General features: G+C 34.1%; 4 protein-coding genes across 7 annotated transcripts; 2 read left to right on the top strand and 2 right to left on the bottom strand.

Annotated features, from left to right (window-relative positions):
* Nucleotides 1-15365: 15365 nt before the first annotated feature.
* LOC137809923 (uncharacterized) lies at nucleotides 15366-18270 on the bottom strand. The gene is made up of 4 exons (XM_068610982.1): nucleotides 18211-18270; nucleotides 17055-17141; nucleotides 15838-15978; nucleotides 15366-15581 (listed from the first exon to the last, which is right to left on the bottom strand). Exons 1-4 carry the CDS (start codon nucleotides 18268-18270, stop codon nucleotides 15366-15368), a joined length of 504 nt encoding a protein of 167 aa, XP_068467083.1.
* A 2127-nt stretch (nucleotides 18271-20397) lies between these two features.
* On the bottom strand, nucleotides 20398-23806 carry LOC137810503 (pentatricopeptide repeat-containing protein At1g09820). Of its 4 annotated transcripts, XM_068611832.1 has the most exons (4): nucleotides 23436-23806; nucleotides 23254-23343; nucleotides 22611-22660; nucleotides 20398-22210 (listed from the first exon to the last, which is right to left on the bottom strand). In XM_068611832.1, the coding sequence occupies exons 3-4, from the start codon at nucleotides 22642-22644 to the stop codon at nucleotides 20493-20495; spliced, it is 1752 nt and encodes a 583-aa protein (XP_068467933.1). In that variant the 5' UTR covers nucleotides 22645-22660; nucleotides 23254-23343; nucleotides 23436-23806; the 3' UTR covers nucleotides 20398-20492. The 4 variants fall into 4 exon arrangements, with proteins under 4 accessions (XP_068467933.1, XP_068467932.1, XP_068467934.1 ...); XM_068611831.1 differs by having other exon boundaries at nucleotides 23254-23765; XM_068611833.1 differs by lacking the exon at nucleotides 23254-23343 and having other exon boundaries at nucleotides 23436-23678.
* Nucleotides 23807-32097: 8291 nt separating this feature from the next.
* Nucleotides 32098-36487, top strand: LOC137809922 (uncharacterized). The gene is made up of 8 exons (XM_068610981.1): nucleotides 32098-33805; nucleotides 34016-34060; nucleotides 34153-34323; nucleotides 35133-35270; nucleotides 35477-35521; nucleotides 35618-35788; nucleotides 35980-36024; nucleotides 36414-36487. The coding sequence occupies exons 1-8, from the start codon at nucleotides 33670-33672 to the stop codon at nucleotides 36485-36487; spliced, it is 825 nt and encodes a 274-aa protein (XP_068467082.1). The 5' UTR covers nucleotides 32098-33669.
* Nucleotides 36488-47521: 11034 nt separating this feature from the next.
* LOC137809921 (uncharacterized) lies at nucleotides 47522-51247 on the top strand. The gene has a single exon (XM_068610980.1). The coding sequence runs from the start codon at nucleotides 47522-47524 to the stop codon at nucleotides 51245-51247; it is 3726 nt and encodes a 1241-aa protein (XP_068467081.1).
* Nucleotides 51248-59237: the final 7990 nt, after the last annotated feature.

Raw genomic sequence — 59237 nt, 5'->3', positions numbered from 1 at the left:
TGAAACCAAACCCACCTAGTAGAAGAAGGCATTTGTTGTGCTTAAACTCTATTGTAGCTTCATATCTTGCAGTTTAAAAATATCATCACTTCAGCATCATTATATTGGAAAGCTTTTCACCAACGACGTAATAAGAATATCTTAGATTGGTTAGAAATACAATGAGAACATACAATTCTCTTGCAGGTTTTGTGAAGATTTCGTCCAGCCTTTGCAAGGGCCTTTCTCGTTTCAAACTTTGCTAAAAGGTACTTTCACCTTTTCTCTTGCAGGTTTAGTCTTTAAATATGTGACTACTTATTTGATTTATCTTTGTTTTATTTTTGTTCTATGTTTTGATTATGTTGTGGAAGGGTTCTATTGTTAGCTTTATATCAAACATCAAGCTAGATTTTTTTGCATACAATTTTAATATTCTATCTTAGTTTATTGCTCCTTCACGTTGGAAGGAAATCAGTGTTTATATTGGGCTTCACCAATCAATCGCATTGATGCTCTATAACCAAAGCCTTTGTGCAGAGACAGGGCATTGTTATATTTAGCCCTTATTCTGCGCCCTCTGAACTTGCATTACCTGGTGATTTCTCTGCCTTGAGAATTTTGCACCAATTTAGGGACAAGTTTGGAGTTTTTAACGACTTGGAATTTGATATCATCTGCAACATGGTAGACAAGCAAGGAGTAAACCTATAATTAGAGTAAAACATCCTACGTATTCTAATCAATATTTGTCATATATGCACTTAAGCCTCAAGTTATATTACCTTATTTGATTCTTTTTTCTATATGGGAATTCATAAATATGCCTATACGATTCACATATTAAGAGATGCATAAAACGTGATTTCCGTTGGTGCGTTTTCGATGAACATTAAGCAATGTTTCTGTAGGGGGAATACAAAGGCCTGAAAGGATTTAACTTGGTTTTATTTTTGTTCTATGTTTTGATTATGTTGTATGAACGGTTCTATTGTTAACAGCAATGTTCTTTAGTGGGATATACAAAGGCCTGGAAGAATAGTTGATGCATTCACATGCTAATGGTGTAAAACACAGATGATTATTTTGTTACTTATTCCTCCTTCCCCTTCTTCCACAACTTTTCATTTAATAGAAAACTGCTTTTTATTTTCGTTGTAAATATTATATGCTCGAAGGCATCGGATTCAGCACCTAATACACGGTTTCAGAATTGTGTCATATTTCTTATTGGTTCAAATTCATCAAAGTTTTTAGTAGTTTGAGAATGAAATTCAAATAAGGGGAATTTACTTGTTTAGTAGTTAGTAGCCTTTCCATGATATGTTCATTCTTTTAGGCTCTGTTTGGATTGAGGAGGAGATTTGTGAGGAGGGGAGGAAGTGAATTTGTGAGGATTAGAGAGGATGTGTGAGGATAAGTGAGATTGTTTGGATTGAGAGAAGATAAAGTGAATTTGTGAGGATGGTTTATTGTAAGTTTACAAATTTATCCTTGTTATTAAAAAATATTTGAATAATGAATTATGATTTTTTTTTTAGGTTTGAATTAATTACATATTTTTAACATATAATATTCATAAGTATTTATATTTTTTAATAAAAAATTAAATAAAAAATTAAAAAATATAATGAAAATATTTTTTTAAATTGATATAAATTTATTAAATACATTAAAATTTATGAATATAATATATTATTATATTCATTTGTTACTATATATATTGTTGATATTATAATTTTTATTATTTTTTTATTATTTATAATTATATGTTGTTATTAATAGTATAATTAAATATTTTTGAAATTATAAATAATAAATAAATTTATATAATATTTAATTTTATATATTGTAATAAAATGAATGCAAAAGAATATTTTGGTAAAAATACAATAATCCACATCAATCCCCCAAATCTTTTCATTTTGTAAAGAGTGAAAAAAATCTTCCACCCTCTCTCCCATACACTCCTCCCCTCCATCTTCCCCCTCCTTCTTCCCACTTCGAAGCAAACACACCATTAAAAAGTTTGTTAAAAAGTAAGTGACAGAATATGTTATCAGCAACTGTATTACAATATTGAATCAGGGAATACTGACATTCCAGTTTCAGAAAAATATTTCGTTTATATGATTTTGGGTTAAACATTGATATTGTTAGGCAACTGGCATCCCATTTTCAAAAAAAAAAAATGATTTAAATGGTTTGAATTCGAAAGTGTTCTCCAGATTTCCAGATTTATACAATCTGGAAGCAATTTTAAAAAAAACATATACTATGGATTACATAACTCAGAAGTTAATCTCATATCTAGAAATAGGTTTTTATTATATAATCCAAAATATACTTTTTTTTTAAAATGTATTCCAGATTACATAATCCGAAAGTGTTTTCTGGATTTGAGAATAACTTATAAATTATGTAATCCGAATATATTTTGAATTACATAATTCAAAAGTTAATCTTATATTCTGAAAAGACTTTCGGATTACATAATTTGGAAGCTAATCACAAATTTAGAAAAAGACTTTCAAAATATAAACTACATTTTAACTTTTTTACAAATTTTTTTTTTGAAATATAAAAACTTATGGAGATGGCACAAGAACGTATGGAGGTGCAGGAAGTGATCCCACTCGTGTAACCTGTAGCTCGTAGCCCGTAGTTCGCATGGGTGTGAGTTTGAATTTTTTGATAAATTTGGGTTGCTTCTTCCTGTACTTTCATACAATCTTGTGACACCTCATACTAAATGTGAAAATACCTTTGAATTATGTAATCTGGAAGCTAATCCTAAATCTAGAAAAAACTTTTGAATTATATAATCTAAAAACTAATTCCTAATTTAAAAAAAAACTTTTAAATTATATAATTCAGATATAAACACACCACGGGCACGAAGAAGCAGCCATAAATTTGTAATGGAGACTTTTTATATCCATATTTCACAATGCTCGGGTTAAACGCTTTTTATTCGTGGATTTTGTGTACTACTCACACCATGCATCATCAAGTTTAATTTAAACAAATGTTTTAATTTTTTAAGCCTCTATCCATTGTTCATTATATAATGGATTGAGTAAATTGCTATGCAAGTTGATGCTAAAAAAAATCTCAATGTATTTTTGTGGTAAGGGCTACCTGCTTAACCACAAAAATCTTCCAACACTTCCATGACTTCTTATGTAACCTCATGCTTCTTAAAATACTAAAAATACTTTTTATTCTATTGATATTTTTCATTTCAGATGATTTAGAAAAATTTCAAATTAGAGAATAATGGATTTCTTTAAAAATTACATTATGGATTATGGTAACCGAAAGGTATTTCTAGAATACAGAATCTGAAAGGTATTTTTGGATACAGATATAGCTTATAGATTGTATAGTTCAAAATATATTTTTTAAATGAAAAAAAATATTATGAATTGTATAATTCAAAATGTATTTTTTTAAAGAAAAAAAATATATTATGAATTGTATAATCAGGAAGATATTTCTAGATCCGAAAATACCTTCCAGATTCTACGATCTAGGAGGTGTAAATAGAAACACAAATATTTCTAGATTTAGAATCCAAAATGAGTTTTTTTTTAAGATAAAATGGCTTTTTTTGTCTGGCTTATGGGGTGCTAGAAGAAATTAGGTAAGTGTAGGAAGAAATAGCTTGTAAAATTTGAAGTTAGTTTCCAATGCGAGCTATACAAATTGAATTTGGTAAATTCTCCCTATACCTCCATAATTTTTTTTTAATTCCAACAATACTCCTATGAGTATGTTGGAGAGTATGATGCATTCTTCTTTGTTTTCAAGTGATGATGGTTGCTTGTAGTGGTTGGTGGTGAACGTTAGTGGTTAATGTAAGTTTTGTGGTAGTTTTATCGGTGGTAGTTGTGTTTTCGCTCACTTATTTTTATTTTATTTTTTTAAGCCACAAAATCCATAAAAAAAATCAGCGAGGTGCAAAAGTGAAGTACAAAACTAAAAAAAATGATTTTTGCACCACGAAACATCAAATACAACGAATATTCTTGTCAATCATTTCACATTTTCAAATGATGAAATTGTTCTCTAAAACACTGTGGTTCAAAAAGAATAGAAGTGTTTTGATTGGAATGAATGTATGGGAGTGCGGAGGGAAGTATGATGTTATTTAAAAATGTGAGGTTATGCTTCATTTAGAGTTGTTTAAAATTTTTAAAAAGATTACAATCGACTTTTCACAATTAATTAATATGGAAGTGGAGGTAGAATTTAATTAACATGGAAGTGGAGGTAGAATTTCTCATTGAATTTTCTATAATGCAAGTTTAAGTGGGTGTAGATTTAAATGCCTGTGCCCATATATAAGAAATAATCATTTTAATTTTTTAGTTATATTTATTATTATCAAAACATTTAACTGATATCATAATATGAAATAATCATTTTAATTTTAATCAATGATTTTAACATAATGGTAGTCTAATATTTCTAAATTAGAATGGATTATACTGTAGATGCCTTAACAACAGTTGGATGAGCATGTACCAAATTATAATTGATAGGTCAAGATCCAACTTTTTCTAGTTAAAAGCTAAAAGCTAAGAGATGGCAAATAAATTTGTACTCATAGCTATTATTTGAACCCATTCTGATATTGAAGGAGAATGTGCATATTAACTAAACATGAATATGGACAGTACTTGATTTTATTTTTAAATTGAGTTTTTTAAAAATTGAGTTCGAGAACACAAATAAGTATGTGTATATTCATATTATTTCTGTTCTCATTTGTTCTTATTCTAAGTTATTAAGATCTTTAATTTATTTAATACTTATTTCTAAATTGTGTATTCTTTTTTCCATCAATCCCAATTTTAAAGTGTTTGTAGTGACCATTTGATTCATTTACTTCATGTCAAATGACATCATCAATTAGCTCACATTTTAACCAAGGTTTTACCTCTTAAAAGAATTTTATATCTAATATGGCTATTTCAAATATTTTTCCTCTCATGTTAAGATAGAGGATAACAGAAAGTTAGTTGTAATTGTATTATTTTTCAAAAAAAACTCTTAACTATAGTACTTATAAATTCTAATAATTTCTGAAAAATTACTCACAACTAGATGGAAAAAAATATATTTGCTTTTAAAATTGCGTGTTATAGAATCCTCAACTTTTAACGTGACTGAGGAAAAGATTAATATTTTTTATTGTATAAATTGTTTTTATCTAACATGAATTTCTGCTTTAAAAATGCATGATCTAATGATTGAAAACCGAGATATTTTAGCACATTACAATAAGCAAGATCAACAACCTAAATAAAGATGGTGTAGGGGTTGAACATGAGTCCTTAATTATTGCATGTGCAAGTACAACTCAAGTTTTTAACTTCAAATACATTGCATCCTTTGAACAACTAGAAAGTCAAAGGCATATCTTTTTATTGTCTTAAAAACTACATATGCATGAATTGTCTCCAAATCACCCATATATATTTGCTCGACTTTTTTTTTACAAGAAATAATTGATTAATTGGATTAAGTGGGGGGAACTCTTGTACTCTTACATAACTATGAAAACACATTACAAGAGAAAATTGAATAAAATTTGTTCAAAGAAGTTTTGTTGTACTTGCATGAATATGAGAAGTAGGTTAGTGTAGTATTACATTTGAGGTTCTTTTAGAGTTATGTGAATGCGCCAACAAAGGTGTAAGAGACCTGCAGAAAAAGAAAATCACATCAAAGGTTCACTCACAAAAAAAGTGGTTGTGTTCAGATGAAGTGTGCTAATAAAGAAATTACAATAAAGGTTCACTCAAAAGTATGTCATTGCATCCATGTGAGTTTGGAAGACGTGCTAGAAGAAAAAAATACAAAAATATGTCTACGTGAGTGTGATTTCTCTTATAAATGTGGGAGACTGAGTTGGTCAAATGAAATGGCCTAAATGTTTCACAGAAGCAGATCGGATTTCTAAGTTTCTCGCATACGCTAGGATCAACACATCAATTATTACAGCATTTGTATGGCCGGACACCACCCAACAAGAGAGTGAAAAACAGAAGAAACTTTATGTTTCTCGTTCTTCACAAATTTATCCAAAAAGGAACTTTAGAGTACCTTTTTGAATTTGCAAGAAAATGTAAAACACTGGCAGTAGTTGCAGGACCATACGAATTCTGAACTCCTTCTGAGATCAGTGAAAACCTTAAAACAAGCTCTAAATCAACTCACGCACGAACAAGAAATTTGTATGAACAGTTATAAAGCTTCCTCACTTTCCTCAAGACAGTCAAGTTGATATGATATCAATAACATGATAGAGATATAATATGGACAAATTATGGATTCAACAAGAGTTTGAATATGATTAGGCACTTTCTAAGAATTGGATCAATGTTCTTTCATTCAAGAACTCACTAAATCACAAGTAACCAAGCCAAACTCACTTAGAAACCTAGAAACCCATAATATGGCATATGAACCAATGTTGTCAAACTCGTAACTCGGATCCGGATCGGAAAGGGGAAAAAAACTCGTTGTAACTCAACTCGGAGGAGTTACTATTCGAGTTTCTATACATAAGATAATTCATGAAACGATCCAAATACATAATTTTGAGTAAGCTATGATTTTTATTTAGGATAAAAATATGTGTTGGAGATGAAAATAATTGTAATTTTTTAAATGGGCCTAAAAAACCTAATTTTGAGTAAGCTGTTAATTTTATTTAGGATTTCAGAGAGTAAGCTGTGAATTTTATTTAGGGTTCCAGAGAATAAGCTGTGAATTTTATTTAGGATTCCAGCTGCACATAACAGAGCACATTCCATATTTAAATTTTGAATTAGGTTTTATTAGGTTAAAATTGGAATGGGCCTTAGGCCCAAAAGTTATGACTCTTAAAATTTAGGTTTAGGCATGTGCTGCCGCATCTTTTCCTTCCTTATGCGCGGTGCCGTCGCAACTTGATGGCATTTTCATGAAGTTCTTCTTGAATCAATGTAGAGTATGGGGCGGAAGCAATGAATGAGAGTGAGCAAGATCCTCCTAAGAGTGGTGTTGATCTTGTAGGTGCATGATAAGTGTGGGTATTGGGTGGTTCGGCCAGCCCAAGGGAAAAGATGAAGGAATTGAAGTTTAGAGCCTAGGATTCTAGGGAGAAGCAAAGTTGAGCACAAATTGGTAGCATAACTTTACTTACAATAAACTTGCAAAATACATGAGATAACCTAAGATTTGTGGCTGCCCTTCATGATAGCCCTAAGCATAGTTCCAAGAGATCTATTGACTACTTCGGTTTGTCCATCCGTTTGAGGATGACAAGAAGTTGAAAATTGTAGTCTTGTTCCAAGTTTACCCCAAAGAGTTTTCCAAAAGTGGCTGATAAACTTGGGATCTCTATCGGACACTATACTTCTAGGGAGACCATGGAGTCTCACCACTTCTCTAAAGAAGAGTTTAGAAATATTTTGAGCATCATCTACTTTGTGGCATGGAATAAAATGGGACATTTTGCTAAAACGGTCCACTACCACAAAGATAGAGTCATGGCCTCTTGTAGTCCTAGGAAGTCCTAAAATGAAATCCATGCTAATGTCTTCCCAAGGAGCATTTGCAATCGGCAAAGGGGTGTAGAGTCCATGCGGCATTGTTCTAGACTTTGCTTTTAAACATGAGATGCATCTAGAACAATGTCGTTGGACATCTTTCCTCATGTGTGGCCAACAAAATTTTGCTTTTAAAAGATCTAGAGTTTTATCAACTCCAAAGTGGCCCATGAGTCCCCCCTCATGTGATTCTTTGATAAGGAGTTTCCTATGTGTTCCTTGGGGAATGCAAAGTTTTCCCTCTTTAAAAAGATATCCCTCGGACACATAGTAACCTCCTTGCGCTCTATGTAGACATTGGGCATAGATGGATGAGAGTTCTTGATCGTCTTGGTAAAGCTCTCTTATGTGGTCAAATCCAAGAATTTGGGCACCCAATTTTGAAAGGAGTGTATGCCGTCTTGAAAGAGCATCGACCACTATATTGGTGCTTCCTTTCTTGTATTTGATTACATAAGGAAATTGTTCAAGAAATTCCATCCATTTAGCATGTCTCTTGTTGAGCTTGTGTTGGCCCTTTAAATATTTTAAAGACTCGTGATCACTATGGATGACAAATTCTTTGGACACAAGGTAGTGTTCCCAAGTCTTTAGGGCTCGCACAAGAGCATAGAGCTCTTTGTCATAGGTGGGGTAGTTGAGGGTGGCACCATGGAGTTTTTCACTAAAATAAGCAATGGGGTGTCCACCTTGCAACAAAACCGCACCTATGCCTACCCCCGATGCATCACACTCTATCTCAAAAGTTTTGGAAAAATTTGGAAGAGATAGGATGGGTGCATTGGTGAGTTGAGCTTTTAGCCTTTGAAAGGCTTGCTCATGCTTTTCATTCCAACAAAATGCAACATCTTTTTTAACAAGTTCATTCAAAGGAGATGCTAGGCTAGAAAAATTAGGTACAAACCTTCTATAGAAGCTAGCTAACCCATGAAAACTTCTTACATCACTTACATTTTGTGGAGTTGGCCACTCTCGGATGGCTTTGATTTTTTCAGGATCTACATGCACCCCCTTATTGTTTACTATGAAGCCTAAGAAGACTACACTATCTACACCAAAGGTACACTTATCCCTATTTGCAAAAAGACTATTTTTCCTAAGAACTAGAAGAACTTCCCTAAGGTGACTTAGATGGTCTTCTAGGGTTTTACTATATACTAAAATATCATCAAAGTAAACTACTACATATTTACCTATACAATCCCTCAAGGTGTGATTCATAAGCCTCATGAATGTACTTGGGGCATTAGTAAGCCCAAAGGGCATCACCAACCACTCGTATAATCCAAATTTGGTCTTAAAAGCGGTTTTCCACTCATCACCCTCCTTGATTCGAATTTGGTGATATCCACTTTTAAGATCAATTTTGGAGAATAGAGTTGACCCATGCAATTCATCAAGCATATCATCAAGCCTTGGAATTGGATGCCTATACTTGATGGTGATGTTGTTGATTGCTCGACAATCACAACACATGCGCCATTTTCCATCTTTTTTTGGCACCAACAAGACAGGTACAGCACAAGGGCTTAGGCTCTTTTGAACCCAACCCTTCTCCAACAAGTCTTGAACTTGTGATTCTATCTCCTTAGTTTCCTCGGGGTTGGTTCTATAAGCAGGCCTATTTGGTAGGCTTGCCCCCGGTATAAAGTCAATTTGATGTTCTATTCCCCTTAGAGGAGGAAGCCCAATGGGTCCCTCTTGTGAGAATAGATCTTCAAATTCACTCAAAAGATTTTCGATTTGAGGAGGTAAATTCATAAGTCCACTACTTGTGGCAGTGCATGTAAGTGCTCCTTTACAAAAGATAAGGCTTGGTTGTTCAACAAGAAGCAAATTTTCAAAAACGTTTTCAAGAGGCTTTTCTTGTTGACCAACCTTGTGGGAAGGAACACTCTTCTCCCACGCCTTCCTATCCCTAAGGATTTTATCTTTTTCTAGCACTTTTTTTTTTGTTTTCCTCATCCCTCTTTTGCTTCATTTGTATTTGGTCTTTTACCACTTGAGAATGTGGTAAAGGACTAAGTACAAACTTTTTATACTTATGGGTGAAGGAAATTTCGTTAGTGAGACTATCATGCAAGGTTTTCTTATCAAATTGCCATGGTCTCCCTAATAAAATATGACAAGCTTCCATAGGCACTACATCACATAAAACTTTGTCCTTGTAGTTCCCTATGGAAAACTTGATTTCCACTTGCTTGTCTACATGTAGTTCCCCATTTTCATTAAGCCATTGAAGTTTGTAAGGTTTTGGGTGAGGAACCACTTGTAGCTTAAGCTTTTCAACCATCCTAGCACTACAACAATTACAACTAGATCCACTATCCACAATGAGAGAGCATATGTTTTCTAAAACATTGCATCTTGTATGAAATATGTTCTCTCTTTGTGTTTCAATGGATGTGCTAGGGTGATTGTTGAGGGTTCTCCTAATCATAAGCAATTCTCCCTCTAGTGGAGCTACCCTCTCATCCTCTCCCCATTCCTCTCTCTCACTAGGCTTATCCTCGCCACTAGTGTACTCATCTACACCTTTAAGAAACAAAGTCCTTTGGTTTGGACATTGTGCTTGCACATGCCCTCTACCATAGCACTTGAAACACTTAACATCTCTAGCTTGGATGGGTGGGGTTGAGGTTTCTTAGGTGAAGGGTTTGGTAGGCTCTTTTGGTTTTTCCTTGGATGTACTACCCTCCCTTCTAAACTCTTTCTTGGGATAAAAGCTAGAATAGGGGCTCACCTTTTGACTTGATGTTTTGCGCAAGTTTTGTTGCTAAACTTTAATGCAAAGTTGAACCAAATCATTCAAGTCTTGATAAGGTAAGAGCTCTACTCTATCTCTTATCTCAAGTGATAGGCCACTAAGGAACCTAGCTATGGTGGTTTCCTCCTCTTCTCTAATGGATGCTCTCATCATGTAGAGCTCCATTTTTTGCCTATACTCTTCCACACTCATGTTCTTTTGTTGGAGTCTTTGGAGCTTGTCCATCAACTCCCTATGGTAGTAGGAAGGTATATGTCGACGTCTTAGGGCTCCCCTAAGGTCATTCCAATATGTAATGGAAGGTTCCCTATGAAGACGTCTTTCTCTTTCGAGAGAGGTCCACCAATACATGGCGTTCCCTTGGAAACTAAGGGTGGCTAAGGGTACCTTACGTTCCTCACTTACCCTATGGCAAGCAAAGAGTTGCTCTACCTTCATCTCCCAATCTAGATATATTTCTACATTTTCCTTTCCATGAAAATGAGGTAGGTCTACTCTAGTTTCCCTTGGCACCTCTTGTTCCCTTTGCCTAGTTTTTCTAGGGGGTGGTTGGTAATAATCATTTGATTCTACGGCTTCCCTCCCCTAGAGACTCAATACTTTGAGATGCATGAGTAATCGTTTTTTTTTATTTTTGTGTTTTTTGTGATTTCTCTTCTTGAGCTTTAGCAACTCATTGATTTTGTTCTCATTCTCCAATTGTCTAAAAGATATCAATTGTACCGCTTGGGATACTTCTTTTAAAAGAGTTTTCAAAGATTTTACTTCACTTTCTATTGACTTTGGAGAGTGAGAAGAAGAAGACATGGCTAAAAACTTTGTGTATATAGGTGTTTTACTTTGAGAAAGTTTAGGAAAGTTAAAGAAGGTAGTTTTCCAGGTAAGGGAGGTGAGTCACAAAGGACTACTTAAGTACCAAGCCTTTTCCTTGCCAAAAACTATCCCCCAATATCTTCACACAAGACTTTCTCTTAGTGAAACACTTAGAACACAAATAAGTTGAGAAATAAATGCAAGAAAACAATGTAAGCTAACTATGCAACAAAGCTAGTCGGTTTAGCACAAAATTTAAACAAAATTAAACATGCAAATCGCTTCTACTAAAGCAATAGAATAGCAATTTCAAACAAGTAACAATTACTAAACAAGAATGCTATACTAATCGGCCCTAGGTGAGGCTTCTTGGACACTTAGAGCCCTTGAAGACACACTCACCGTCTAAAACGTAATTAAAAAGGTAATTAACAATAAACCAAGTTGCAAAGGGAATAAGAGAACTCCCTTTGTTGATCCTCTTTTTGATTAGTGCACTTCCTTGTTGTCTTTGCTTGTTGATCTTCCAAGTGTTTGTAGTGTTTTTTTTCAAGAATGCTTGTTTCGGCTTTGGCCTTGTCTTCTCCTTAGAATGATGGTCTTTAATTCTCCAATTTCCAGCACCTAGCAAAGGGCTAAACCTTAACCAAATCAAGTTCCCATTCACATAAGCACCAAAGAAGAATAAATTCCAGCACCCAAATTAGAGGTCAAAGAACAAAAGCAAGAAACAAATTTAATTGAATAAAACAGTACCACCAAAAGGATTTAGATTATGACAACTAGAAAGAGAGTCAAGTAATTAAAGCAAACAAATAAAGGTACTCAATTAAAGGTTGGCACACAAAAGAATTCCTAAAGAAAAGCACTAGATTAGATGACCAAATAAAAAAAAACAGCACCACTGGAAAATGTTGTGGGCCAGAAACGTGTTTGTTCCCCGATTTATGCTGAGCTGTATTTTTAAAATTTGACTCTGAAATTTGTTATGCAAGATATTCAGGATCTTATCTAAAATCTGGCTTTGAAATCACTCAAAACTCATGCACCATTTTTTTTAAATAAATTTTGCAATTTTGGTGTTCGGTTAGGCCAGCTGGAGCGCTTCAAATTTGCACTCTGATTTTAAAAGATTTATCATTTTTTTTCTGTTGCTTCTTTTGACCTAATTCTTTTTTTATCCTTTCTATAACACTTTAAACTTGCATATTCCAGAGAATCAAAATTTTCCTATGAGTGGAAATATTTTTCTGGATCAAAACAGCCAAAACAGAGAAGGTAAAAACAGGGGAATCTGAAAACTGGAAACAAAAACAGCAAGATACCAAAGTTTAGACACAATGGAAATTTGTGAAATAGAATTTGTGTATGATCTAAACACAAATGGAACTCAAACTAGAATTAAAAAGGCACCAAAGGAGCAAAGAACAGCAGATTCAAGCAAATAAAGAGACCCAAAATCAAGAAACAATCAAGCCAAATAAAAGGACTACTATGAATTGTTGACAATATGGATGAACATGACTTGACAAAACAGGTATAGATTCAGAAAATTAAAGACTCAAAGCATAATATGAACCAAATAATGAAAGCAATAAAGACTCAAAGCCTAAAAGAAAATAGCAACTCAAAGGTGTATGGAATCCTATCACAAATTGCACAAGAACTTGTTCAAGATCAATTGAACAAGAGTGCTTCGGTTGGATCTTCCACAAAGCACACCAAGAACAAATTAAAATGTAAAAAACAGCAAGACAAGTATGGAAAGTAAATGACAATATGAAATAAAGAAGAACTAAAATTGAAAAGACAAGGAGCTACTCATCTTGAAGAACCAAAGCTCATGATACCAAATGATGGCATTTTCATGAAGTTCTTCTTGAATCAATGTAGAGTATGGGGCGGAAGCAATGAATGAGAGTGAGCAAGATCCTCCTAGGAGTGGTGTTGATCTTGTAGGTGCATGATAAGTGTGGGTATTGGGTGGTTCGGCCAGCCCAAGGGAAAAGATGAAGGAATTGAAGTTTAGAGCCTAGGATTCTAGGGAGAAGCAAAGTTGAGCACAAATTGGCAGCATAACTTTACTCACAATAAACTTGCAAAATACATGAGATAGCCTCCCTATTTATAGGCTATTTGGACGTAGGAATTAAGCTAATACATAATGAAATGTAAACCAAATGAAATGCAAGGCATAGGCCATGTGCTATGACCGGTCACACCTAGCAAGGTTCTAGAATGTTTCCTTCAAATGTGCTTTCTACACTACCCTATCTACTAAGTACCCCTATTGGGCCTTTATGCAACATATACAAGGCTTTCTCTCTTCCACCCGTGGCTTCATCCACTTGTGCTTGTACATGCTTAGCCATTGATCTTGTGAGAGGACCTAGACGGTCTAGTGCCACATCTAGACGCTCCATGGGTAGCTTCCCTTCTTCACATCCTAGACGCTCATTCCTTGAAGCTAGACGCTCTCCTTGGTCTAGACGCCCTCCTTCATCACAACTCCTCCTTCCTTATGCGCGGCGCCGTCGCCACAACTCCTTCTTCATGCTTCGCCGACATCACAACATGCGTTTGCGGTGGTGCAAGAAGGCGGCGGCGAGCACAAGCGGCGCATTAGGGTTTTTTCTGGACCGTGTCATGGATCACGGAAGCTCATGGATCGTTCGATCCAACCCTTGGATCACTGGATCGCTCCGATCCAGAGAGGGTCCGATCCCACCTCCCATCCAACTCGTTTTTGTCTAAAAAGATCGTAAAAACGCAAGATCGGCGAGTTAACTCGCGATCTTGACAACATTGATATGAACCGATTAAAACACAAAAGAATACAAATGAACCGATTAAAACACAAAAGAACACAAATGAATGAACCGATTAAAACACAAGGAAACTCAATTAAAATCACAAGAACAACAAACTAAGAAGAACTACCGAATAGAAACACAAAACAAGCAAGTTCTACCGATTGAAATGGATAGAAACATCAAAGACATGTTTTAAGATTTGTTTTGGAGTGAAAATGGATGAAGAAGATGAAACGAGATAGGAAACTTATGTGGTTGGAGTCCTTGGAGATGTGCACGCCACTTGAAGGATGTAAGGCTTCAAGATGAGTGTAGATGCCGCCAATTGAGGTTCCAAGAATGCACTCAAGATAAGACTAGAAGAGGAGAAGACAGTCTCTCTCAATCGCTCACCAATTTGAGAGAGGTTCTTTACTCAAAATATCAATTCTATTATTGAAGGTGCCTTTCATGCCTTTATATAGAGACATAAGACCGGCCAAGAGTACAGGGGAAAGAACATTTGAAGAGTCACCTTCTAGCCTATTCCTAACTTGGCGCCTAAATGAACAAGGAAGGAAAAGTCACTTCTAAACACCACTCTTTCCTAAAAACTAACGCCTAAGGTACTTACAAAAGAGGTGTCTTTTTAGTTTCCCTCTTAGCACCTTCCTAAACACTACTCCTATATGTTCTACAAATTTATACAAAAGAAATTACAAAGAAAGATATTAATTGAAGCCCATTATTGAATGCTTGTAGTCTTCTTGTTGGCTTTGAGCTTGATCCTTTCTTTACTTAATTCTTCTTTAATTTTTTAGAAGACTAGAAGGAAAAACTTTAAATGTTTGGGTGAATGGCCTCTTCCTCCATTAGTAAAATCCCCTTTATTTTGATCTTCATCACAAGTCTAAAAAAATTGAAAGACCTCTATTAAAAAGTGGACGTTAAGTCTAACTCAACCTCATAAAACCGGTTTATAAGGTGAGGTTTGCATCCACTTATATACTATGAAATGTTTTAATTTCTAGTCGATGTGAGATCTCCAACACACCTCCTTCACGTCGAGAATGACAACTCGTGCATAGAATAACATATTATGAGTAGTCCGATAACGGTCTGATAGCGGGTGGCCTGATAAGGCAAACAAACATTCGCTAGGATAGGCTTGAACCTGACTCTGATACCATATTAAGAAGTAAACATTAAACCTAACTCAACCTCATAAAATCGGCTTAAAAGGTGAGGTTTGCATCTACTTATATACTATGAAATGTCTTCATTGCAATAAAATGTCAAAGTTATACCACCATGGCTTGTTTATTAGATCCTTCGACAACATGTACCTAAACTAAGAACTATTAAGGTATCCATTCTATGGTCTGAGATGCCTTTTTATTGGATTTATGATCACTTTTGCATCGAATCATGCAGTTTCTTGTCAACACTATACATTACCCATCCAAAGAGTTCGTCTAAATTGATTAATGCTTCTCTAGAAAATCTTTCCACCAATTTAGGGAGAAAAACTGTGCTTGACTTCTTTACAGCTACATTTGCTTGAGGAAACCCTCTCTTGGCAATATTAAGCTGTTCTCTTATATTTGATGCAGTGTAGACCTTTAGCTGCAGCTCAGTAACAAGAAAATTCTTGATCAACTACTTAAAGCCAGGTTATAAGAGAGGAGGAAGTGATATGGATGCAAAAGTGAATATCATACCCTATATTTTTAGAATTTCTCATATTTACTATGTTTCATAAATGCATCAAACATTGATCCAGATGCAGACTCAACAAGAGCAAAGCCCTAACTAACATCACATCTTGCCATTGATATTAAAACTACAATTCCTTGGAAAAAAGTAAATGAAAGAAAATGACCACAGGTTCTGAAAATGCCCCAGTGCAAAGGGCAAAGCAAATATGGGGTTGCAAATCATTAATATACAATTTAGAGCTGATAAGCTGCTGTTCTTCACCATATTTCTTCCTCAGACCTGCAGACACAAAGCTTTCAAGCCACTGAGCTTGACAAACAAAAATAATAATCAGATGAAACATGAGATGCCATCCTAACATCAAAATTTGGTATTAGAATTTTTCACTTCAAATTCTCTTAAAAAATATCAGTATAATATCAGGAAAAGAAATAAGGTTAAAAGGGAGTTCTAAGCATCTCAATCAGAAAATAATTATAATAAAACTTCTTGTAGAATCATGGTCTTCTCTTTCCAGATGAGAAGCAAACCCTACGGCAAATCTGGTTTAGGATACGGATTACAGGAAACAGTCCAATTCTCCTGTCTTCCAAACATCAAACAGGACAACAAGCTCATTCTATTCTGTTCATTAAGTTAAATTTAGACAGAAAAGGATGTAGGGTGAGGAAAAATAACGAAAAAGATAAACAATCTTTTCCCCTTTCAACCTCCTCTCCAGAGAACCAAAATGAAATGTGTAAAAAAAATTAAAATTTATCAACAAAGACTAACTATCATGAGTGTTACTATTTTAACTATTGCTCAATTGTTCTTCCTTTTCTGTTGCTGCCGCAAGTACTTCCACCAGCACCACTACTGTCCCACATCTACTGCCACTACCATCCCTGTCCTGATTACCACCATCACTATCATCCCTCCATTCGTGAGGAGAATTTTGTCATTTGTATACAATTTATATTCTTATCTACTATGCTATATGACACGTATCAAAGACTAGATAAGATTACCTTATCTAGCATATATTTTTGCTTACATTGATATAATTTTCTTATCCACCGACCAGTAAACAACCCTATTAGTTTAGAAGATCATTGGTGATAGTGATTATTAAACCATAGCAGTGCAATACCAATTTAATGATATCCACATTCAAATGGATGCGTTAATGTTTTTCTACAGAAATGTATGTTTGCAAGCAGCAGATGCAAAACAAGGGAAGAATCCGTGATTTGAAACCCTCAGGTCAAAACAGAAAGACCTATATGTATATATAGAGTTGCACTATTTAGACCAATCAAAATATTCCACCATTTAAACGCAACCATAAACTGGCAACACTTTGCATGAGCCCATGTTACACAAGGGTCAGATGAGTACCCTTCCAATGCAGGGTGTTCGGAAGCCAATTATCACTTGTTCTATGGCATTTGCACTTATGATATGGCCACAAATATTGTAAGCTGCCTGCACCGACAATTGTACTCATCATTTCATATTTTCCACAATGTATCAATTAAAAAATAATTAACAAGATTGTACTAGTGAGAAAATGGAAGTTCTAAAGGTGTATCTCTATGATATTATGTGATAACGTGACATCTAAATGCCCTCCAAATAGCATAGCATCTTTAGATGATATGCCTTTTTGACAACTTAAACCATGTAAATGATAACAAGTGTACCGTCATAACATAACTTGGACAATGACTCATGACCGATTTTGTTTATTGAATACTCTGAATTGGTCGATCATCTACAGGGTGAAGCCTCAGCTGAAGTCAGACTTAAAAGAATGGTTTGGGATTTGGACGCCAGGCAATCCAACCAATGCCATGGACTGCCTATTAGGCGATTGGTATCAATACAGGTAGTTGGGTAGTTGCTAAAAGAATCGCAGAAATATTTGTATAGTCCATAATTTTCGGGGATAACAAACCAAACCTCCCAACCTTCCAACACTCTAGTCATTCCTTTCTGTTCACGATATTTTGGTATATGGGTTTTCCTTAGAGAGGGTGGTGAAATCTACCCCTATAAAAGTAGCACAAGCTCAACCAAAGGGACTAAAAATATCACTGCTTAAAGTCACTTTACTCAGAACCAGAACAAAAAGTAATTAAGAGGAGGTGAATGAGAGTTTTTTTTTCTTCCTCCTACAAACGAAGATTTTAGTTTATGTTCCTTGCAGATGTGACTGCTTCTCTGTAATTTGTTGGACTAAAAAATATTAAATAAACATTATTTGGATACAGTTCCTGGTCTAGGCATCGCACTGAACTGAACAAAGATTGGCCGAGGGAAAGCACTTCAGAGAAAGTATTATCCTTTTTAAGTTTTAATAAACATTCTAAAAGTGTTAATACCTTGGAGCTGACCACGGACAATTGGATAAAGAAATAAACTACCTTGTGAAACAAGGCCAGCCTCTTCAGAGAACCCTAGGGAATTCCATATCCTAAATATGCCTGTTAATAGTTATACATGCTGAAAGTTGGCTAAATAAAAACCATAGCCATGTGACTGTAAATATTACATGCATCACAAGAGCATTATGCACATTGATCCAGAATGCAATCTGTCCATCATGTTCCATTTGACTGATATTCAACCTTCCAAGTTGTTCAACTAGTACTCTAAGGAAGTGAGGAAGGAACGGTTTAAGTCCATAATTCAATCATAAGAATCTAAGGAGTGCTTGTACAAAAATAACAAGTACACAGAAAACTAAAACTGAGATGTCTTCCATTGATAGACTGTTAAGCAAAATTGAAGTGTTCTCTCCAAAATTAAACTGGAAGGAATTACATCTATATCAAGGTTTCAAATAGTTTCTTTAAGAGATATTCTTGATGTTTTCCTACAATATTTATTGGCTCATCCTTCATATGATGAACTACTTTTAGTAGGACCTTTATTAGTTTTCTTCTCATAAATCATGTCAGACAAAATTTGTCATTTATTTCTTATGATTGTAGCTCTAACATACTTTCCCATTTATTCATATATGATATTAACTTTTTCTGTATTAACACTCATGTACCGCATCATTAAGTGAGCACACCAAATAAAATAAACTGCCTTATGAACCAATAAAGTCATTTGACTAGCCTTAAATGTTAAGTTTGGACTCCATTGTATAATTATTGGCATTTTACAATAAAGATTTTGTATGACAGAAATTCTGTGAAGTTTAAGTAAACTTTAGAATCTATTGACGGCCATTCAGTAGTCTGGCTTTCTGTTTTGGCTGCAGTACTATAAACATAAATCACAGAATACTAAAGCAACTGTATGATTTGATAATACTACTTAAGATGTCTAGAAAAAAGAACTGTGAATCAAATAACAAATTGTCTAGAAAATCATTGTACATACCACGATAAATTTATAATAGTGGGTAATTGTAAACAACTCTTGCTAAAATTGCCACAGAACTATTAGTTGTCGAGTTTCTAATTTTTCATCAAAGAAAAAATTTCTAGGTATGCCACTGCGTTAAGATTCTTTCTATGTGCAAGAGAAGCACCTTTTTTTATATTCATATTTTTAATATAGCACCATCTTGAAGTTTGCAAATTTAAAGAACCCACCTGAGTATGGAAGGCATGCTAGAAAAAAAAATTGCATAAAAAAAATCGTCCACAAGGGTGTGGTTTCTCTCATGGATGTGGAAGACAAGTTAGTAAAAAAATTAAATCTTACCAACAATATAAATTACATTAGAAGTTTGCTCAAAAGAATGTGGCTGTGATCACGAGTGTAAGAGACATACTGGTATAGAAGTTACATCAAGGTTTCGCACATCACTTGGGAGCTGAGAACAAGGTTAACTTAAAGAAATACATCCTCCTTTTTTATCTCATCAAGATATCGTTTAAAGGCAGCAACATGACGGAAGCATCAGGTTCCGAGATGGACATTAACCCATTGGACACTAATTTCTAACTAATAAAGAAATCCAAGTTAAGATTCCACTATTACATATATATATTGACGATTTAGATCATGTTATAATGATGTACATAAATAAAAATCATAAAAATTACAATATTTATTTCTGTTAATGCAGCAACAAGAATATCTTTTACATATGGGTATTTTAATAACTCTAATCTATATTATTAACAAAATATGTTTTTAACCAAACACCATTTAATCATTCTGGAAATAAATAAATAAAAAATCCCATATACTTTATGTTTTAATCAAGCATCTTTTAAAATTCTCAGAAATGTTATTTCTAATGTTCTACCTAAGAATAAAATTAGACAACTTAAACAAACATTCAAAGTAAGAACTACAAGTCCAACGTTGTATTTTTTAAATTAAAACTTTTAATTATTCCATCTTTACTAGATAGAAAAAGAAAATAGTTTATAATATCTATTATTAAACTCTTTAATTATTCAACCTTCATAAGTTTCTCATAGTGATTGCAACTGGTTCCCCTTTAACAGCAAATCCCAGAAAATTGTTCACTATATTTCCAGGTCTAAAATAATATCACTTTACAAAACATTTTCTAACAGAAATCAGTCCTTTTCACTATAAATGATGTAAAGCTAACGCAAACCAAATGAAATGGGCTGTTAAATGGCAACCGTAATGTCAACTTGTCAACATTGAACTACTACTCTACATGGTAACGCCAAGTTGCCAACATTCAACAACTACTCTACAAGGTAGCGCTCTATAACACTTAACCAAGAGAGAAAAAGGCTAAATATAAGATTTGTAAACATTCTAAATATACCAATTCTGTAAATTTTTCATAAAGCTAAACATTAGTGCACTAATAATGAAATTTCTTTCATGTTAAGACATGCTAGAAATATTATATAAGTGTCCTTCTATGTCTGGAATAAAACCTTTATCCAACATTTCCAATCTTACAATATCGTAGGTAGTTCGATTCGGATTCAAACCTCTTTCCAACATCTCATTAAGAAGCCTGTTTGCGTCCTCTAGCTTGCCTGTTCTACAAAATCCTTTAATCAGCACATTATATGTAACAACATTTGCCCGCTTCCCTTCTTTCTCCATCTGGGTCCTGACCTTCAATGCTGCCTTCACATTTCCCTCCATGCAATATCCATCCATCAATGTATTATACGTTACATGATTAGGTTTGACACCAACGTTGAGCATTTCACTAAGCAGTTTTTCTGCCTTACTTGTTTCATTGTCTTTGCAGCATCCATCTATTAAGATGTTATATGTTATAATATCAGCTTTCAGGTCATAGGTCAGCATTTCTTTAAGAAGATCCTTTGCAGCTCTTGCGTTCTGGTTCCTGCACAAGCCTGCAATTAAGCAATTATAGGTTGAAACACTTGGAAAAATCCCTTCTTCAAGCATCGATTTATGCAGAGCAAATGCATCTTCCATCATCCCGTCTTTGCAGAATGTATCAATCAATGTATTAAATGTTATTGCATTGGGTACCAAACCTTGCTTAGCTATATCATCAAAGAGTTTTCTTGCTTCCTTCGTCATCTTCCTCTTACAAAGCCCATTAATAAGAACATTATAAGTAACAATATTTGGCTTCAAACCTAAGCCATCCATCCTATCCCACAAAGCAATGGCCTCATCTAGCTTCCCGTTATTAGATAAACCATTTATCAGTGAGTTATAAGTAACTAAATTAGGTTTTAGTCCCATCCTTTGCATCTCTTCTAAAGCCTCCTTTGCAGCCAACACATTCTCATCCTTACAGAAACCATCAATAAGAGAATTAAAGGTGATCTCATTTGGGGAAATTTTATTAGCAAGCATTTCCTTCAAAATGGCATCAGCTTTGTACATTTTTCCAGCACTGCCCTTCTTGCAATGCCCATCAATCAGAGTGTTATAAGTAACTACATTTGGAGAAAATCTCCAGGCTTTAATGTCTTCGATGACATCCTCCGCCTTATTCAACTTACCAGCTTTACAGAGACCATTGATAAAAATATTAAAGGTTGTCAAGTTAGGCTGAATTCTCCTCTTTATCATCTCCTTGTACACGTATTCCATTTCTCCTGTTTCATTCTCCTTCACCAAACCACTCAACAACGAATTACATGAATTCAGTGATGACTTATATCCATAATCATGAGATCGCCTAAATGTTTCACAGGCAGAGTGAATTTCTAAATTTCTTGCATATGCTAGGATCAACATATCAATTATTAGAGCATTTGTACAAGGCCGGACACCACCCAACAAGAGAGAGTGAAAAACAGAAGAAACTGTATGTTTCTCGTTCTTCACAAATTTATCCAAAAAGGACCTGACTTTAGAGTACCTTTTTGAATTTGCTAGAAGATGTAAAACTTTGGCAGTAGTTTCAAGACCATATGAAATTCTGAACTCTTTCTGAGACCACTGAAAGAACCTTAAAACAAGCTCTGAATCAACCTCCGCATTGAACAATTGATCAATGAATATTGCAGGTTTGGTTGTTCTAAAAAGGGGTCTGAGCTCTGACCAGTGTTGTTTACTCAACAGCTCTGAAATTGTAGATATGCTCAATGGCTGAAAGACTAAACCTGTGAGTTAAAATATAGAGCACAAGCAGGATAACTAAATTATCTGCTGATGAGGAGATATGATTATGTCAAAGGGACACATTAGCATTAACTTAGAGAAGATTAATGAATAAACGCTTTCCATTTTTTTAGATTATAATGTTATAGATACAAGATAACAAAAAAAGTCACAACAAGAGTAGTTAATGATATTAACATTTATCAAGAATTGATGGAAACAAAGAGAAAACAGTCAAAAGAAAACATATCAAGCAATTAAAATTTTGATGTAATAATAACAATAAAAAAACATGAAGATTTGAGAAAAATAATAAAATCCTAAGCATAACATGGATTATTTACTATTTTATACTTACGCTGAATCACAGTTACAACTTATGGGTGGAAAAAGTTTTCATACCTTCAACAGATCCAGTAAATTTGTCTATTATCATTGATGGCAAACATAAACTGCAATGAGTTGTGTTTGTATCAGAAACAGAAGAATACATCAGAACTATTAAAACAACCCATAGATAATTGGTATATATCGTCAGAGCAAATCAAATTAAGCATACTTTTTATTCACTAGAGATGATTGAATTTGTTTTCGATGATCAGTGTTTCATTAATATTTTCTTGTTTGATGGTTTAGTACACTCTATATAGTTGAACCTTGATCAGTATTGCTAAGGTTGTCAAACACCATAATTTACATAAACTCAGTAACTATAAGTAGAGAAAATTAGATCATACTTGGCATACACATGTAATACACCATAAATAATATGCCATGGAGATTGTAGAATGGTTATTTTCCTAAAATAATATTATATAATAATTTACAGCCCATTACTCATACAACAAAACACATATTATATCTTATAATCGTTTCAAGACGCAATCTAAAAACCAAATTATATCAAAAAGAAAGATACGTCAATGGAGGAGAATAACATAACACAGCCCAGAAAAATAGAAAATATAAATTATTATAGCATTACCATGGTTATCAAATTCGCGAGTCAACGAGTTGACTCGTCCGAGTTTACGTTTCCACATACCTTATCGAGTTAACTCGGTAGTAAACTCGGTTTTTGAGTAAACTCGGCAGACTCGGAGCAAATTCGGTGAACTCGTTCAAACTGGAGAGTCTGCTCCGCGAGTTAGCGAGTTCAGTTGGGTTTTCGTTTTAAACCAAAACGGTGTCATTCTGAATGGGGGAAATTAAATGGAATAAACTCACTTTAGGTTTCCCGTTGCGTTTTGGTTTCAGTCACATTCGTTGCGTCTTCTCTGGTGCGGAGGTGGTGCGTCTTCTCTGAACGAGTGCGGCGGTGGTGGCGATCGAGCGGAGTAGGTCGCGCGGTGGTAGCGATTGGGCAGAGGACGTCGCGCGGTGGTGGTGGTTCGTGCGGTGGTCGCAGGTTGCAGGTCGACGGTGTTCCGGGGGTGCCGTTGGGTGGTGTGGAGTTAGAGTTCCATTGTGATTAAGGTTACTAGGGTCTTTCTCTTTTATTGGGCTGCAGAAGACAAGAATACAAGATGGAATCCAAATTGGATTTCTTTCATTGGCAAATGCTTCCTACAGCCAATAATTTTTAACCTACACCCAACATATTTTTTTAAATTTCAAAAATGCCCTTAATTCCGAAAATAAAAATTTAGAATTGAAAATAATATATTCCGAAAAAATAAATTCAAAAGTGATTATTGAGTTCTGGAAATAAAAATCCAGAAAAAAAATTAAAATTCTATTTTGGATAAAAAAATCCAAAATTGAAAAATAATACATTCTGAAAAAAAAAATCTGAGAAAGAAATTATTGTGTTTTGGAAATGAAAATCCGAAAACAAAAATAAAAAACTTATTTCAGATAAAAAAATCCGTAATATAAAATTTTGTTCCAAAAAAAAAAGTCTGTCAGAAATTTTTTTTAAGGACAGTTTCGTTTTTTTCGTTGAGATCGGGTGCAGTGATATGATATTGCCTTTTTTTATTTAATTGAGGTGCATATTTTGGAAATGCTTTTTTTTTTTTAATGAGAAAATTTTTGCGTAAATTTTATTTTGTTTGGTCAGAAATTGGATTTGGAGCTGTGTATATTTTAAGGAATGATTGGGAGTAGATCAAATTCAACTTAGGTGAATCTAACCGCATCTTCTATTTTTAATAAAAAAGTAAAAATTTCTAACAAATATATTTGGATGAAAGCATGTGATAAATATTAATGGACATAATAATAGGATTGGACGTTGATATTTGTTGATTTTTAATTATTTAATTTTTTGACTTAAACAATTTAAGTATTTATATAAATTTCTTTATTTGAGGTATTTGGAAGTTATATATTTGTAGTTGACTTATTTCTTCTAACTTTAGTAAGTTACACAAGTTTATTATACAATCTCAATAATACTAAAGTTTTATTTAACCTTAGTTAAGTTTTAAAGTTTATTCTAAAACTTCAAAAATTTCTTTAAATTCCAAAGATTAGGTAGAATTTCAATAAAATACTCCAAATTTTACAAACTTCAATAAATAAATATAATTAAATTTATTTATAAATAAATAATTAAAAAATATATAATTTTAATATATTTTATAATTAAATATTTTAAAATTTTGAAAGTGTAACTTTACATTACAAATCAATTTTCTAAAGTTTCAAAACTTTATTTTAAAAACTCACCAAAATAACCTTGGATAATAAGAATTTCAACAACTAATTTTGGATAGTATTTGCATATATTTTTATGATTGATGTTAGTTGGTTTATATAATTCATAGTTTTTTTTACGAGCTCATACTTAAAAAAACTTAACTTATTTTGTTTTAACTTTTGATGTACGTATGTTTTATGTGCAATTTTAGTTTTAGTTATAATTTTGGAATAGTTTAAATTAAGATCTTTATTTCAAAATGCATCCAATAATTAATTCATTGTGAAAGTAGAAATGATAAAGTTAATTTCTCCTTGCAATATGTTTTTGTCATCTTTGAAGCCCTCGTAGCCAAGAACACACATGGCTTTAAAACTCACATATATATAAAGTAGTGATAAACACCAGTTGTTGTCGAGCTAAGGTAATGATACTACCTTATTTAATGTTTCTTCTCCTTAGATATAATAGACATAAGTCTGGCTGAATTGTGATTCTTTCTAGGATTGTCGTCGATGGTCATTGAGTCTGTGCCGAAGAGCAGTGTGTCTACAGTGGAAGAGAGAAGTTAGGAGGATCTTTAGAAATGGTGAAAAATAGGGTTGAATGTTATTTCAGACGGCAAGTCATTTTATGAAAATTTTGAAACTCATGATATTTTACAAAGGTTCTTAAACCCATGCTATTAATGGAGGTTTTGAAACACATGGTATTTTACGGAGGTTTTGAAACTCATGATATTTAATAGGGGTTCCGAAAGACTTTTCCTGAGATTTAAAAAACCTCGGGGAACACGTTCCCCATGGATGATTTAGCGAGGGAACTGCAACCCTGAGTAACTAAAGGTTTTAACCTTATATAATGTAAAAATAAACCCCATAAAACTATTTTTTCTTGTAGAGATTTAAGAATATTTATTTATTATCTATAGATTGAAAATGATGTAAAATAGTATCTATAAATAATACAAATGGAACCCACTCACAGGGTAACATTTGCCACGTGTCACTCCCACAAATTTCAACAACAAATAATTCAAAAAGAAAAATTACCAAATGTAGAAGTATTTGAACCAAAGAACCAATGAAAGGATGCCATTTGTCAGCATCTCACGAAGCCACGTTCTTCTCATATAAGCGCCCTCCCCTCAACCTCTTCAGTTTCTACTTCTCCAAAACCCTTCTCTTCTTCGTTCCCTCCAAAAATCCCAGCTTTCTCTCCTCAACTTTCACCCATTTGGCCACTGCACACGTTCTGCTCATTGCCTCACCAGGAAGTCAAATATCTTCTTTTAGGGGTATTTCTTATGGCGCGATTTTTGAATTTGAAAATGGCTTTCTGAGGTTTTTTGAGGTTATATAAGCTCTGATAAACTGTTCTTCGTGTTTCTGAGGAAAGGTCTGAACTTTTATTTCTTCAGGTAATTATTTAATCAATTTTTTTGAGATATTGTGTGTTTTCTACCGTTATTTTAAAGTTCTTGGTTTTCTGTTTGCTATCTTCTTCTCTGTTCTTCGTGTTTCTGAGGAAAAGTCTCAACTTTTAATTTTCCAGTTAATTATTTAATCAATTTTTTTGAGATATTGTGTGTTTTCTACCATTATTTTGATGTTCTTGGTTTTCTATTTGCTATCTTCTTCTCTGTTCTTCGTGTTTTTGAGGAAAGGTGTCAACTTTTATATAAGTTTTCATAAACAGAAAAACCTTTGTTTCTCATTTGGTCTTTCATTCTTCCGAATAAAAAGGTAACCTTTTTATCATTCATTCTCATTTTTGCAGTTATTTTTATGTTCTTGGTCTTCTTCTCTGTTCGTCATTTTCTGATTACTATCTTCTCTATTCTTTGTGTTTTTCAGGAAAACTATCAACTATTTAGATTGTTTGGCAATTTGTTTTTTTTTTTTTGCGTTCGTGATTCTTTAGGTTTCTGAGCAAAGTTCTCAACTTGGTTTTTCTGGAAGAACAGGTTATTATTCATATAATTTTTTTTATGTTCTTGGTTACCATGTGTAATAATATGATTACATTTTTTGTAATGTTTTTTTTTTGTTCAGAACATGTCAGAATCAGATTCGGATTTAGATTGGGATGAAATAATAAGAAGGCCAACAAAGGGAATTTTTACCTCCATGAACATTTTTGGGGAGGTATGTTTTGTATAGGTTTTAAGTTAACAACATTAGTATTCTTTGAATTATTTTCAACATTAATCATACACTTTTATTACTATTCTTGAAGGGTATTGCTTTTGTGGATCGTGCTTTTGCTATAGAGTTTGCAACTGAACTTCATGAGTTGTGGATTATCCAAGACAGTTATGGTGCAGTACATTATGTGAACTACAACATGAATTTATTATGTCCGGTTATTAACGATGGGTGGTCAGATTTAGTACAGTCTTATGAATTTCAAGGTCATCATAGTATAATTTTTCGTTATGTTGGTGGAAATTACTTTCATATTCATGTTTACAAAGGATGGACCATTCTCTATCGGATGGACCATTCTCTCATTTCACAATAACAACTACTCTGTACCAATGCCATGGACCTTACCTGGTGATACTTCTGTTGCTAACAAATTTACTGATATGTTTTTTAACATCATGTTTATAATGTGGTCATTTCATAATTAGAATTCTTTAATTGACAATCTCTGTAGGAACTTCCTCCTGCTTTTGGAACATTTCTTTGCTCACGGATGTTCAATACTGTTGTTTTGCATGGTCCTTCAAAGGAGTTAACATGCGATGTTTTAATCGATCAATGACTAATGGGATGTGTAGAATTGGGTAGTGGTTTGAGGGATTTTTGTGCATTACATGTTCTTGGAGAAGGTGACAAATTGTATTTTGAATGTGATAGTGAGAAGCCCTCAAATCACATTCGGGTCATTGTGGTTAGGAACCAATCGTATAGGTAAATGTTTACCTATATGATTAATATTTAGCTGTTACTTGAACAATATTTTACAGTTATTTATCAATTTGTATGTTTACCTATATTTACGAATCATATTGGTTTTATTGATTAATTTTATATTTATATCAGTTGTATGCCTGTTTCCATACAGAAAAACAAATTATTATTTTCATACAGAACATCCCATCTTAAAGTATTGGCTTCAACAAAGAAAAAAATTCAAATGGACAATTCCAATTGGTTTCATTTATAATTTTTTTCATTCAAATGTTGTATTTTGTAAGTGTTAGAAAGGATGGCTTTAAACTAGAGGAGGCGTGAATTGTTCAAAGAGGGTTTTCGCAAACTTTTAAAACAAGAATGAAATTATCACAAAAAACAATTGAAAAGAAATTCAGTTTGCCAAAACAGCAATAAAAAACAGCAGTACCAAACAAACAATCGGTTGTTTATACCAGCAAACAACAAACAAAACTGAATTTAAAGAGTTAGGGATAGAGAGATTGCACACAAATGTTTATACTGGTTCACTCCAAACCTAGAGCTACATCCAGTCTTCTCAGAAACCCTAAGGAATTCCACTAAGCAATCACAACCTGATCACTTACACCACAACCAAGAAAGTGACCTTGAACACCTCAAGACACACACTCTTCTTGGCCAACACACCAACACTAAGATTGTTGATCTTGATCCCCTCAAGAACACACAACCAATCTCAGCAAACATAGAAACGAAACTTGTTTCACAGAGTACAAGGATTACACTTGTTACAGAAGATAATCTGAAATCAATACAAGCAGAATCCTATTCCACAAACTTTGATCAATCACAAACTTTCAGCAATCTCTGCTCTTTGAAAAACTCAAAAACTCTTAGCAAAAAACTTGTCAAAGATTAATTCTCAAATCTGTTTTTCTGAATTTATTCAAAGATGTAGTTTGTTATCAAATCTTAACAAACTCTTAAATTGCATTAAAAGATTGGTCAAAGCATTTAATGACTGGAGCGTAAACAGTTAAATCATTTAAAGCTCAGTCAAAGATAAAACAGTTTTTTCTGTTATGGTCCCAAAACAAACAATCGGTTGTTTCCTTGAATCAATCGGTTGTTTTGGTTTTAACAGCTTAACCATTTGAAAAACAATTTTCAATCTTTTCTCAAAACATCTAAGTATAAACAATCGGTTGTTTTAACTTAGTTTGAAAACATTTTACTTTCACAAAGATTGAGAATGCCTATGTTTTAGATTCGATCAAGGGGTGGATTACAACACTCAAACTACCCCAGAACTAGACTAAACCAGCACAACAACAAGCACAGCCAAGGCTTCAACATCCTTCAAAAGGTTTGGATTCATCAAAGCTTGAACACCACTTGGTTCAACAGTAAGTTGTAAGTTGTATTTTGTTAATTCTAAATTTTCGTTATTAAATTAAAACAAAAATACAAATTACATATTAAAAGATAGTAAACATATAAAGTAAATGATAACCAAAAATCAGTTATTTCATTTATGAACAATTAATAAAATTGAATAATATTAAAATTGGATTATAAATGAACTTAATACGAATTATACAATATTTTTATTTTTCGTAAAATTGTTAATAAATGAGCAGTTCAAATTTGTTAATAAAAATGAAGGGAGAATTAAAAAAGTTTCCCCTTTTGATATAAGTTTCCCATTCTGAATAATAATAAATAAACACATAATAATAATCTTCATATCTTTTCATAATTTAATAATAATGTATTTAAAAAAATATTATTCTGCATATCTTTTGAAATTTTGAATCACTAGCATATAGCATTTCAAACAGGTTTTAAGGACTCACTGTTGCAGAAAACCTTTACCTATTCTGGTCTTTTGCTGCAATCCTATTTTTTTGGTTGCTGCCTTCTTTTATGGCAAAGCACATCCAGAAAATGAAGCGAGAATTAAAAAAGTTTCCCCTTTTAATATAAGTTTCCCATTCTCAATATATTTGTCTCCTTTTGAAATTTTTAAGCACTACTCTTACATATAGCATTTCAAACAGGTTTTAAAGGCCCACTTTTGCTGGAAAACCTGACCTATTCTGGTATTTTTCTGCATTCCATTTCTTCTTTGATGTTGCCTTCTTCTCTTATGGCAAACCACATCCAGAAACCCTTTTTATGGCAAAGCACATCCAGAAATCCTGCTTTCGTTCAGAATCAATGCCATGCAACGAAAAAGGTTTGATTTTGTTCCCTTTATGTTCTTTTATAGTTCATCTTTTTCAATGATGCCTCCCTTTTCCTTTCTGTTCTATTTTGTGCACCTGAACCAATCCTTGCACTCTTTTTTTTATGTCTTCATGTTTTAATATTTGTTATTGAAATTTTCACATTTCTCTTTCAAAGTAAAATTATCTTCTAAATTTCTATTTAGGGTTTTGTGTTTGTTTATTTAATACGCCAATAAAGTTTATTTTTTTTACTAACTGTATCATTTCTTTTTTTCACATTCTTTTAATTTCTTTGATGTTCTGAAATACATTTTTATGGTCTTTATTGTGATACGTTTTTTTTTATGCCATTTCAGTTCTGATACAACTTTTAAAAATATTTTTGCTTTCCATCTCTTTTGAGTACATGTGACCTCTCTTTTATATTATTATTTATTGTCATATCATTAATTATTACCATCTTACATAGCTATACTCTCTCTCACATTTCCCATGCACTCTGACATCGTCGTTTGCATTCTCCAAGAAAACTCCAATTCATATGCTCTTCATCATGATGTTATGGAATTGTATTTCCTCTTCATAATTAGTTTTGTTGTTTTCAATGATAGCAATAGTATAATAATATATTTATAATTATTATAATAGTAAAATAATTTTAATATTTATTGTGAAATGAAAATAAAATATATTAACCTTAATATTTATTATCCGAGTGTAATAAAAGGACTTATTAAGAGGATAATCTTCGTTTGAAGATTTTCAAAAAAAATATTAAGATTGAGAAATGAATTATTTTCTGATTTTCTGTTTTTTCATTAGACACTTTCTTCAGTTTGTAATATTTAAGGACCATGGAATTTTATTATCGTAAGTTACCGTGCTCTATAATTTGATTATGTTTGTCGAATGGTTATGCTTGGTCTTAGCTGATGAACAATTATTTTTGTGTCAAGTATGAGCATCACATTTTGTTTCTACATGTGCAGAATATTTGTATTTATTATATTTTCTTAACTGTTTCATTCTCTTCAGACTTGTGTGATATAATTGAATTGAGTAACTTGATTTGGAGGGAATGCAGGAAAGTAAAGCATCAATATTAGAAGCATACATTGTTATGTAGTTGAATTCAATAACTTGGATTTGTAGGAAAGAGTGAAGCATCGTTAGTATATAGTATTGTAATAATATGTTTGTAATATATATTGTAATATTGTAATTTTTACTTTAGACAATTTAGTGTATATTATTGTAGTTGTAATAATGTAATTATATTGTAATATTGCAATTTCCTATGTTCAATATTTCTTTTATATCTTTTATATCAACTCACAATAATATATATATATATATATATATAATAAAAAAAATTAAGTATAACAACGATTAATAAGTTTAATTATATATATAAATATATATTATACATATTATATACTATATTCTTAACTGTTTCATTCTCTTCATACTTTTGTGATATAATTGAATTGAGTAACTTGATTTGCAGGGAATGCAAGAAAGTAAAACATCAATATTAGAAGCATACATTGTTATGTAGTTGAATTCAATAACTTGATTTGCAGGGAATACAGAAAGAGTGAAGCATCGTTAGTATATAGTATTGTAATAATATGTTTGTAATATATATTGTAATATTGTAATTTTTACTTTAGACAATTTAGTGTATATTATTGTAGTTGTAATAATGTAATTATATTGTAATATTGCAATTTCCTATGTTCAGTATTTCTTTTATATCTTTTATATCAAATCACAATAATATATATAATAAAAAAAATTAAGTATAACAACGATTAATAAGTTTAATTATATATATAAATATATATTATATATATATTATATACTATATAAGTATATATATATATATATATATATATAAAAGTATGTATATATATATGTATATCAGTATATGTAACTATATATAAATATAAGTAAATAAGGAATAAGAAATAATTATATATGTATATCGTAAATATTGGAAATCAATAATAATAATTAAAAACATATTAAATAATTAAATAAGGAATAAGAAATAATTATATTAATTAAGCAGAGTATTAAATAAGTGGTACGATTGCTTATTACAGTGTAAAATATAGAAAAAGATATGCAGAATAAAGTTGTCGGTGTATTCAGAGATAACTTCTTTTGAGATGATTCATTCTCTTGGTTTCTATCTTCTCTTTACTTTTCATGACATTCATTCTCTTAGTTTCTATGTTTTTTTTCAATTTTCAAGACATGCAACCCATTATTCAAATTCCACAAGTCTGAACTGTATTTGATGTTGAGGAAAAATTAGATCTTGGTTCATAGAGCAGGAAAAATGAGAGCTTTACAGGTTTGGTTTGGTGAACAGTTTCTTACCATATTTCTTTCTCGAGCATGCACAATCTCGATCATTGTTATGGTTTGTTTTCTTCACACATGTTCAATATGTTTACAACACTAAACTTAGCACGAAAAGGGATTCTTGATTGGAAATAGAACTCCATAAGCTTATTTGTTGGTTCTAAAAAGTTGCATCTTTCGTTGTTCTGAAGAAAAGTTGGAGCAGAGTTGCCTTTTTCGACAACTTATCAAAATAGAAGTTGTATTATAATCCGTCCTTGACATTGTTGCTTTCTTTTTTTCCATCTTTGTGCTTCTTTGTTATTTCCTTCTCAGGTCAAATTCATTTCATTTTTTTACCAACACCATCGAAAAGGACAAGGTACTTGACAAATTGATTCTATGAGATTTCAAAAGTTCTGAAATAAAACCTGTCAAATGTATTCTATTTTAGCTATTTCAGATATCCTCTAACAATAGTCAACCAAGCAAAGCCAATTTTTGTATGGTTCAAAATAGAAATTGATATGATAGCAGAGAATTGGTTTCAAAATAGAGAATTTTATTTTGCATTTCATTAATTTAGAATGGAATGAATACATTGTATATCCTAAAGTGATATGATTTTTGTGTGCTATTTTTAGGTTAGAGACTGTGTTATGCATTGTCCAATTTTTAACGTTTAAAAGAAGAAATATAAACAATATAAGTAAATATAAATAATTGCTTAACTAAGCTATTTATAGAGTTCTTTTCAAAATTGGCGCCAATTGAAAACACATCATTGGCTCTCTGAACTTCATTTTGTGCAAACTAAACATTGAGGCAAAGACTTCATTCCCTCTGTTCAGCAAAGGTATGGATGAAGATAGATAAAAAAATCCAAGTAACAAAATGGTTCTGAATTCCAAAACAAATTGTAATGCAAGCAGTAATATATCAGGTACAACAAACTACCCACCTCTCATTATTGATTTCTATATGATTTGTATTTGTATTCTTATATTTTGTATGCATTTGTATATCATATGAATATAAAATCTTAAATCAAGTTCAAACAACGTCTGAGTGAAAAAATTAAAGTTATGTTACAGGGTGAATAAGTTTTTTGTATGGGGTATTTTTTTTACAATGTAGCACAGTGAGAAAATAAAATGGCAGATATATGATGTTAACACCTGAGTTTAAAATGACTCTAAATCATTAATATTCACCATTATTCTCATGAACTTATATATATTTTTTTGTAACGTGTTGTTGTATGAAGTATTTTACATGATTTAATCATTTTGACAGTTATCGTAGATCAACATAATTCACAAAATGTAGGAATGAAAAGGAAAACTATACTTGCTTCGAAAATAATGAAGAAGAAACAAAAAGTGTCAAGAACTAGCAATGAATGTGAAACTGAAAATTATTCACAACTGTCAACACTTGAGTTCAATATGACTCAAAAAATATCAGGTACGATAAGTTTTATCCCAAACATATTCAATATCTCTTTGTTTGTTGTGCAATAACAAATATAAAATAAGTAAGTAGCCAAATGTGTAATTTATATTACAAATCATATTTCATATATAACTGTATATAAGTATAAGTGTATATAGATTTGTATCTACAATCATTGCCGTTTAATTAATTAATTAATTAATTTATATTGAATAAATGCAGCTGACAACAGGTTGAATAGGATACCCTTATCTGAGATAAGCAATGGTAAGGTTAACTCATATATATTATTTTTCAACATGTTGTTGTATGGAGTATTTATACTAATTTTTTTTTACGTGATGTAACTATTTTGACAGTTAGCCTAGATAAACAAAATGCACGAAATGCAAGAATTAAAAGAAAAAATATACTTGCGCAGAAATCAATGAAGATCAAACAAAAAGTATCAAATACTAGCAATGGAAGTGAAAGTGAAAATTTTTCACAATTGTCGACAATTGATATCAATATCAGTGAAAACATGTCAGGTACGATAGGTTTAATGCAATAAATATTCACTATGTCTTTCTTGGTTGTGCAATAAGTGTATATAAGTAAGTACTCAAAGGTGTAATTTTTATTACAAGTCATATTTCAGCAATAAGTGTATATAGAATTTTAATTGAATTAATTTGTCATTGAAATATTTCATTGATTTATATTCGATAAATGTAGCTGATAACACACTTTCAATTGGTTACTTGGTTACTGTTAACTGACATAAACAATGGTAAGTTTAACTTGTATAATTTTTTTTCAACATGTTGTTGTATGAATTATTTGTACTAATTATTTAGTTTTCACGTGATGAAATCATTTTTACCGTTATAGTAGATAAACATGATTCACAAAATGCAACAATGAAGAGTTATATAGTTGAGCAGAAATCAATGAAAAAGAAAGAAATAGTCTCAAAACTACTCACCCCGCATTATTGATTTCTATATGATTTGTATTTGTATTTTTATATTTTGTATACATTTGTATATCATATGAATATAAAATCTTAATTTAAGTTCAAACCACGTCTGACTGAGTGAACAAATTACAGTTATGTTACAACGTGAATAATTTTTTTGTATGGGGTATTTTTTTTTTACAATGTAGAACAATGAGAAAATAAAATGGCAGATATATGATGTTAACACTTGAGGTTAAAATGACTCTAAATTAATAATTTTCACCATTATTCTCATGAACTTATATACTTTTTTGTAACGTGTTGTTGTATGGAGTAGTTTATGTGATTTAATCATTTTGACAGTTATTATAGATAAACATAATTCACAAAATGCAGGAATGAAAAGGAAAACTATACTTGCTCCGAAAATAATGAAGAAGAAACAAAAAGTGTTAAGAACTAGCAATGAAGGTGAAACTGAAAATTATTCACAATTGTCAACACTTGAGTTCAATATGACTCAAAAAATATCAGGTACGATAAGTTTTATCCCAAACATATTCAATATCTCTTTGTTTGTTGTGCAATAACAAATATAAAATAAGTAAGTAGCCAAATGTGTAATTTATATTACAAATCATATTTCATATATAACTGTATATAAGTATAAGTGTATATAGATTTGTATCTACAATCATTGCCGTTTAATTAATTAATTAATTTATATTGAATAAATGCAGCTGACAACAGGTTGATTAGGATACCCTTATCTGAGATAAACAATGGTAAGGTTAACTCATATATATTATTTTTCAACATGTTGTTGTATGGAGTATTTATACTAATTATTTGTTTTTTACGTGATGTAACTATTTTTACAGTTAGCCTAGATAAACAAAATTCACGAAATGCAAGAATGAAAAGGAAAAATATACTTGCTTATAAATCAATGAAGGTCAAACAAAAAGTATCAAATACTAGCAATGGAAGTGAAAGTGAAATTTTTTCACAATTATCGACAATTGAGATCAATATCGGTGAAAACATGTCAGGTACGATAGGTTTAATGCAATAAATATTCACTATGTCTTTCTTTGTTGTGCAATAAGTGTATATAAGTAAGTATCCAAAGGTGTAATTTTTATTACGAGTCATATTTCAGTTATAAGTGTATGTATATAGAATTTTAATTGAATTAATTTGTCATTGAAATATTTCATTGATTTATATTCGATAAATGTAGTTGATAACACTTTCAATTGGTTACCGTTATCTGACATAAACAATGGTAAGTTTAACTTATATAATTTTTTTTCATGTATGGATTATTTGTACTAATTATTTATTTTTCACGTGATGTAATCATTTTTACCATTATAGTAGAGAAACATGATTCACAAAATGCAACAATGAAGAGTTATATAGTTGAGCAGAAATCAATGAAAAAGAAATTAAAAGTCTCAAGTACTATCAATGAAAGTGAAACAGAAAATTATTCACAATTGTCAACACTTGAGTTCAATATCACTCAAAATATACCAGGTACCCTTTTTTGTACAATAAGTGGACACATGTGTATTTTTTATTATAAGTCATATTTCATATATAACTGTATATAAGTAAGATTTTTTTTTTCAAGATTTATGTTGTTTTGTGGATTATATGGATCATTTGTAGGCAAACATGACTCAAAAAAAGAAAGAATAAAAAGGAAAAATATACGTGCTAAAAAGTTGCTGAACAAGAAATAGAAGCGGTTAGGTACAACTTACTATCCTTCTATTGTTATTATAAGTCATATTTTACACACACTCTGAGAATAAAATGACAGGCTTATCAATGCCACACGGTATATCAGACATTGATATGAATGGAAATTGTTCAGAATTGTCAACATATGAGGTGAATATGAGTAAAAGTATATCAGGTACAATAACTCTTATCCAAATATATGTTTTTCACCTTTTTTTTGTCAAGTAACGGTGTGTAATAAGTTCAACTTCAAAGATGTAATTTTTATTATACAATAACTTTATATACAAATGTAATTTAATTAATATTAATTATTTGGAAAAATGTAGTTCATAACATACTCAACACGAAACGTCAGTTTATAACAGGGGCCATATAATTTTTTCACTATACACAAAACATATTAAGATGTTATATAGAAAAACCAAAACAATGAACACCCTTTCAATTAGGAACCAAACAAAGGCAATTCAAAAGATTATCTTATCTGTTTTCACTTTATATTAGATGATGAAGAAAGCAATTTCATATATGATTTGTATGCAAAAGCTGAAACTGAAGGTACATTTCTAAAAGAGTGATTGTGTTATTATTATATTATATATACTATATCTTATTGCAAACATGATTAATTATTCCTTTTTTTGGGAAATTAGGAATTCCTGAATTTGGACAACCTGCTATACAGTGTGAGCATTGTATGACTGAAGTTTGGTATGAGGAAAGATCGGATAAAACACAAACATATAAAATATTCATTTCTCCATATGTTGCCAAAAGGGAAAAGTTCAACTTCCTTTTTTACAAAAACCTCCTCAATTGATTCAAAGGTTATACAATGGTCAAGACAATAGAAGCAATCATTATTTACAAAACATTCGAAACTACAACAATATGTTTTCATTCACTTCAATTGGCGGTAAGATTCATTCTTCAATTAATGATGGATCTGGACCTCCACAATTCATTTTGAATGGCCAAAATTACTATCGAATTGGGAGTTTGCTACCAGAAAGTGGAAACACTCCTAAATTTGAGCAGTTGTACATATATGATACTGAAAACGAAGTAAAAAACAGAGTCTCTAACTTTGAGTAAGTGTTCGTACATTGGTTTTCTTTTGAGAAATGTTTTACTGCTGACAACTAAAAACTTTCAATATGAATTGTACAGGTCCAAAATGAAAAACTCCAGATTTGATAAGTCATTGATTATAGATTTGATGAAGATGATTGATGACCACAATGTTCTTGCACAATCCTTTTGAAGAGTTAAAGATGTCTTACAGACTTATGAACATTCTGACTTTGGATTGAGATTATATAGAAATCGATTCAAGGATCCTAGAATTTACAATACTCCCACATCTGATGAGATAGCAGCATTAATAGTGGGTGACCTTAGTACCATGGATGTAGGAAGAGATATCATCGTCAAAAAAAGTTGTGGACAATTGACAAGACTCTATGAAACTCATACAACTTTCATTCCATTGCAATATCCGTTATTGTTTCCATATGGAGAAGATGGTTATCAAGAACATATTCCAATTCGTGAATCTATCACAACCAGTCACATAAGGAAAAGGATTCGTATTTCCTTTAGGGAATTTATTGCGTTTAGAATTCAAGACAAACAAATTGAGTTTGGCAATGTAGTAAACTCACGTCGACTGTTTCAACAATTTTTGGTTGATTCATACACGATGATTGAGGCACAAAGGTTGTCATTCATTAGAGCTAACCAGAAACTTATTCGTTGTGATATTCTTCATGGTGTACAAGAAGCAGTACATCGAGGAGAAACAAATTCTTTTATGCTTTCATATTCATATGTATGTTACAATCTCAAATGCTTATTATTAGTGGAATTTAAATTGATTATTATCATTATACAATAACAATAAATTGTTTATTAGACACAACCCATTTATACATGCTTACAATAAATACGTGATAGAACATTTATTGTGGCACTTAATGCATTTGAGGTTCCACAGTGTAATTCTAATTGTCATTTCATTATGAAATGTTAATATATATATATATATATATATATATGTTTTTATTTATTTATTTTTATTTATGTATATATAAATATTTATTCAATATTTATCCACATATAAATCTTTATATATATATATATATATATATATTATATGTTATAAATTAATACTAATCAATATATTAATATATTAGTTTATTTTATATATTACTTATACTTATATATATATTACTATATAAAAATATAAAAATGTCAAATATATGAAATATTAAAATAAATATAATATTATTTAATTTTGAAATGCTTTGAGGGAAACGCAAGAATTGATGGTTGCAGTTTGGAAAAGCCAAACGTTTTACATTTTACATATTAATATGCTATTTATTATATACCCATAATTCTATTTCATTGTTTGTGCTGGAAGTCCTTTCATATTCTTTTGTTCATTTCTTTTCATTTATTAGGAAGACAATGATGGCAGCTGCTGACAAGATTATCACACTGGATACCAAACGCATGCTTTGGACAATGATGTATGTATTTTCTTGGTTATGTAAAAATATGAAATATTATATTAATATTAATTAATTTCGAAATGCTTAGAATGAAACGTCATAATGGATGGTGGCAGATTGGAAAACTCAAACGTCTCACATATTGGATATTAATATGCTATTTATAGGTGTGGCAGATAATAATGGGAACACCCATCTTGTGATGTACAACATGGAATTGTTGAATCCTGAAATAACCTATGCATGAGGAACTTACGCCATTATTATAATCTGAAAGGAGAACACCGTGTATATTTCTAATACGTTGGTGATAACTTCTTTCACATTAATGTTTATAGGGAAGAGGCTTCTGAAATAACAGTATCTGACCATTTTGCTGAAGCTAAATGTCGTGAACCCCTCACGAATGGCCCTTTTCAACATTTCTATGTAACGCTATCTCTTCGTCAGATTCAATCAAGTTATCTGGTGAATTTTTACTTTTGTCTTATTTAATATTTCGATCTTTATTTTTTATATTAAGTTGTTTACACATTGTTTTATTTCTTGAAGTACCTACCTGAGGATTTTGCCAAATACATTCGTAGAGGCAGATTGAAAGTTGTTCTTCATGGCCTTAGAAAAGATGTTCAATGCAAGGTTTCATGGAAACCTTTGCCTGCTAAAAGTGTGAAGATTGCACATGACTGGAAGCACTTTTGTGAAGTACATTCTTTTCGGGAAGACAATCAAATCATTTTCGAGTGTTTTAAGAAGCCATCATCTCATATCCGAGTTCTTTTAATTATGCGTTCTTATTATAAAAGCTAATGAGGCTAATTTGTTTCCATGTTTTGGAAACTTGAACAATTTTTTTTTTTTTAAATTACGCTTATAACTTTGGATGTTTACTTTTATTTTTATGTTTTTGATTCTGAGTTTTACTTTTATTTTTATGTTTTTTTATTTGGATATTTACTTTTATTTTCATGTTTTTGTATTCAGATGTTTTTCAGTTTCAATTTTTATGTTTATATTTAGGATCCTGAATATTTATTTTGACTATTATGTTTATGTTTATTGTATTGTTTTATTTGGGGTTTCTTTACAATATTTGTTATGCCCATGTAATATTCATAAAATAACTGATATTAAAGTTGTTTTTCAGATTTCACTTACAACAGGATTTTGCTGGAGTTTGGCTGAAGACATGAAGTTTTTTTTTTTTATTGTTGTAAATAGAAATTGAGTATATAATTCAGAATTTTGTAATGTGTAATTTATTTATTAATTTATTTCGGATATTTTATATTTTAAATTTATAATTTATTATGTTTATTACATTCTTTATTTATGGTTTTCTTTATGGTATTTGTTCTGCCCATGTAATATAATATACATCAAATAATTGTTTTATGATTTTACTTTCATTTATTTTTTTGATTTGACTTACAACATTAGGTTTCACAAATTTGGCAGTTACACCATCGGCCATCATCTCCTATATCAATAGAAATGAAGCAATTTTTTATAAGAAAAGCAATATCTGTAGAAAAAAATCAAAGCAAGCAATGTAGAAAAGAAATTATAAAGAATAACCTCTTTTTCAAAAAAGTAAAAGAAGAAATGAGAGAAACGTGAAACATAAACATAACTGAGGAGAAAAATTTGAGAAAGTTTTGGAAAGAATGCAGAGGATTAGGGTTTAAGAAACAAAAATGAATGAATGGACGTTTATATGAGCACTATGTGACTTCATGTGGTTACGTCATTTGTTTTCATTGATTCATTCCTTCAGATTTTGCACATAAAATTGAAATTCTTTTTACTGAAATTTCTTTATTATTTATTAGTTATTTATTATGTAATATTTCTTTTATTTATTTTTATTAGGTTTATTTTTATTTTTATAAAATACCCGTGCTGTGCACGGGTACAAGACTAGTAGTATGACATTGATGAATTAAATGATTGCATAAAATAATAAAATAATGTATAAATGTCATGGGTATTTTATGGAGAAAATGTATGAACTTTAGGTTAATTAAATTTTAAGTTATTCATAAAATTTGATATTTTTAATCGAGTTTATGAAAAAATAATTTTATTCTAAGTATCCAAAATTTGTATAATTTTTTCAATTGAATATTTTGTCATTTGATTTTGTGCGATAACCCTTGCATTATTGTTACTTGCATGTCTCCACAAATACTTGAATTATGTTTTTAAGTCCCTCATAACTTTAGGTATTTTCAATTGAATCTCAATTAAAAAAAGAATTATTGAGTGTTCAAAATCTTTATTTATTTTAATTGACTTGTTGGAGAGCACGTTGGAAGAAGAATCACTTGTTCTAATTCAACTAAGGGACTAAACTTCATGTGTTTGATGACAACAACCATTTCCCTCTAGATTAACCCAATACAATTATGTATTTTATGTCAAACTATTAATAATAATAAAAACAAATTAAGTGAAGATTGGTAAAAAAAATAAAAACAAAGAAAGAAGTGTTTTGTCATCATTATGGACACTTTTGTTTATTCTAAAATTTTAGGTTTCACTTTCTGCTTACTCTATAATTTTAGGTTTTCTAATACACACTTATTGGTTGGGTATTGCAATGCGGTGAGTTTTGAGTTCTCTTATTGTTGTCCTAGTCGTTAGTCGATTTTAAATCCTATATAAAAAAAACACAATACATGTAAAGAAGATAGAAAAAATATGTATAATTACCTTTTTGGTCCTTACATTTGGGGTCAATATTCAATTTAATATAGTAGTTTAAAACAAATTAGTCCCAAAGTTTTTTAAAAAGGTCCAATTTGGTCACTTCCATTAAGTTTCCACAACGGCGTTAACTGTTGATGACGTGACGCACACAGTGGTATATTGGTTTACACACGTGGCGCATCAAAAGCTGAGGTTACAAACTTGGGTCTCCACCTTTTTCGTACCTTTTGTTCCCTTCCCTCACCTACCCCACCTACTTCGTCCAAACCTCTTTTGTACTACCCTATTTCTTAATTTCATGCTCTTTTTAACGTAACCTTTCCTTCAAATTACTACACTCCTCCTTCAATTCACCTAAATTTCTCACTCATTCTTCTAAAATGTATGCCCCTCTCCCTTCCCTTTATTTATTCTCTTCTCCCTCATACTGTCCCAAAGGAATATCTCTCTCATCCCTTTTTCGCTTTCCCCTCTCTCCATTTCTTCACACCCTCCCTCCACCATCAATGTTTTGCTACCCCCAACAATCTAACACTTCCCCAACATGACTACGCCACCCACAAAGTACACACACCACACCAAACTACTCACACTCTCATACACCAAACCCTTATCCCTGACTTGTCAGAATAACCGCCATAGACACCGATGCCAACGAATCCTCCAACAACGAAGAAAAAACCTTCCACTCTTCCAAGCGCCTCCGACAAAAGCACAGGAAATTCATCAACGAGATTTTTGTTTGAGGAAGTTGAATCTATAACAGGTAAAGACGACAAATACTCCTGTGTGTCTGAGAGTTCTAAGGACAAAGCTGAGTCACTATTTCCAATCTCGAGCGAACTAAAATTTGACTTCCAGGGGTGCTTCCTAGTTGTCGCCTCTCCCTTGGCTCCACCACCACAATCACCACCACCTCTGCCTCCCTCTCCCTCAATCTTCTTTTTCCAATTTCCAAACCTTATTTTTTTTTCCAGTCTATGTGTGCAAACCAAAGTCACTATGTGCGCACCAAAGCCATTGTGTGCATACCAAAGCCACTGTGTGTGCCACATCATCAATAGTTAACGCTATTGGTGGAAACTTAACGGAATGAACCAAATTGAACCTTTTTAAAAAACTTTGGGACCAAATTGATTTTTTTTAAAACCACTATATTTATTAACCTGAAATGTAGAGTAATTATACAAAAAAAAAAAAAAACTTATCTACAAAAAATGAGAAAAGAGAAAATAAAAAAAGTGAGAATGAAAGCGTTTATCACCAAAACAAAAGGATGTGAGAGAGAATGAAGTAAGGCTTGAGATAAGTTAATACCATAAGTATAAGTTTAAGCACCTATAATTAAGAGAGAAAATGAGAAGTTTTTGATAATGAGGAGAGTAAGAATCTATGGAGGAAGTTACGTTTAATTTTTTAAAGGATAAAATTAGAAAAATAAAAAGTAAATACCAAAAAACAAAAATGAGAATGTCTAAGATAACAATAAAATGACAAAAACCTTTTATTATATATTTTTAAAATAATAAAATAAAATATTAATAAAAAATAAAATATTAATAGAAAAATAAAATATAAAAATATAAAAAAATAGTTATAAGGAGAATCTCCTCATATAGGTATACATATATGCTTGTTTTTACAGCTATATATGTTTGTTTATTTTAAGGAATTGAGTTTAAAGAAGAGATGATTCCAAATTAATGTGTACGTAATTTTTTTAAATAATTAAAAATATATGATCACATATATAAAATAAAAACTCATGATTAGACATTACAAAATATTATGTGATGATTATTATATTATATTGCACTTAGTTATTTAAAGTACTGATAAAACATAAATTGTTTATCTTATTACATAATTATTATTAATATATTAATTAACAGGTTAAGTTAGAAAATAATAAAATAAGATAGCAAAGTTAGAAAATTATAAAATAAAATAATGTTTTATTTCTGTCACTAGTAGAAAAAAAAATCAATGACAACTTATTATGACAGTTGAATATTGTCTATCATAAAAAATGGTATTGTGACATTTTTGTAATAAATGTTAACTTTATTATGTAAGTTAAAATTAAAGATGACATGAGTAATTTTTTTGCAAGACCCTAGTAATAACTTAATTACTATGTCTTTTTTAATTTTAACTAACATAAAATGTTTTTGTCTATGTTTGAAAAATTCCAATGTTCAAACGCTATTTTCAAACTCTAAAGTCTCTTCTATCTTCTCCAACCACAAACCCTGGACATGAACCCTAACCCTAATGATGCTCAGATATTATGATTCCAAGTTATCTTTTCATTTTTGAATGCAAATTGAGTGTTGAGTGCTAAAAGTTGTTGCAATTGAAAAGCGTTAAAGAATACAACTGGTTTGATCAAAATCGTGGTGGTGATAGTGATGGAGAACTGTTCCATCACTATCATAGAAAGTAATATTTTATGACTGTTAAAACGTCATGTCATAGAAAGTAATATGGGTATAATTTTAACCGTCATAGAAAGAAGGGGAAAAATTAAAAATATAACATATTGGAATGTTTTTACTATGATGTATCTCTTAGGACTGACATAAAAGGTGTATTTTCTAAACGGTTCTACAACTGTCATAGAAAATATATGTCTCTCATATCTATGAAAGTTCTCAAACCGTCATAAAAAATCTGTTTTAACTGTCGTAAAAAATATTTTTTGCATTAGTGTGTGTCTTCCCTACTTCTCAATCATTGTTACATTATTTTCAGGCTCACATTTTTTTTACAAGAGTGGGAGAATATGACTACCACACATTAACTAATTAGGTGCAAAGTAATTAAGAGAATAGTAAAATATGATTTTCAATGATTTGAGATAATATAGTTTGTTAACAAAATAAATATTACCAACTAAATAAATTAATTGATTTTTTAAATATATGTTCATTGACGAAGCTAGTATTAAACAATTTTTTTAAAAAGTATATATTTTTTAAATAATCAAGGACGCTTAATCCGATTAGAATTATTTAGTGTATAAATTAAATTCATCCTCTGATTTCAAAATACAAATTAATTCAAATTCTAGATGGATGGATCTACCATTAATCTTTGTCTTAGCTATAATATTTACATTTAATCGGTTTAACTAATTTGTTTAACATAAAAGTCAGTCAAAAAACACAAATTAGAAAAATAAATTAATATTTTAAAAAAAAATTAACCCGTTTAAACCAATATTTCGTAGTGTGAGGAGAACTAGTTTCATTCTCTTTAAACACAATTTCAAATTTCAAATCTTACAAATATAAAAAACAAGGACCTGTTAAAAGTGATTTCAATATTATGAGTTCAAAATTATGTTTTAACCAATATTCATTAAAATATAAGTTTAAGTTATTTTTCAATGTTAATCAAAATTCATTTTTACTCAATCAAAGTGATAAGCATTATTTGATAATAATTTCTATAGTTGATTGTATCCGAAAAAAATTATTTAAATATAAAAAATAAAATTTAATCATTTTGAGTTACATTATTATTTCACAAAACATTTAATTCGAATTTAATATATTTAAATTTTCTAAAGTTTACAAAGTTTCCTACATGGTTCAAGATAAAAGGTTCTACCCAAAGTGATGGCATTCATTTGAGCTCTTCTTTGTGTTTTTGGTGATGAACTTGCGGAAGCTTGTGGAGGAGATGAAGCAAGGCCCTCCTAGGAGGTATGGGTGCCATGTAGGTGCATGAGAGTGGGGAATTGGGGAGGTTCGGCCAGCCCCTTTGAAGGTGATGAAGTGAAGATCAAAATTTTTATGCAACAAAAACAATGCAAGCTATCTAGCAAATTATCAAAGCTTTAAACAAGACCAAACAAAAACAATTAAGCGAAGTTAATCAAAAGCAAATGGCATAATTAAAGCAATTAACAAATTCTAAGCTTGAAAGTTTAAGCTAGTCGATCCTAGGTGAGGCTTCTTGGACACTTGGAGCCCTTGAAAACACACTCGCCGTCTAATTGCGTGATTAACAAGTAATTTAACAAGAGTTAAATTGCAAAGAAATTAAATGGCACTAGTCCCTTTGTTGTTTTTTCTAATTGCACTCTCTTTGTTGTTTCTTCTTTGTTGGGCCTTCCAAGGTGTGCGGTGTATTTATTATGTGTTTGTTGCTGCCCCTTGCCTTTGATCCTCTTGGAATTAGGTAATTAAATTCTTCAATCCAGCACCTATTAAGTAAAGCTAGACTCCCCTCAAGTCAATTCCCACTCAACAAGTACCAATTGATATTTAATCCACCACAAAGCTTAGAGGTCAAAGAAAGAAAGCAAGAAACAAATTAATTTGAAAACACAGTACCACACAAATGGAATTAAATGTGACACAACTAGAAAGAGTTCAAATGAAATTAGACAAGCAAATAAAAAGACACTCAAATAATGGATGACACACAAAAGGAACCTAAGGAATAACACTAGATTTGATTTAAAAACCAAAAACAGCACCACTGAAAAATGTTGTGGTCCAGAATGCGTGACTTTTAAAGATTTATGCTGAGCTGGCTCTTTTGTATTTGCTTCTGAAAATTGATACACAAACAAATCAAGATCTTAACAAACTTTTGGCATTGGTTTCACTCCAAACGCATGCACCAATTAATTTTAATAATTTTTTTAAAATCAGTGCTCATAACTGCCAGATGTAGTGTCAGGATTGCACACTTTTTTTGTCAGATTTATCTTTTTTTTTCTATTTCTTTTTTTCAACTGATTCTTTTTTTGTTCTTTTGCTAACACCTCAATCTAGTGAAATCCAGAGGCTCAGAATTTTCTTATGATGTATTTAATTTTCATAAAGCAAAACAGCCAAAACAGATTTGTGAAAACAGGGGATTCTGAAATCTAGAATAAAAAACAGAATGATATACCAACAAAAACACAATGGAAAAAATGTGATGGAATTTGTGTGGATCTAGCACACAAATAAGAACTCAAACTAAAATTAAAAAAAGCACCAAAGGATCAAAACAAAGCAGATTTCAGATCAAGCATTCAAACAAAAAAAAACAAGAAACAAATAAATCAAGAAGAGTACTACTAGGATTTGTTGACAAATATGGAAACACATGACTTAGACAAAACTTATGGATTCATAAAATGAAAAGACTCAAGAACATCATATGACCCAAATGAAATTTCAAGCAAGACTCAAATACCTAAAAATAAAAAAACAGCAACACAAAGATATCAAGAATCCTACACAAAATTGAAAATAGATGTTCAAGCACAATTTTGAACAAAACCCACCGATTGAAATGAATAAATAAGCATTCAAATCATATTTGTACTACCAGATGGCCGAAAGGCTGACTAGACCGACTAGACGACAACAGGCGAAGCTAAATGCGTAATTAGGTATAAACAACCCAACTTAAATGATAAGCACGGTTAAGACACAATTGGGCCTTCGTTTGGACCCTAAAGCAGGCCCACAGCGGCCATAGCCCACCTAGAGCAGTATAAATAGCAGAAGAGGCACATCACCCAAGGTAACTATTCACTCCCCACTCTTCTGGTACTTAGCTCTCGGTCTGACTTGATCGTCGGAGTGTCTTCGCAGGTACTCCCCCCATCGTGTCCAAGCCAAAGATCCAGCTGGAAGAAGACCAACCGAAAGACCGACAAGACGAGAAGAACAACACAGGACATCATCAGAGGAAGTGTTCTGCAGGGTTCAGATCTTGTAGGAACATTTTGGCGCCCACCGTGGGGCCGAGAAGAAATCCCCACGAATTGTCCGCATGGTGACTACGAGGAACATGACGGGTAACGATAGGAATGCACAAGAAGAAACCAGCCGTCCAGACCCTATGACGTTAATCTTGAAAATGCAGCAGGAAATGGAAGCTTTGAGGAAGGAGAACGCTCGGATGAAAGAAAAGCTTGCTGAGAAGCCGGAAATACCGGAAGCCATGGATAATATCCCCTCAGGAGATCACGCGAACACGGATACACGTGAGGCCGGGAGCTCGTATCAAGAAAACATAAGGCCGGCCTCAAACAATGCGCTAAACACGGCGCCTCGAAGAAGCCCCTTTACTGAAACCATCCTTGAAGTCCCCTTGCCGGGAACCTGGAACAACCCCGCGTTGGACAAGTATGACGGATCCACGGATCTTGATGAGCATGTAAATGCGTACCTGACACAGGTCGGCTTGCATACGGCGGAAGACGCGTTGTGGTGCCGAATATTCCCCACCTCACTTAAGGGGGCAACATTGAGCTGGTTCACTCGACTGCCAGCTCAATCCATAGATTGCTTCGACACACTTGCGGCTAAGTTTGGAGCACAGTTCACTACCAGCCGACCACACCACCTCACTTCGATCGCCTTAGTGAATATTCGGCAAGAGAAGTCGGAGACCTTGAGGGCCTTCATGAACAGATTCAGCAAAACAGCGTTAGACATACGAAACCTAAGTCCAGAAGTGGCGATGCACCACATGGTGACTGCACTGAAGCCGGGACCGTTCTCGGACAGTTTATGCATGCAACCGGCCACAACATTGGATGAGTTGCGCCAAAGAGCCACCAAATACATGCAGCTGGAGGAATTGAAAGAGTTTCGGAGTAGGGCTCAAGCGCCCGACGAACCTGAGAGGAGGAGAGACAGAAGCAGACCAACACATTTTGGGAAGCCTAGAGACTTTCCCAAGGGACCACGTTTCAACCGTTACACCCCCCTGACTGCCGAAAGGTCGAGGGTCTTAGAGGAAGCTCTCAATGCAGATCTCCTGAAGGCACCAAGCAGGACTCCTACTCCGCAGAGTGCCGACCAAACCAAGCATTGTCGCTACCACCGCAATTTTGGGCACACAACGGAAGATTGTTGGGCACTGAAGGATAAAATCGAAGAGCTCATCCAAGCTGGTCATCTGCGACGCTTTGTCCAGACAAGCCGAGAAGACGGGAAAAACGAAGTTGACATGGAAAAGAGAGAAGGGCGTAGGGACACACAGGCAAACGAACAGAGAGGCCGAAGAGGCCGAGAAGGCCGAGAAGGACGAGGAGGAAGAGATCTTCGAAGAACCATGCCGGTACGGGGAGTCATAAACATGATCGCCGGGGGTTTCGCGGGAGGAGGAACTACATCATCCTCCCGAAAAAGACACCTCCGAGCGGTCAGTTCGGTGTACTCCATCAGCAGAAGCAGCAGGAGAAGCCTGCCTCCCATGCTTTTCACGAATTCGGACTTCAGAAACATAAACCCGAAGCATGATGACCCTATGGTAGTCACCATCGAAGTAGCCAACTTTGTCATCATGAAAACTCTGATAGATCAAGGAAGCTCTGTGGATATCTTGTATTGGAAGACCTTCCGAAAGATGGGCATATCTGACGACGACATTGTCCAGTATGATGAACAAATCATTGGCTTCGCGGGGCAGAGAGTCAACACCAGAGGGTACATTGACCTGGACACCAAGTTTGGAGAAGGAAATCGAGACTGCCGGACGATCAAAATCAGATACCTGCTTGTCGACGCCGAAACGTCTTATAATATTTTGATCGGGCGATCCTCTCTCAACAAATTGGGAGCTATAGTCTCGACACCCCACCTGGCCATGAAGTTTCCAGCCGACAACCCGAGTAGGGGCCGAGAGGTGGTCACTCTCCATGCCGACCAGAAGACTGCTAGAGAATGTTACGCGGCAAGTTTGAAGATTCTGCCGCCGCGAACACCCACCCGGAGGGCCGAGGTTCATCATATATCCTTGAGTGATGACCTGGATCCAAGACCGAATGACGAACCTCAGGTGGAACCCAAGGAAGAGGTGGTGCTATGCCGAGTGGGCCGAGCAGGTCAGAATACACGTTTGGGATCAACCTTAGGAGAAGAGGGAAAGAACATTATCACAGCTGTCCTATACAAAAATACGGACTTGTTCGCATGGTCGGTAGCCGACATGCCGGGAATAGATCCTCGCATAATCTCGCACAAACTATCAGTCTGTAAGGAGGCTAGGCCGGTAGCCCAGAAGAAGAGAAAGTTCGTGGGAGAAAAAGGACGGATAGTCGAAGAGGAAACCAGGAAACTACTGGATGCTAGGTTTTACCGAGAAGTGCATTACACCACGTGGTTGGCAAACATCGTCCTGGTGCAGAAGAACAATGGAAAGTGGCGAATGTGTACTGATTACACCCATCTTAACAGGGCCTGTCCAAAAGATGCATATCCATTGCCGAGCATTGACCGGCTGGTAGATGGCGCAGCCGGTCACAAAGTGTTAAGTTTTCTTGATGCATACTCTAGGTACAACCAAATACGCATGAATCTGGCAGACCGAGAGAAGACAACCTTCATTACCGACAAAGCCAATTTTTGCTATGAGGTCATGCCTTTCGGCCTCAAGAATGCTGGAGCCACCTATCAGAGGCTCATGGACCAGATGTTCCGAGACCAGATAGGAAGGACCATGGAAGTATATGTTGACGACATAATTGTAAAATCCGATAGCGTGGAACAACACGCCAACGACTTGGCCGAGGTCTTCCAGCAGATAAGGAAGTATGACATGCGCCTTAACCCAGAGAAATGCGTGTTTGGAGTTGAAGGAGGCAAGTTCCTAGGCTTTATGCTGACAAGCCGAGGAATCGAGGCGAATCCGGACAAGTGTCGGGCCTTGGAAACTATGAGAAGCCCGGAAAACCTGAAAGAAGTTCAGCGGCTGGTGGGAAGACTGACGTCCTTGTCCAGATTTATGCCTAGACTAGCGGATAAGATCAGACCGATCTTGAGGCTCATGAAGAAAGCAGAGAAGTTCACATGGAATGAAAGTTGCGAAGAAGCTTTTCAAACGGTAAAAAAGGCGTTGGCCGAACCGCCTATTCTAAGCAAACCCGTCCATGGGATCCCTCTACTGGTCTACCTGGTCGTGTCGCCGGAAGCCGTAAGTGCCGCCATAGTACAAGGCAAAACAGAACAAAAACCAGTCTATTTCGTTAGCCGAGTACTACAGGATGCCGAAACCCGGTATCAAATGATCGAGAAGGTAGCTCTAGCCCTCGTCCATGCCTCCAGAAGGCTACGACAATATTTCCAAAGTCACGAGGTTATAGTGCGAACCGACTTCCCCATCAATAAGATTTTGCAAAAACCCGAGTTGGCCGGAAGAATGATTGGCTGGTCAGTCGAGTTGTCCGAATTCAGCATTAAATACGAACCACAAGGACCTATCAAGTCCCAATGCTTGGCAGACTTCACTTCAGAGTTGCAGCAATGCCAAGAACCTGAAACCATATGGATCCTGCATGTCGATGGCTCCTCAAGTAAGAAGGGTGGAGGAGCCGGAATTGTTCTGGAAGGGCCAAAAAATATACAGATTGAGCAATCTTTACGTTTTGGGTTCCCCACATCGAACAATCAAGCAGAATATGAAGCACTCATAGTCGGGCTGTTGCTGGCAAAAGATGTGGGAGCTCAGAAGGTGGAATGTCATACGGACTCGCAACTCATGGTCGAACATGTCAATGGGAACTACTAAATCAAAGATCCTCTGCTCCTGAAATACTACCACAGAGTGGTTAACATCATCAGCCAGTTTCAAAAATGTCAAGATAAATCATGTGAAACGACAAGAAAACCTGAGGGCCGACACCCTGTCAAAACTGGCAACCACTAAGACGAAAGGCCGACACGCCTCTGTCATTCAGCAGATCTTATCGGCTCCGTCGGTCCCCATCGGGGAATGCATGGTCACCGAGAAAGGAGAAGACGACTGGGTGTCCGACATGAAAAAAGCTGTCAAGGACCGTGAAGAAGGGAAGGGCGACCATGACTTGCCCCTATCCAAGAAAGCGTCACGGTTTGTTATAATAGGAGAAAACTTATACAAGCGAGGATTCTCAACCCCATTGCTCAAATGTGTGTCGAAAGTAGAAGCCGAGTACATTCTGCAAGAATTACACCAAGGGGCGTGTGGGTTACATTCCGGGGCCCGAACAATGGCGACGAGAGTCCTGAGGGCCGGATACTATTGGCCGACGCTAAGAACCGATTGCACCAACTTTGTGAAAAAATGTGTAAGTTGTTAAGAGCATGGTCCGCTAATCCACCCACACCCTCACAACTTGCAAAGCATCAATTCTCCCTGGCCTTTTGCCCTGTGGGGGATGGACATAATAGGTCCCTTCCCCCAGGCAACCGGGCAAAGGAAGTTTCTACTGGTCGCAGTTGATTACTTTACAAAGTGGATTGAGGCGGAACCCCTCGCAAACATCACAGCTAGACAAGTCCAGAACTTTGTATGGAAAGACATCATTTGCAGGTTCGAAATCCCGCACACCATCATCACGGACAATGGGAGACAATTTACTGATCGCAAGTTGGCCGAATTCTATGAAAGCCTGGGTGTCCAGCACAAGACAAGTTCCGTGGAGCACCCGCAAACCAATGGCCAAGCCGAATCTGCTAACAAAGTCATCCTGAACGAATTAAAGAAAAGACTTGGCAGTGCCAAAGGTAAGTGGGTAGAGGAGCTCGTAGAAGTTCTCTGGGCATACCGGTGTACCCCCCACTCGGCAACTGGGGAAACCCCGTACAATCTCACCTACGGCACAGACGCCATGCTGCCAGTTGAAGTTGGAGAGCCGACAATCCGAAGAGAACTCCACAGTTTGAAGATGAATGAAGAGTGTCTAAGAGCGGAGTTGGATTTGCTCCAAGAAGCACGCGACAAGGCCAAGATAAGGGAACAAGCTTGAAGCAGATGGCTGCGAGAAGATACAATTCTAAGACTAAACCAAGAGCCTTCTAAGAAGGAGACCTGGTCTGGAGAATGAAAGGGGAAGCTCGCAAGATCCCAGCAGAAGGAAAGTTCAATGCAAACTGGGAGGGCCCCTTCAAGGTCAGAGAAAATCTCCAGAACGGCGCATATCGCCTAGAACACTTGGATGGCGGAGAAGTTCCCAGGACGTGGAACGCGAGCCATTTGAAAATGTATTTCAGTTAACATGTATTATAGGTGTACTCTTTCCTACCTTCAATCTTTTTTCCTAGAGGGCTATCCCGAGGGTTTTTGATTGAAGAAGGTTTTAACGAGGCACCACAATCAATGAAATCATGTTTATCAGTCAAAATTCTCTGGCAAATCATTAATACAAAGACACTTCTCGGCCAAGGAAGAATTCACCCAAGTGAATCCCTGCCGAGAGTGCAACAAAATACCTCTCGGCCAAGAGAGTCTCAAAGAAACCTCTCGGCCAAGGAAGAATTCATCCAAGTGAATCCCTGCCGAGAGTGCGACAAAAAAACCTCTCGGCCAAGAAAGTTCAAGATAAACCTCTCGGCCAAGGAAGAATTCACCCAAGTGAATCCCTGCCGAGAGTGCAATAAAATCCCTCTCGGCCAAGAGAGTCTCAAAGAAACCTCTCGACCAAGGAAGAATTCATCCAAGTGAATCCCTGCCGAGAGCGCAAAAAAAAAAAAAAAAACCTCTCGGCCAAGAGAGTTCAAGATAAACCTCTCGGCCAAGAGAGTCTCAAAGAAACCTCTCGGCCAAGGAAGAATTCATCCAAGTGAATCCCTGCCGAGAGCGCGACAAAAAAACCTCTCCGCCAAGAGAGTTCAAGATAAACCTCTCGGCCAAGGAAGAATTCACCCAAGTGAATCCCTGCCGAGAGTGCAACAAAATACCTCTCGACCAAGAGAGTCTCAAAGAAACCTCTCGGCCAAGGAAGAATTCATCCAAGTGAATCCCTGCCGAGAGCGCAACAAAAAAAACCTCTCGGCCAAGAGAGTTCGAGATAAACCTCTCGGCCAAGGAAGAATTCACCCAAGTGAATCCCTGCCGAGAGTGCAACAAAATACCTCTCGGCCAAGAGAGTCTCAAAGAAACCTCTCGGCCAAGGAAGAATTCATCCAAGTGAATCCCTGCCGAGAGCGCGACAAAAAAAACCTCTCGGCCAAGAGAGTTCAAGATAAACCTCTCGGCCAAGGAAGAATTCACCCAAGTGAATCCCTGCTGAGTGCAATAATAAACCTCTCGGCTAAGAGGGTCTCAAAGAAACAGTCAACCGTACAAGTAACAATAAACGCGTATACGAGAAGTGAGCGAAAGACGACATTCAAATTAAAAATAACTTCTCATTCATTATATTCAAAAGAAACCGGCTACGCCGTATCGATTACACAAAAAGAAGGGGTCACGACTTTACAAAAAATAACAATTAAACGCGACCCATGCATGGAGAACCAACCTAGCTATTGGACTCTAGGTGTTCGACCGCTGGAGCTGTCAGGGGAGCTAGAACTTGAGGTGAGCTTGGAATTTGATCTATCGGCATGAGTTGGCCTTCGTAGAAATCCTTGTCAACATCGAATTTCCCTTCATCCAAGGGAACATTATAGAAGAAGGCCGCTTGCCGAAGGGCTTTCTTAAAGCCAAGTTCATGTTCCTCCATGACGCTATCTTCGGCCACCTCTAGTTCCTTCAGCAGCTTCTCTATCTTCTCTTAGGCTTTTGAGTCTTTATTGCTTTCATTATTTGGTTCATATTATGCTTTGAGTCTTTAATTTTCTGAATTTATACATGTTTTGTCAAGTCATGTTCATCCTTATTGTCAACAATTCATAGTAGTCCTTTTATTTGGCTTGATTGTTTCTTGATTTTGGGTCTCTTTAATTGCTTGAATCTGCTATTCTTTGTTCTTTTGGTGCCTTTTTAATTTTATTTTGAGTTCATATTGTGTTTAGATCCTACACAATTCTATTTCACAAATTTCCATTGTGTCTAAACTTTGGTATCTTGCTGTTTTTGTTTCCAGTTTTCAGAATCCCCTGTTTCAGATTTTCTGTGCTGACTGTTTTGATACAGAAAAATATTTCCACTCATAGGAAAATTTTGATTCTCTGGAATTTGCAAGTTTGAAGTGTTATAGAAAGGACAAAAAAAGAATTAGTCCAAAAGAAGCAACAGAAAAAAAATGATAAATCTTTTAAAATCAGTGTGCAAACCTGAGGCGCTACAGTTGGCGTAACTGAACACCAAAATTGCAAAATTTATTAAAACAAATTGGTGCATGCGTTTTGAGTGATTCCAAAGCCAGTATTTAGCTAAGATCTTGAATATCTTGCATATCAAATTTCAGAATCATATCTTAAAAACACAGCTCAGCATAAATTGGGGAAAAACACGTTTCTGGCCCACAACATTTTCCAGTGGTGCTGTTTTTTTTTATTTGGTCATCTAAATCTAGTGCCATTCTTAGGATTCTTTTGTGTGCCTACCTTTATTTTGGTACCTTTTATTTGCTTGCTTAATATTTCTTGAACCTCTTTCTAGTTGTCATAATCTAACTCCTTTTGGTGGTACTGTTTTATTCAATTTAATTGTTTCTTGCTTTTGTTCTTTGACCTCTAATTTGGGTGCTGGAATTTCTTCTCTCCTTTGGTGCTTATGTGAATTGAAACTTGACTTGGTTAAGGTTTAGCCCTTTGATAGGTGCTGGAAATTGGAGAATCAAGACCTTCATTCTAAGGGGAAGACAAAGACAAAGCCGAAGCAAACTTTCTCAAAACACTACACACATTTGGAGGACTAACAAGCAAAGACAACAAGAAGGAGTGACACTAGCAAAAAGAGGATCAACAAAGGGGGTTTTTCTTAAATTCCTTACAACTTAATTTGTGTTAATTACCTCTTAATTATGCTTTAGACGGTGAGTGTGTCTTCAAGGGCTCAAAGTGTCCAAGAAGCCTCACCTAGGGCCGAATAGTATAGCATTCTTGTTTAGTAATTGTTACTTGTTTGTATTTGCTTTTCTATTGCTTTAAGTATTGACGCTTTGCATGGTTAGTTTTGTTTAAATTTGTGTTAAACCGACTAGTTTTGTTGAATAGATAGCTTACATTGTTTTCTTGCATTTATTTCTCAACTTATTTGTGTTCTAAGTGTTTCACTAAGAGAAAGTTTTGTGTGAAGATATTGGAGGATAGTTTTTGGCAAGGAAAAGGCTTGGTACTTAAGTAGTCCTTTGTGACTCACATCCCTTACCTGGAAAACTACCTTCTTTAACTTTTCTAAACTTTCTCAAAGTAAAACACCTATATACACAAAGTTTTAGCCATGTCTTCTTCTTCTCATTCTCCAAAGTCTATTGAAAGTGAAGTAAAATCTTTGAAAACTCTTTTGAAAGAAGTATCACAAGCGGTACAATTAATTTCTTTTAGACAATTGGAGAATGAGAACAAAATCAATGAGATGGCTAAAGCTCAAGAAGAGAAATCACAAAAATCACAAAAAAAAAAAAAACTCATACTCATGCATCTAGGAGCAATGAGTCTCTAGGGGAGGGAAGCCTTAGAATTAATGACTACTACCAACCACCCCCTAGAAGGAATAGGCAAAGGGAGCAAGAGGTGCCAAGGGAAACTAGAGTAGACTTACCTCATTTTCATGGAAAAGAAAATGTAGAAATTTATCTAGATTGGGAAATGAAGGTAGAGCAACTCTTTGCTTGCCATAGGGTAAGTGAGGAACGTAAAGTACCCTTAGCCGCCCTTAGCTTCCAAGGGAATGCCATGTATTGGTGGACCTCTCTCGAAAGAGAAAGGCGTCTTCATAGGGAACCTCCCATTACATATTGGAATGACCTTAGGGGAGCCCTAAGACGCCGACACATACCTTCCTACTACCATAGGGAGTTGATGGACAAGCTCCAAAGACTCCAACAAAGAAACATGAGTGTGGAAGAGTATAGACAAAAAATGGAGCTCTACATGATGAGAGCCTCCATTAGAGAAGAGGAGGATACCACAATAGCTAGGTTCCTTAGTGGCCTATCACTTGAGATAAGAGATAGAGTGGAGCTCTTACCTTATCAAGACTTGAATGATTTGGTTCAACTTTGCATTAAAGTTGAGCAACAAATTTTACGCAAAACATCAAGTCAAAAGGTGAGCCCTTACTCTAACTTTTATCCCAAGAAAGAGTTTAGAAGGGAGGGTAGTACATCCAAAGAAAAACCAAAAGAACCTACCAAACCTTTTACCAAAGAAACCTCCACCCCACCCATCCGAGCTAGAGATGTCAAGTGTTTCAAGTGCTATGGAAGAGGACATGTGCAAGCACAATGTCCAAACCAAAGGACTTTGTTTCTTAAGGGTGTAGACGAGTACACTAGTGGCGAGGATGAGCCTAGTGAGAAAGAGGAGGGGGGGAGGATGAGAGGGTAGCTCCCCTAGAGGGAGAATTGCTTATGATTAGGAGAACCCTCAACAATCACCCTAGCACATCCATTGAAACACAAAGAGAGAACATATTTCATACAAGATGCAATGTTTTAGAAAACATATGCTCTCTCATTGTGGATAGTGGGTCTAGTTGCAATTGTTGTAGCGCTAGAATGGTGGAGAAGCTTAAGCTACAAGTAGTTCCTCACCCAAAACCTTATAAACTTCAATGGCTTAATGAAAATGGGGAACTACATGTAGACAAGCAAGTGGAAATCAAGTTTTCCATAGGGAACTACAAAGATAAGGTTTTATGTGATGTAGTACCTATGGAAGCTTGTCATATCTTATTAGGGAGACCATGGCAATTTGATAAGAAAACCTTGCATGATGGTCTCACTAACGAAATTTCCTTCACCCACAAGTATAAAAAGTTTGTACTTAGTCCTTTACCACATTCTCAAGTGGTAAAAGACCAAATACAAATGAAGCAAAAGAGGGATGAGGAAAACAAACAAAAAAGAGCGCTAGAAAAAGAGAAAATCCTTAGGGATAGGAAGGCGTGGGAGAAGAGTGTTCCTTCCCACAAGGTTGGTCAACAAGAAAAGCCTCTTGAAAACGTTTTTGAAAATTTGCTTCTTGTTGAACAACCAAGCCTTATCTTTTGTAAAGGAGCACTTACATGCACTGCCACAAGTAGTGAACTTATGAATTTACCTCCTCAAATAGAAAATCTTTTAAGTGAATTTAAAAATCTATTCTCCCATGAGGGACCCATTGGGCTTCCTCCTCTAAGGGGGATAGAACATCAAATTGACTTTATTCCGGGGGCAAGCCTACCAAATAGGCCTGCTTATAGAACCAACCCTGAGGAAACAAAGGAGATAGAATCACAAGTTCAAGACTTGTTGGAGAAGGGTTGGGTTCAAAAGAGCCTAAGCCCTTGTGCTGTACCTGTCTTGTTGGTGCCCAAAAAAGATGGAAAATGGCGCATGTGTTGTGATTGTCGAGCAATCAACAACATCACCATCAAGTATAGGCATCCAATCCCAAGGCTTGACGATATGCTTGATGAATTGCATGGGTCAACTCTATTCTCCAAAATTGACCTTAAAAGTGGATATCACCAAATTCGAATCAAGGAGGGTGATGAGTGGAAAACCGCTTTTAAGACCAAATTTGGATTATACGAGTGGTTGGTGATGCCCTTTGGGCTTACTAATGCCCCAAGTACATTCATGAGGCTTATGAATCACACCTTGAGGGATTGTATAGGTAAATATGTAGTAGTTTACTTTGATGATATTTTAGTATATAGTAAAACCCTAGAAGACCATCTAAGTCACCTTAGGGAAGTTCTTCTAGTTCTTAGGAAAAATAGTCTTTTTGCAAATAGGGATAAGTGTACCTTTGGTGTAGATAGTGTAGTCTTCTTAGGCTTCATAGTAAACAATAAGGGGGTGCATGTAGATCCCGAAAAAATCAAAGCCATCCGAGAGTGGCCAACTCCACAAAATGTAAGTGATGTAAGAAGTTTTCATGGGTTAGCTAGCTTTTATAGAAGGTTTGTCCCTAATTTTTCTAGCCTAGCATCTCCTTTGAATGAACTTGTTAAAAAAGATGTTGCATTTTGTTGGAATGAAAAGCATGAGCAAGCCTTTCAAAGGCTAAAAGCTCAACTCACCAATGCACTCATCCTATCTCTTCCAAATTTTTCCAAAACTTTTGAGATAGAGTGTGATGCATCGGGGGTAGGCATAGGTGCGGTTTTGTTGCAAGGTGGACACCCCATTGCTTATTTTAGTGAAAAACTCCATGGTGCCACCCTCAACTACCCCACCTATGACAAAGAGCTCTATGCTCTTGTGCGAGCCCTAAAGACTTGGGAACACTACCTTGTGTCCAAAGAATTTGTCATCCATAGTGATCACGAGTCTTTAAAATATTTAAAGGGCCAACACAAGCTCAACAAGAGACATGCTAAATGGATGGAATTTCTTGAACAATTTCCTTATGTAATCAAATACAAGAAAGGAAGCACCAATATAGTGGTCGATGCTCTTTCAAGACGGCATACACTCCTTTCAAAATTGGGTGCCCAAATTCTTGGATTTGACCACATAAGAGAGCTTTACCAAGACGATCAAGAACTCTCATCCATCTATGCCCAATGTCTACATAGAGCGCAAGGAGGTTACTATGTGTCCGAGGGATATCTTTTTAAAGAGGGAAAACTTTGCATTCCCCAAGGAACACATAGGAAACTCCTTGTCAAAGAATCACATGAGGGGGGACTCATGGGC

This window comes from Phaseolus vulgaris, chromosome 2 (assembly GCF_000499845.2).
Source record: "Phaseolus vulgaris cultivar G19833 chromosome 2, P. vulgaris v2.0, whole genome shotgun sequence".
Lineage (NCBI taxonomy): Eukaryota > Viridiplantae > Streptophyta > Magnoliopsida > Fabales > Fabaceae > Phaseolus > Phaseolus vulgaris.
The sequence above is the reverse complement of the archived record's forward strand: the minus strand, read 5'-3'. Positions and strand labels throughout refer to the sequence as shown.

Bases quoted from the DNA above. Each gene is read 5' to 3' on its own strand.
- LOC137809923 (XM_068610982.1), bottom strand. From the start codon at position 18,270: ATGGAACATGATGGACAGATTGCATTCTGGATCAATGTGCATAATGCT. The intron at 15,979-17,054 runs GTACTCATCTGA...TGTCAAGCTCAG, and splicing joins GAACACCCTGCATTGGAAGG to TGGCTTGAAAGCTTTGTGTC. The intron at 15,582-15,837 runs GTCATTTTCTTT...ACTGAGCTGCAG, and splicing joins GGGCATTTTCAGAACCTGTG to CTAAAGGTCTACACTGCATC.
- LOC137810503 (XM_068611829.1), bottom strand. From the start codon at position 22,701: ATGTATTCTTCTGTTTCTGATACAAACACAACTCATTGCAGTTTATGT. The intron at 22,211-22,610 runs GTATGAAAACTT...TTTAACTCACAG, and splicing joins ATTTACTGGATCTGTTGAAG to GTTTAGTCTTTCAGCCATTG.
- LOC137809922 (XM_068610981.1), top strand. From the start codon at position 33,670: ATGAAAAGGAAAACTATACTTGCTTCGAAAATAATGAAGAAGAAACAA. The intron at 33,806-34,015 runs GTACGATAAGTT...GAATAAATGCAG, and splicing joins TATGACTCAAAAAATATCAG to CTGACAACAGGTTGAATAGG. The intron at 34,061-34,152 runs GTAAGGTTAACT...CTATTTTGACAG, and splicing joins CTTATCTGAGATAAGCAATG to TTAGCCTAGATAAACAAAAT.
- LOC137809921 (XM_068610980.1), top strand. From the start codon at position 47,522: ATGACGGGTAACGATAGGAATGCACAAGAAGAAACCAGCCGTCCAGAC.